Raw genomic sequence first — 72,089 nt, forward strand, 5'->3', positions numbered from 1 at the left:
CAAGTAAAAAATAATGAGAACATTCCCGCATGTGTGTGTGTGTGTGTGTGTGTGAACAAAGGAGAATGAGGAAAAGGCACATGGATCCATAAAATTTGTTTTGAGTATCTAAATATATAACTCTGTGGGATTGTGCTTTTACTCACTGTGAGTATATTTAGTTTAGAGGTTGACATTAACTTGTTAATAATTATATATAGCTGATCCCCAGTTCTGAGGCTGTGGACGACTTAGATATCGATGTTAAATACCTCCAACTAAGGCAGGGTTTTATACGATGTGAGCAGTCCTTAATACTAAATAGCTTCTAGGATGATGTGGATGTGTGCTCAAAGTTTCTCTTCTCAACCCTAACCTCCACCATAGCTTCTGATAGCTGCAAAGACCAATCTTAAGAAGTATTTCAAGGCCATCCTCCGGTATGAGAAGAGTCAACCTATTGCAACAGGGACTCTTTTGAGAGTATTTATTAGTCACAGAACTGACCAGACTGATGGTATGATGACCCTGTCATTATTCCTCAAAGATACCTGTTACCCTGGTAGTAACTGGCAGAGCTAGAATTCAAACTCAAGATTGAGTTCAAAGACCATGGTCTCTCCATAGTATTATACCAATTGTTCCACTAATTAGCCATATGGTACTGAACATACTAAACAGCTCTATATATTGCAGTCAATGTTCTATTGGTTGAATGTTACAGACACCCATGCAAACCAGCTTAAGAATTTAGTAAGTATGCAGGGATATCTTGTGCCATACAAGGGCAGGTCACGTGGTCCATGACAAATTGAAACCGGAATGTCATCAGGAAGCAATGCAACTACTCTCCTTTTTCTAGACCCAATGCTTTCTTTGTGCCCATTTCCTTCTCTCCGCACACTGGCGTTTTAAACATTTGCATATACCTGGTACATAACAGTCATCCCCTTATTCCCTCTTTAGTCTTGCTCCTAAATTATCTCCCAGCATCACATTGGTCCAGCTTCTGTCAGATGTCCATTCTTGTCATGTGTCAAGGAAACCATCCTTGTTGTTGGGGGCCAGTTTTCAGAGGGGGACATGAAGAGCAGACACCCAAGTAGTTGTATACTACAGCATACCTACATTTCCCCTCTTGGAAAACGGGGAGACTGTATTAGATAATAATAGCGATGACGAATACATTAGGTAATTATAATAACTAATATCAACTAAATATTCTGTTTCAAGCACTGAGCTAAGTAATTTGCAGAGCCATTATCGAAGCATTGTCTCATTAAACCTTGTAACAACCCTATGAGGCAGGAACTTGATTGCCCCATTTTATAGGTGAGATAAATGAAGCACTGAGAGGTTAAGGAACTTGTTCAAGATGATCTGAGTGCCTGTGGTTCTAAAACGTTACGGTTTTTAACTAAACAACACAATTTAAATAAACCTAACAAAGTAGATTAAAATAATGAAAATACGAAAGCGTACTTTATTTCTTAACTTCAGGCCAGTTCTTTCTAAAAGAAGCTATAGCTGAACAAAAATAGCTAAATATATCACATTGATCAGATGAATTAGATTTAATCATTTAAAAATGGACAGAGTATGGTAACAATGACTGATGAAATAAAGTTAATGTCAAAGTAGTAAATCAGGTACCCAGAAAAAAAAAATATATATATATATATGTATCTTTAAGTAGGAAATGTGGTTAAGTTTGTGGTTAAAAAGAAATAGCCTCCTCCCGCCCCCCCAAAAAAACAATCTGAGTTTCTGAAGTTTAGAAGACATAAGGGAACACTAGTTTTTTTTTTATCCCTCATATGGATGTATTTCAATATTGTTCCACAGTATCAGTCATATTATGTTGATAGTGGGTTATGAGGTTCCATTCAAGATACCATTTGAAAATGTTCAAATGCAGCACAACTTAAACAGTTTTTAAAAATGCAGTCTTTCCCAATGATAAGTAGAAAAGAATGGGAAACTCTTTAATTAAGCAATTTTTTTCTTTTATTTTCATACGGTATAATAAAAGTTTTCTATTACTGGAGGGAAATGATACAAAATCAGCAAAGCTTATACATGAGCAGTGAAGTGTCCTTCACAGTTTCAACGCCACATGCCCTTTCAGTGGATTTGATTAAAGAAACAAATTTCATTTTGCGTCTAATAATCATAGTAAAAGGAAGTGTTTCTTATCATCTAAAGATGAAAATTATTACCATTATGGGAAGGCAACAGTCATTAAATAAATTAAAAGCATCTTTAAAGTTTTTCCATATACATATATAATATATATATATTTAAATTGCCACGGACTGTACAAGCACTAAATTCTCAATTCAAACATTTACAGAAACTAGTAGAAAGCTGAAGGGAAGGCTTTCTTTTTTTTTTTTTTTAAAGGAATCATTTAATTACTTAGAAGCTACATTAAAGTACAATTCTCAGGGGAATATCTATACAGAGAAGTCAGACCTATCCAAGGTGTCTTATTTAATCTTAGACAGCAGGTGTTCATAGCTACACCCTAACCCAATCGTGATTCAACAAGAAGTCAAAGTCCAGAGATTAGTTACTTGTTAGAATGGAGAAAAGTGAAAGCAGAAAGACTGCGTTGAATAATGTAATTATATAGAAACATTTTTATAGGTCCGACTGATAATAGCATTACACATATATGATCGCCTCCGAAAACAGTAAATGGCCAACATGAGTTTTATTCAAAAATATTAAGATAAAATATCTTAATGAATAAATGACCATCAGTTAGTATAAAGCTAGATGAGTATAAAAATTTCTCTGGATTATTGTAGTCCTCAGATCTGGGGAATCTAATCTTCCAGTTTAAATTTTATGACCCCAAATCCTGTAAATTATATATTTACACAGGTTACAGCAAAATACTTTTCAAAATACTGTATTGACATTGGCAGGCCCTGAATTTGAATTTAGAAACAAATTAAAAAAAAATTCCCTTTTTAAAATAATGACTGTGCTTAGATTTGACTGTATTGGGGTCCCTCATCTGAGGATGCGCAAGTGGGGGGGGGTTGGGGAGAGGGAGAGAGACATATACATGACTCAGGAAATGGCATTTATAAATGTTTCTTCTCTTCTCATCAGTGTCAGTTTAATATCCCGAAATTTCTAGAAAGTCTATCCAGGAATTACACAGAGGCAAGTACCTAAGAAATTGTGAAATACACATTTACTCAATTTTCCAACTATTTAAAATAAACTTTTCTTGGATTAGAGTATTAGTTTGTTTACTTCAACTCATTTTTTCTTTGGGAAAAAAAATTTCCCATTTATACCATAATATATTCTCAATGTAGTAAGGAAACGACTGTTTCAAGGTCACCCAGAAATCATCACTGGCCAGAAACCATTTCAATTGTTGAGAGTATCCAAACTCTTCCACTGTGCTATAATTTTGTCATATCAATTGCTACTTAAAATAAAACCTTAATTAGGAGGTACTGGGACATTTTTATTACAGGGTTTTTGGGCTATTGGAAGATTTAATCTATAATAAGTGAGCATTGATTCAAATTAAGAAAGATAACAGACACCTGTGTTTAAAAAGGCTGAGAATCACTACTGGATATTACTAGAGCTTTTGGCTGATACATCTTCAGAAAAAAATTGAATTTAGAATTTCATCAAACCTACCAAGGAAAAAGAAGTTTGCTTTAGTGAAAGACAGTATGACCAGGACACAGTAGCCATGCTCTGGTCCACTTCTATTACATAATTTTGCTTTGGAATTTTTGATAAGATTTATTTAAAAAAAATATTTCACGACTCACATTATTGGAATCTTTAACTCTGTGCTACCAGAAAAAAAAATGAACTATAAGAGTCCACAGAAACTGAGGCATCAGAACATAATTCATTGTCTTGTTTCAGTCACAGGGCTAATACACATCCACACCAACCTTTGTGTACTCCAAAGTTATCAAAAAACTTTTCTTCTTCCGTGGTGAATCTTCTTTTGAGGGAATTTCAATAATAGAGGGAATACCATTCAAACCACAGTGAATGACATATTCTTGTACCAAACACTGAAATGTAGGATGTGCAGCCTTTTCAGATCTATTACTACCACATCTTCAAGGAAGATATGTATGAAATACTGGTGTTATTCAGTGCCTGAAGGAGCCTTAAGACTCAATTTGCCAATCTCATTTTTCCAGTGAAGACACTAAGGGTCCACGGTTAACATAGTGTCTCTCACAAAATGGATGCTCAATAAATATTTCTTAAATGACTGAACTACCCTGTCTCCACAGATAGCTGCAGGTGGAGACAGGACAAAACCCCATGTCTTCTGATACTTCGCAGCCTCTGACATGGTTTAGTTGTCTCTAATCATTAAAAAAAAAAAATTATTTATTTATTTATTTTCAATCATTAGCTGGGACTAAATTAAGGTTAGGCTTATGGCAACCACAAATAGAACATCAAGAACAATTCATGGTCTGGAAACATTTCTTTCAAGAAGTACAGTGAGTGAAAGGTTTTTCAAACAATTTTCCAGGGCAAAAATAATAACAGGAGATACACAAATAGAAATGGAAAACAAAAGTGCGTCTCTATATTTGGCTCCATTTTCTGGTAGATAATTTTTAGTGAGCTCTGCTAAAGTCTAGATACTACCATTAAGCCAAAAGCCCCAATCCATGTGACAAAGTACTTGGACCTGGCTGTGGCTGAAGAATGTGAATGAGATTAAATTGGTCATTTAAAGAAATCCCCAATATTCCAGCAGTTTTTAACCCTTGACATCTATTGATAATTTCACAGGATGTAAGGTCATACTAAAAGAACTGAAAAATTAATGGCCTCGGGAAGGATTTTTGGATTCAATTTAGAAGAACAAATTGAAGTATTTGTTTTTTTTAAAAAAAAAGAAATATAGGAGAGGAATTACATCTGGTTTTTGAAAACTGGGTTGCTGATTCCTTCTTCTAGGAGGAAAAGAAATGAAAACAACTTATTTCCAATTAAATTGCTAGGTCAAGTGGTAACTCTCTGTATAGGCTCTTGAATCACTCTGTCACTTTTGATAAAGTTCTCATAATCAAATGGTGTTTACTAGTATATGAAACTAAAAATGAATCCTGTGCAGATTGAATTAAAAAAACCACGTTAAGCAAACCTTCCTACAGAGGGCATAGGCACCTGGCTCATGCACACACACACACACACACACACACACACTCTCACACACACGTAAACTTAACACAAAACACATACTCTCCACTCAACTATCACACATTGACATGTGGAGGAAAATATGGGTAAACAGGACTCTCAAAAACTTTTAAGAGACATATCAACTTCGAATGGGTTATTTAGGACTTGCTGAGTTGCTCAGAAAGCTAAGGCAATAAAGCCTACTTCCAAATATGAAATTACTTTCAATTCGTGTTTAGTTGCTAGATGAGTAGAGATAAATGATAAGCTATTGCTGTTTTCCTGATCTATTTTCAAAGCCCATTACAAAAATAAACCATTGTGTTCTCTAACAGTTCTAAAAACAGTCTGAATGATAATTTTTCTTGTGTGATGAAAAAAAAAGAAAGAAAGAAATAGATATCCATATTTAGTAAAATCTTGCTTTCAGTTACATTCGGAAAAAAAAGTACAGTCCAGTTCTCCTTGGTGGAAATCTTCAGTCTATTGCTCATTCTCTTTAGATTTAAAAAAGTCTATAAAAATAATGATTGAATTAAGCATTCAGGTGACTTCTCTGTGAGGTTATCTGCAAGCACAAGACTCTACTGTCATGTTAGGATATACTTTAAGCACCACGTTCTTATTCTCATCAAAGAATAAGATACTGAGTGAGGACATCTTTTCCGGCACACAGCAAGGCTCAGGAATCCCAGGGACGACTCCCACAGCTCTCACTATACTCTGGATGGTAGCATGATTTGATGGCTTCAAAGACTGGAAAAACAAATGTGAAACGGACATATATATTAGATGGAACTGCTTTTCTACTCCTTATCCCCTCATTACATGAAATGCTTCCATCATGAATTGATTTCAAATATTTAATAGTTGTCTTACAACCGTTACACGTTCAGCCCAATCTCAGATCCCACCACCACCAAAATGGTTCTCATTTATTACGTGCCTGCTACACGCCAGGCATGGTACACGTTGTATCTCAAATCCTTATGACAAAATTGCCATTTCTTACATTTTATAGGTAAGGAAACAGACTCAAAAGGCTTAAATGACATGTCTAACACCAAATAGCTAGTAAGTGACAGAGTAAAGGATTTGAACCCAGGTCTCTCATTAAAAATAATTTAATTACAAAAAAATTTTTACTGTACTTAGAACTAATCTGGGAGACTAATACATTCCAGGATGTTTTCATTAACAGGATATTGTTGAAAATGATCTGTTCTTGGCCCTGTGTTAGTCATAACCAAAGCCAAACCTTTTGCCATCGAGTACATTCTGACTCATAGCGGCCCAACAGGACAGAGCAGAACTGCCCCATAGGGTTTCCAAGGAGTGGCTGGTGGATTCAGCCATGCTCTTAACCACTGAACCACCATGTCTCCATGTTAATCATAAAGCACCGTGCTAATAGAGATAGTTGAATACTATTGTTATAATGATATTTATATTTTGTTGTTAAAAAATCAAATAGGTCAGAGGGACAATGATTTGTTTAACAGTTGCCAAGAGATGAACTGGGTGGTGATTGTTCCACTATGTAATTACTCAACTCAGAAGTCCAAACTGGGATTAAGAAGCCCACACCATTGACCACTGGGGGTCACTATTGCTCCACGGGTTCAGACCTAAACTCAGTAGAGTTTTGTGTTCTAAGAGTGGGCCACATCTCCTGGGAAGAGCCTAGAAGGGCCCAAGGTTATCCAATGGATGTCGGAAGTATGACCATAGAAGCCTGGGTAAAATCTCTTCCCTGAGAAAATGCCAACTGGGACCATTAACATCTATGTGAAACACATGGTTTTACTTAAAGAGCTCTATACAGCTCTACTCTATCTATAAGCATTGTAAGCCCAGAATGTTCAGGTATTACCAAAGTGATAAGAACAATTTATTCATGAGAGATGCCACATGTTTCAATGTCAGTTTTCTCATCAAGATCTCCTTCAGGCAGGTGAAATCAGTTTTGTTTAAAGCACGCTGGGAAACAGAAGCTTGGTAACTTGCCTGAGATCACACATGAATTTAGTAGTAGGATGTCGGCCAAAACTCTGGCTTTTCAGTTTCAGGATTTTCAGCCATAATTGTCATAGCTCAGAGGCACTGCTGCCCCAGTGAATTGGCATTTTTACTTTATACTCCTAAACCCCCAGCATGGGAAACTGGAAAAAGTTAAAAGGTTAAGTGGCCATACAAGCCAAGGGAGAAGAAAAGAATATAGAAGCTGGCACATTGTAAAAGGAGCCCCAGTGGTGCAGTGGTTAAGAGATCAGCTGCTAACCAAAAGACCAGCAGTTCGAATCCTCCCAGGTGCTCCTTGGAAACCCTATGAGGCAGTTCCATTCTGTCCTCTAGGGTCACTAAGAGTTGGAATCGACTCTATGGCAACAGGTTTTTCTTTTTTTTTTTTAAATACTGTAAGAAATGTGGAATTCTTCTTGGCAAAAAAAAAAGGGGAGGGGGAATCTGATTTCTCTCATCATATCTTTCAGTTTTAGTGAAAACAATTTATACGTAAGTCCTCAACTTTATTCTTAATAGGCAGAAATCATTAAAAATTAATCTTAGTGACTGACAGCTATTTTTACTTTTTTCTAGAGACTTCATATGCTAAAAATAGCTAACTTTCAATTAACTTTGTAAAGCACAGCATTTTTCCCTTACGCAAGGAAGTCTGTTCTATTTCTTTTACATATCATGTGTCCTATATCGCCAATAAAATATGTGTAATTGACACAAACCACAATCAGAATGGGACCCTTGGTGGCACAGTGGTTAAAAGCTCAGGCTGCTAACCAAAAGGCTGGCAGTTCGAATCCATCAGCCACTCCTTAGAAACTCTATGGGGCAGTTCTTCTCTGTCCCATCGGGTAGTTATGAATTGGAATTGACTTCATAGTGATGGGTTTGGCTTTTTTTTTTGGCAGTCAGTATTGTACAACAGAGCCCAATAACCGGCTCGTAATTTTATCAGAATCCCTGGGTGGTGCAAATGGTTACGTACTGGGCCACTAACCAAAAGTTTGGAGGTTTGAACCCAGAAGCGCCTTGGAAGAAACGCCTGGAGATGGCTTCCAAAAGGTCGCAACCAAAAAAACCCTATGGAGTGAAGTTCTACTCTGAAACGTATTAGGGTCACCGTGAGTTGGAATTGACTTGATGGCAACTGCTTTGTTTTTTGTTTTATCGGTATAGTTAATTTCTAAAGAAAATTTTTGCAGCCATTCACTTTTCTCTATTGATTTAATTCTTAAGACTCACTAATCCAAACAGCTTAGCTTAAAGCCAGAAAGAATTTTGGAAATCATAGGTTTTATAGCATTATTTTTTATAACATTAAATTCTATACAAAGTGGATCTGCGTAACTAGATGAAACCACAAGTGATGTGTACTGCCATGCATTGCCAGTAAATCGGCTGCAAAAGACCTCTTTAAAGTGTTGAAAAGCAAAGATGTCACCCTGAGGACTAAGGTGCGCCTGACCCAAGCCATGGGGTTTTCAGTCACCTCATATGCATGTGAAAGCTGGTCAATGAATAAGGAAGACCGAAGAAGAACTGATGCCTTTGAATTGTGGTGCTGGAGAAGAATGTTGAATACACCATAGACTGCCAAAAGAAGGAACAAATCTGTCTTGGAAGTAGTACATCCAGAATCCTCTTAGAAGCAAGGGTGATGAGGCTACGTCTCACATACTTTGGACATGTTATCAGGAGGCACCAGTCCCTGGGGAAGGACATCATGCTTGGTAAAGTAGAGGGTCAGAGAAAAAAGGAAGACCCTCAATGAGATGGATTGACACAGTGGCTGCAACAATGGGCTCAAGTATAACAATGATTGTGAAGATGGCTCAGGACTGGGCAGTGTTTCCTTCTGTTGTACTTGGGGTAGCTATGAGTAGGAACCCACTCAACAGCACCTAACAAAAACAACATGGCCAGTTTCCCAGTGCCTAGAACTGTGTATACTCTAAAAAAAATACTCTAGGTACTGAAAAAACACTTGCAGAATAATGAAACACTTTAAGAAATAGCGTAGCCTCCATTTTACCTATTTCTGTGAAAATAATTCTCCATCAACAAAAATAAAAGGCTCTGTTCAAAATGACCCAGTGTAGATACGGAAAATATTCATGGTGTTTCCTAGGAAAATTCCTGTCCTCTTTCTTTTTTTTTTTTTTTTAAGCTCCAACTCACAAATGGTAGAATCAGAAACTATGAGTAGTCTCTGGTGGCCTTCATAGAATACAGGCACAAGCCCTTGATTCTGGGGTGGTATGTCTTATCGCGGACCTCTCAGTTTTCCAGGGAGTTCCCCCCGTACCCTTTTTTTTTCCTCACTGTGGAATTCTCTGATCAAGCTGACGTTACCAGAAATAATGTCATGCACAAAAAAATCTGTGGATTATTTGCTGGTTTGAAGCATACTGCCAGTCCATAATTGACCTTTTTTTTTTTTTTCTGTACCAACCCTGTCACTTAGTACTCTCTTTTTTTTTACATAGGTTAACGAATACATCAATCACAAATGCAAACCTGTGTTAGTTCCCTCACCAGTCTCTCTTTTTAAAGAGGGCGAAACATGACTTCAACATCAGCTTAGGTAATTTTCTGCTGAGGTAATTCAGTATATTAAGGTCCCTGGGTGGTGCAAACAGTGTGTGCTTGTCTACTAACCAGAAGTGGGCGGTCTGAACTCACCCAGTGGTGCTACAGAAGAAAGGCCTGGCAATCTTCCTCCATACAGATTATAGTCAAGAAAACCCTATGGAGCAGTTCTACTCTGTAACACATGGGGATATCGTGAGTCAGAATCAGCTTGAGGGCGACAGGTTTTTTTTTTGTTGTTTCAATTCAATATATCATGACGCAGTTTTTTTTAAGAGTGCCTCTTCATGACCAGAGATTGGAATTGGAAATTAATTGGAAGTGTATCATGTTGAATTTATAAAGATGAATTTCTGCTTTAAATAGGATATTTGGTTCAAAGTATTTAGATTCTTTGCTGCAAAATTCTGTGCCTTTGCTATTCCTAGCTTTTGCACCATCCCTTGCAAAAATAACTTCATTCCTTTAAATCCTTGTTGGTTCTCTTGGATCTCCGTCAGCAACAATGGCTGCATCATTTTCATCCGAAATCTCTGTTTTTCATCTCTGCCCAGGTGGCGAGGGGAGGCAAAGGCATAGAGCTTGGCTGTGGTTAGACAGGTATTTTTCATCTCACGGCAGAATTCCAGGGATCTCTCCTGGGAGAAGAGATTGGCCGTAAGTGCTAGAAATCAGAAAAATCCAAACTGCCGTGTCTGTGAATGAAATCTACAGCGGTCAGGCCCACACCTGCCAAGCTGTGTCTGATGTCCTCAAGTTAAATTTGATTACAAATGCATTAGCAGGGGAGAGTATGTCATCATCTAAGAACTTTCATTCCTGACCTGGTCCACGGGGCTTTGCTCCACACTATTCCAGTTCAGTCCACATGGGTGTGATAGCCCAGAAACTATCTAATTGAAATCAGTGAAAGGGCAAAGCCTGGAATTTGGGAAAGGCAGAACACAGCTGTTCTGAATTACAGAACAGGTTGTCGACTTTTGCAGACCAAGAGCCCGACCATATAGAGCAGGCTTTCGCTCAGGAGGCCAAAGGAAAGCAGGGCCAACAGAGAAGTCTAGCCTGGGACAACTTTTCTCTAGGGCAAAATGTGTATCTAAAGGTTGAAAGTTCTTTGGCGCCTCAATTATTCCACATGTGTTTGTGCTGATCTGGTCAAAGACCTTTATTTTCCTCTCTTGCTTGGACTATATTTTTATTTAAATAGTTATTCTGTTTACTATATTGGACACCGTACCAATAACAAAGATGTTTATTAATTACTTCTAATATAGTAGCTTCATATGGCTTCATATTTCTCAGCTTTTTAGTTACTGTACCACTTGAAAGACACAAAACTGGAAGGCTTAAGGAGAACCACTAGAAAGCTTTAAAGGTTAAGGAGATCCACACAAGGTGATGAGAGACTAAGAGAACTCCATGTAACAGCCAAGCTTCCACTCTCAACTTGGCAAAAGGCAATCTGAAGCTCAGAGAGAAAACTCCACGCTTAACCCTGTTATGTCTCCCTGGAGTTCTGATGCCATTCCAACTTTTGACAAATATTATGATGAGTTCAGTTGCTGCAACTGATGCACTCCTGATTCTGTTACTTCCCAAAGAAAGATTACTGGAAGAGCTCACGGGCTGTCGATCCCTCAGGGAGAATCCTATTTTAGGTTCTCTGATGTTTGAAAAAGGACCAGGAACAGTTAGAAAACTATTATTGCCTTACGACTTTTATTCTCTTGATCCCTTTCCTTATACAGTCTTTCTTCAACCTCCTACATTTAATTTCTATTCTGTTCAACCTCAACCACAGCCATTAATAAAAATGTCAATAGCAAATATCTGAGTGCTGCCTATGGGCCAGGTGCTCTGCTATCTCAATTTCTTTTTATACTGTTTCTATTATGTATATATTATTATTTTTATTATATATCATTGTACCCTATTTTTAAAGATGAGAAAATGGACATCCAGAGAGTTTGAGTAATTTCCCTGAGGATCTATAGCTGGTAAGTAGTGGAACCAAGATTCATGCCAAAAGGATCTGACTTTCCGTCTTCACTATCCAAAGAGTGGTTTGTGGACCAGCAGGATCAGCATCGCCTAAGAGCTTGCTAGATATGCAGAATCTCAGGCTCTATCCCTCTGACCCACTGGATCAGAACCTACATATTAACAAAATCCCAGGCACTCTGCGAGCACGTTAACGTTTAGGAAGCCCTGCTGTGACTGATAAGTACACCTAATCATTCTGTTGCACTAACATACACTTCTCCTTAAAACTCTGCCATCCTTGACTTATTCTTCATCAATATTTACATTGCTCCTCTTCAGATGACTGAGAATCATGGTGAAGCTCTACCAAAGCAACGGCAAGATTTTGTAATAGTAAAAGCAGATGGAACCAACAGGAGTTAGGAAGGCCAAGTTGAGAAGATGGGGCTAAGTATGGAGGGGTGAAGACCAGGCCTGTTCTCCAGAGTTAGGGGCTGAAAAGCAAACTGACTATCTCCACATTATCATGGCTCCCTGAGCTGGGAAACGAGTCAGGAGGGAAGAGAAAAACTCCTTCCCCAGGCTACTGTGAAGAAATTACCATTTATGAGAATAAGAAATATTATTTGGAAAATTCAAGAGATTCACTTAAAATCAGTCATCCTGGGTTAGAGACAGATTTTGAATCCATTCCTGCCTTTCAATGCCATAAAGGCAAGCTGCACTGTAAAATACAGCTACATCACTGCTTGTTACATCGAGCATCTTTGTTGTGTGTGCATTTTTACATTTTAGCCCAGCCTGAAGAAGTTTTGTTTGATAAATGAAATGACCTTTATGAATATTTAGGCAAGACAAGGGTCTTTATATAATAATTGTCCTGTTGCCGGTTGCCATGGAGTCAACTCCAAAGCATGGCGACCCATGTGTGTGGGAGTAGAACTGTGCTCCACAGAGTTTTCAATGGCTGTTTTTTTCAGAAGTAGATCTTCAGGCCTTTCTTCTGAGGTGATTTTGCTTAGACTCAAACTACCAACCTTCTGGTTAGCAGCCAAGCATGTTAACCAATTGCACACTCAGGGACTCCTATGAAATTGTAAATGTATACAGTATTTGCTTTGTGTCTGGGTTTACAAAACATGAATCTGCAAAAATCCTTAAAAAAGCAGTATCTTAGAAAATGTAGAAAGCTCATCCCTCTGAAAAAATTTAACAAGAAAATGAGATATCATTCAATTTCCTGGCCCCATGGCTGACCCAGCCTTGTGAAGTTGGCCCTGTGCTGTCTGTGTGTGTAATGTTTAACATCTCAATGGTCATAGTGCTGGGACATGAAAATGCTACTTTAGAGACCTATAAGCCGAAGTTTTTCACTCACTGAGGCAAAGGGTTTTTTTTTTTTTCCTTCTAATATCATACAGCAGGAAAAACTGACTTACTTTAATTTTTGCAAAAAAACTCTATTCTTCCTCTGAATTCCACTTCTCGAGCCACTTTTCATTGTATAACAGAGATTCAAGCTGTTACAAGCTGAGAATGGAAGTACAGCTATAAGCTTAACTGAAGGTGGGAGGGCACCACTCTGTTTTGCTAACTCTAAATTCAAAAAGAACAGCCACTTGGACTAACTGTGCAAGATAAAGGTGGGGGCCAGAGAGGCTGCTGAAAACATGTATGTCGGGATACTAGGACTGATGCGATAAGGTATAGTCCCTATTGATTTTGGGAGAGACACAGGCAAGCTCTGACAGGTTGAAATAGATTTTGGAAGAAGTTTGCCAAATGCTATTTTGCCTTCCTTTTAGATGCTTATCAGGAAAGCAAACTAAACCAGCAACTGGCAGGGCTCATGTGGCCAGTTTACCTGCCCCACCCCCAATCCTGACCTCCCTGGGGACAACTCATCTCACAGGAGACTTCATGAAAACATATTCTGCATCAGGGCATTAATTCGATTAGCTCTTCCTGTGGCTCCTCTGATGTGCCCTTGTTCCCTGAACATCTCCTCAAAGGTCAGCCTTCCACTACCCAGGCCTTGCTCCATGTGGCAGGCAGGGATTTACACATGACCACACAGCTGAATATGCACTATGTTTGGAAGTAATGCAAAAAACATATTTTCCACATACATTTTCCCTCATATCCTTCTTCATATCAATACTGACTTCATTTTACTTTAACAACCATTAATGAAAAACAAATCAAACATAACCGTATCACCTATTACTACACTTTAGAATGCAGTAAAAAAAAAGGGAACAGATAGATTTTGTAGATTGAAAACACAAACTTACACATACGTGGACACATACATCTGAGACAGCGTTTTTCTACCCTATGGAAATAGGAAGTGATTAAAGGACGAAGAACGACTGATACCTTTGGCATGGGGAACTGGCATGCTCCAGAGCAATAATAGGCATCAAATGACTTGGGAGAGATAATCCATTCACTCCAGCCAATATCCGCAAAGTCGACTTTGAGGTATCGCCTAGCACAATTTCGAGGTTCAATCCATTGCTTTCTTCTTGCCTTCTTCAGGGTCTGCTCATCAAACTGGAGCGTTTGGCTTTTCTGGTGAGGTCCCTTCCTCTGTTTCTTTTTGGTCTTACTCTTCTCATGGGGCTGAATCTGAAGGGTCTTATAAGGCTTTCTTTCCTGCCAGACACCATCTTCCTTATACTGATATTCTGCCCCAGGAAGCTCATTATTCTGCAGAGGCAGCAGGATCCCGGTGGAACGTTTCTTCCTCCGTTCTATGGAAAGGGCAGCCCTGATGTGGGAATCCAGTCCGGGCAAAGCCCTGGTGGGGAAATTCCGGTGTCCCTGTAAGCTTGATACCACACTCTCCGGCTCAGAAATGGCAGCATCATTGGCATACACCAAGATATAAGGCTCGGGAAAGGGTGACATCTTCTTTGGCAGCTGGTGTCCTCCAGAGGTAATGTTAATTCCTATGAGGAACTCCTCATTTTTCCTGGCCTTCCTCAGGAGCCGAGTGATGTCTTTAGACAGCCAAGTCATGGTGTCTCCATGAGGCTTGGCTACATTTACAGAAAGACGACCCAGGAGTCGACTTTGGTTTCTGTTGGATTGGAGGATCCATGTGGAGAGATCAATCTGAACGTGTTTCCTCTGAGCGTGATGTGAGCATCCTTGGGTTGTTGGACAACTCAGGCTGATGTTCATTAGCTCTCCAGTGTAGAAATACAATGCGGCAGACAAAATGTTTTCAGACTTGGTTAGAGAAGTCAGGTTGAAAACATGCAGTCCCTTGGTTTCAAGAGTTCCTAGGAGGGGGAAAAAAAGGCAGGTAAACAGGAGTAATTTTAAAAGCCAGAAAAAGATCAAAGCAAAGATCAGTCATTTTTACTAATTTGCTCTTTCCTTTATGAAACACCATGAATCTGTTGAAGTTGTAACACAGTAGTAAGCTTAGGAGTGTGAGAGATGAGAGCTCTGGCTTTTAATTCTTCGTCTATCAAGACCTGAATCAATCTTGCGAAGTACTATCATAGGTTCTCTCCTGACACAATGTATAGCCTACTTTTATAAGCACAGGGTTTGAAATTAGACTCACCTTGATTCAAGGCCTAGGTCAATCACTTATTACCTACATACCTTTAAGCAAGGTAGTGTCCTCATTTATGAAATGCGGATAATATATATTTCCGTGGTGGCAAAGTGGTTAAGAGCTTGGCTGCTAACCAAAAGATTGGCAGTTCAAATCCACAAGCTGCTCCTTGGAAATCCTATGGGGCAGTTCTACTTTGTCTTACAGGGTCGCCATGAATTGGAATTGACTCGATGCAACTTTTTTTTTTTTTGGTTAATGTCATTAGAATTAAATGAAGTATGTGTAAAGCAGTTTACAAAGAGTCCATAAATGTTTCCTAAGCACAAATTATTATTATTAGTGCTAGTATCCATTTTATTATAGGAACTATACTTTCTATCTGCCTTACAAGGTTTAGGGTGCAGGATGAGGGTGGGTAAGCAAGATAATATGTCTCAGTATTTTGTGCTCCCCTGAAAAAACGAGCCACATGTTCAAAGTTTCATTTAAAAAAAAAATGCTGCTGTGGAACTTGTCTGAAGATTATGACATTCCATGATTTTGAGGTGAGCTTTTTCAATATAACAAGGATTACAAACAAGTTGTTAATCTTCAATAAACAAAGATTATTGAAGCTGACCAATTATATTTTCCATTGTATAGATCCAGAAATGAGAGCGAGTAAGAGAAGATTTATTAGACAGAGGCAGTAAGGTAGAGGTTGGTTCCAGCTCCTAAGATCCCCTCATGAGTTAGTAATAAGGCTGAAGCGAGAACTCAAGCAGCCTCAGTCCTGGGATCAGTCACCCGAGCCCAAGCCCTCCTCCGTGCACTTGTTCCATATACATATTTGCTTCAGAAACACACACGCAATCATGAAATTATGTTCTTGATCAAAAACATATTTCAGAAAAAACAAAAAATTTTTATAAAGATGCAGAAACTTAAAATGAGTTCACTGAGTCCTTAAGCACAAGGGAAGTGCAACGGGAAACATATTTTACTCATCTTTAACATTGTATGAAGGAAAAGGAGGAAACTGCCATTTGTGCACATTCGTGTAATCCATGACACGAGGATAATATTTTACAGACTTTTATAACAGAGCTATGGCATCAGGGTTGTTCTGAGACTTGAGCCCTAATTCATACCAGTCACCCTAGCATATACTTTTACCCAAATGTTGTATAGCAGGTGGAAGGTTAAAATGGGAGAAAAAGAAGTCACTCTGTTCTAAGCATGTGGCAATCGAATTGTTGCCAAACAAACATATTGGCAGAGAATAAAGGAACTTTGAGGGATAGGGGTGGCAGTGTCTTAATGGATAAACCAGTCCTGCCCCTTTCCCCCACATTTTACTTCAAAATATTTCTTTCTTTCAAACATGTTCCTAGACACCTTGTGACCTACTGTTAACTAGCCCCCATCCCTGTGTCTAATTCCCAACATCTTCTCATAAAAGCTTCAAAGTCTGCCATACTGCCTCTCTGAATGGCTTTCATTTTAATTCAGTGCGTTATTTTGAAGTCAGATCTCTATGCCCAATCCTAGCTCCGCCAATCCCAACAGTAGACCTCAAGCAAATAGCTTAACCTCTTTAAGTCTGAGTTCGTTCATCTGTAAAATGAATCCAACAATGCCAGCTGCAGAGTTGCTGTGGGGATTAACTGAAAAAATGCAGGTGAAGCACATAGCACATAGTAAATATTCAAGAAATGTTAGCTAAGTACAACTGCACCACCTAAAGTGATAGCGACTAGCTCCTGCTATCCAACTGAGATATGCTACAAATGTAAAATATACCGTACACTGGGTTTTGAGGATTTGTACAAAAATGAACATAAAATTTCTCACTAACACATTTTTTTATTGACTACATGGTGAAATAATATTTTGGATATACTGGGTTAAATAGAATATGTTATTACAATTAATTTTACTTGTTTCATTTCATATTTTTAAATGTGGTTACTAAACTTCTAAATTACATTTGTGGCTCACATTATATTTCTATTGGACAATGGTGATGGTCTAGAATAACCATTAGTTTTGTAGCCATATGGTCCAAAAAGGAAAAAAAAAAAATTCAAATGCAGCAAAGATTTTTGCTAAACATGAATTTGCAAACATAACTGTCAATCGGGCAAAAAGATTCCCTTCTTGGTACGCAACATTTTTTCCTTTTTTTGGTGATAGCTTTTTAATTTTCCCTCCAGTTGTAGCTAACTGTTTCAATCTGCCACCAAATGTCTAAAATTAACAAACTGCTCTAAAATGGAGCTAAGTGGGTGGTTTAGCAATAGTGCTTTATGGCAGAGAGACTATACATACAGTGTCAATTATGTTACTTCTACATACATTTATATGTTTGTATTATACACACAAAAATAAACTACAACCAATAAAGATCAGGAAACAAAGCAAAATAAATATTTTAGTTTAACAAATACGAACTGAACACCTACTGGGTGCCAGACCCTGGCCTGGGTCATGGGGTTGAATAGACTCTGCAATTCACACTCTGAGGGTAACTATTCAATGATGACGACACTTCCTCTCCAAGGGGTAGTCTGTGCTCTTAGAGCACGGAGGAAAAACTCATTGCTGTCGAGTCGATTCTGACTCACAGCGACCTTACAGGACAGAGTAGAACTGCCCCATAGGGTTTCCAAGGAGCACCTGGTGGATTCAAACTGCCGACCTTTTGGTTAGCAGCCACAGCTGAGCACAGAGGAGGGAGCAATTACACTTGTCCACTTACAGGAAAGAGGGATACATAGGAAATACAACCACAGTGCTGCTCAGAAGTGAGGATGAGATTTCAGCTCATATACTTTGGACACATCATCAGGTAAGACCAATTACTAGAAAAGAGCACCATTTTTGGTAAATTAAAAGGTCAGTGAAAATGAGGGAACTCCTCAACGAGATGGACTGACACAATAGCCCCAACAATGGACTCAGACATACCAGTGATCATGAAGATGGCAGAGGGCCAAGCAATGTTTCATTCTATTAACCAAGGGTTGTAGCTGACTCAACAGAAACTAACAACAGGAATAAGGCGACTTTTAAGGCAGACCTTTAAGGATGAAGGGGAAAAGGGATATTGGGGAAGAAGATGGGAGGAGCATATTCTAGTAGTATGCAACCGTGTGTATCTAGAAGCTCTTTGTTGTTGTTGTTATGTGCCTGAGTCATTTTTGACTCAGGGTGACAACGTGTGACCGAGAAGAATTGCCCCATAGAGTTTGCTTGGCTGTGATCTTTACAACTTGTAATCCTCGTAACTGGATAAATAAGCAACATTATGGTAAATGGAGAAAACACTGAATTTGTCAAGGATTTCATTTTATTTGGATTCACAATCAATGACCATGGAAGCAGCTGTCAAAAAATCAAATGATGTATTGCATTGGGCAAATCTGTTGCAAAACACCTTTTTAGTGTTGAAAAGCAAAGATGTCATTTTGAGGACTAAGGTGCATCTGACCGAAGCCATGGCATTTTCAATGGCCTTATATGCATGTGAAAACTGGAAAATGAATAAGACTGAAAAATAATTGATGTCTTTGAATTATGGTATTGGCAAAAAAATATTGACTATACCATGGACTGCCAGAAAAATAAACAAATCTGTCTTAGAAGAGTGTAGCCAGAATACTCCATAGAAGCAAGGATGGTGAGACTTCATCTCACATACTTTGGACATGTTATTAGGAGGGTCCAATCCTTGGAGAAGGACATCATGTTTGGTAAGGTAGAGGGTCAGCAAAAAAGAAGAAGAACCTCAACGAGATGGACTGACACAATGGCTGCAACAATGGGCTCAAACATAGCAACAATTGTGAAGATGGCACTGGACTGGGTGGTATTTCGTTCTGTTGTACGCAGGGTCACTATGAGTTGGAACCTGCTCAAAGGCACCTAACGACAACAACCTTTACTGAAGCAGATCGCCAGTTCTTTCTCCTGCAGAATGAGTTGGTAGGTTCGAACCTTTAATCTTTCGATTAGCAGCCCAGTGCTTAACCCTGTGAGCCACCTGGGCTCTTCTCGAAGCTCTTACATAAAAATTATTTCCAATGTTTCAAATAGAAACTTGAAAGTATTCCAAATTAACCTAGTTATTCGAAGTCCCAACAGATGTCTAAGCTACCTAAATTTCAAAAAGAAACAGCCAATTCATATTTAGCTCCTAAACAAAGGTGTTATTTTGTTACATTACACCCAGGACCTGATGTGTTTGCTCTTTACATTCAGGCCCGGCCCAGGAAGGCACACTGTCCCTGCCTCTTCTAGATTGCTTCTTTTTTAACAACAACCTTTAAGTCTCAACCATTCCACAAAGCATATTTTGATGTCTCTAACCCATACTTTAATTTTCCCTACTTGACCTTAAAGCTCAATTTTTTAAAAAACTTTTTATTGTGATTTAGGTGAAAGTTTACAGAGCAAATCAGTTTCTCATTCAACAATTTACACAGCTTGTTTCGTGATATTGGTTGCGATTCCCTCAATGTGTCAGCACTCCCCCCACTTCCTCCCTGAGTTCCCTCTTTCCATTTGCCCAGCTTTCCTGCCCCATCCTGCCTTATGAACTTTGCTTTTGGGCAAATGCTGCCCTTTTTGTCTTGTATGATTGATTGTTCCGAGGTACACATTCCTCACAGCTGTTATTGTTCACTTTATAGGCCTATCTATTTTTCGGCTGTAAGAGGATCTCCGGGAGTGGGTTCAGTTCCAAGTTTGAAGGGTATCTGAGGACTATAGTCTCAGGGGTTCCACCAGTCTCTATCAGATCAGTAAGTCTGGTCTTTTTTATGAATTTTAATTTTGGTCTACATTTTCTCCCACTCTGTCCAGAACCTTCTACTGTGATTCCAGTCAGAGTGGTTGACAGGGGTAGCTGAGCAAAATCTCTAGTTCTTCTGGTCTCTGGCTTGTGGCGGCCTTTGGACTGCTTCCCTGAGTCTTTGATTTTCTTTACTCTTCTTCGCTCAGGACGGGAAGACACCAATAGTTGTCCCTTAGACGGCTGCTTGCAAACTTTTAAGACCCTAGTCACTACTCACCAAAATAGGAATGTAGAACATGTTTTTATGCACTACGTTATGCCAATTGACCTATATGTCCCCTGAAACTATGGTCCTAAGCCCTCAAGTCCAGCGAGTCAGTCCCTTGAGGTGTTTTGTTATGGTTAAGTTTTCATGACTGTGCCTCTTGTGTGCTCTATTATGTATACATGGATATATTCATAGTATGTACAAATACATACGTAGAAATATTCACTGTCAAACTTATATGTGCTTGTGGGTGTACTCCCATATATTTTTCTGCACCTGTTAAGCTTATACATCTACCTATGTATCCACTCATAAATTGTTATTACTGTTGTTGCAAAATTGTATATGTAATAGTATTTACCCTTGTTGCCTTTTACTCTTGAGTACCTCTCAGTGTCTTCATTTGCCTTCGTCATGTTGTGCTGAGGTCCCCCACGTGTATTGTCTTTCCCTTCACCAAAGTTAGTATGTTTCTCCTATCTAGTTAGTGATTTTCCCTCCCACTCCCTCACATCCATGATAACCAACAAAAAATGTTTCTTTCTGTGTGTAAACCTTTTCTTGACTTTTTATAATAGTAGTCTCATACAATATTTATCCTTTCGTCATTGACTTATTTCAATCAGCATAATGTCCTCCAGGTTGATCCATGTTACTCTTTAACATTGCATAGTGTTCCATTGTGTGTATGTACCATAGTCTGTATACCCATTCATCAGCTGATGGGCACTTAGATTGTTTACATCTTTTTTGTTATTGTGAATAATGCTGGAATGAACATGGGTGTGCAAATGTCTACTCGTGTCACAGCTCTTATTTCTCTAGGATGTATATCTAGGAGTGGAATTTATGGATCATACAGTATTTCTATTTCTAGCTTTTTAAGGAAGCACCATATCATTTTTCACAGTGGTTGTACCATTTTACATCCCCACTCCCAGTGTATGAGAGTTCCAATCTCCCCACAACCTTGCCAGCATTTTTTTTTTTTTAATCAATGCCTTTATTGCCAGGGTGAGAGGGTATCTCATTAGAGTTTTGATTTGTGTCTCTCTAATGGCTAATGATCGTGAGCATCTCTTCACATATTTGTTGGCTGCCTGAATGTCTTCTTTGATGAAGTGTCTGTCCATGTCCTTTGTCCATTTTTTAATTGGATTGTTTGTCTTTTTATTGTTGAGGTGTTGAAGTTTTTTTATAAATTTTAGATATTAGTCCTTTGTCAGATATGTCATTACCAAAATTTTTTTTCCCAGTCTGTAGGTTCTCTTTTTACTCTTTTGAAGAACTCTTTTGATATGCGTAAGTATTTAAATTTTAGGAGGTCCCAGTTGTCTAGTTTATCTTCTCCTGTTTCTGCATTTTTACTTATGTTTGATAGTCTATGTATGCCATAAATTAGGGCCCCTAGGTTTATCCCCAGTTTTTCTTCTATGATCTTTACAGTTTTAGGTTTTACATTTAGGTCTTTGATTCTAAGTTAGATCAAATTTAGTTTTTTTTTTTTTTTTTGGTATGGTGCAAGGTATGGATGCTGTTTCATTTTTCTGCAAATGGATATCCAGTTTTAGCAGCACCATTTGTTAAACAGACTATCTCTTCCCCATTTAATGAATTTCAACTCTTAGTAGAAATTAACTGTTCATAGGTGGATGGATTTACCTCTGGGTTCTCAATTCTGTTCCGTGGTCTATGTCTCCATCATTGTACCAGCACCAGGCTGTTTTGTATACCGTGGCTGTGTAGTAGGTTTTGAAGTTGTGAAGTGTGAGGCCTCCTACTTTGTTTTTCTTCTTCAGTAATGCTTTGCTTATCTGGGGCCTCTTTCCTATCCATATAAAGTTGGCCATTAGTTTCTGCCATCTTGTTAAGATATGTTGTTGGAATTTGGATCAGGACTGCACTGTATGTATAGGTCCCTTCGGGTAGGACTGACATTTTTACAACATTAAGTCTTCTTATCCATGAGCATGGTATGTTTTTCCATTTATTTAGGTCTCTTTTGGTTTCCTGCAGTAGTGTTTTATAGTTTTATTTGTATAAGTCTTTTATATCCCTGGCTAGATTTATTCCTAAGTATTTTGTCTTTTGGGGAGCTATTGTAAAAGGTATTGTTTTCTTGATTTCCTTTTTGGAGTTCTCTTTGTTGGTATACAGGAATCCAACTGATTTTTGTATGTTAATCTTGTACCCTGTCACTTTGCTGAATCCTTCTATTAGCTCCGGTAGCTTTCTTGTAGAATCTCTGGGATTTTCTATATATAGAATCATACTATCTGCAAATAGGGATAGTTTTACTTCTTCCTTACCGATATAAATGCCTTTTATTTCCCTTTCTTCCTTGATTGCTCTATGTCTTCCAGTACAATACTGAATAAGAGTGGTGATAAAGGGCATCCTCGTCTGGCTCCCATTCTCAAAGGGCATGCTTTCAGTCTCTCTCTGTTGAGAATAATTTTGGCTGTTGGTTTTGTACATACGCCCTTAATTATACTGAACAATTTTCCTTCTATTCCAATTTTGTTGAGTGTTTTTATCAGGAATGGGTGTTGAATTTTATCAAATGTCTTTTCTGCATTGATTGATATGATCATGTGGTTCTTTTCCTTGTTTTATTTATGTGATTGATTTTCTAATGTTGAGCTATCCTTTCATACCTGCTATGAATCTCATTTGATCTTGATGTATTATTACTTTTTTGATTCGCTGTTGGATTCTATTTGCTAGGATTTTGTTGAGAATTTTTGTGTCTATATTCATGAGAGATATTGGTCTATAATTTTTTTAGTGGTGTCTTTGCCTGGCTTTGCTAACAGGGTTATGCTGGATTCAGAGAATTAATTCGGGACTATTCTGTCCTTTTCTAAGTTCTCAAATTATTTGAGTAGAATCGGTGTCAGCTCTTCTCTGAATGTTTGGTAGAATTCTCCGGTGAAGCTGTCTCGGCCAGGGCTTTGTTGTTGTTGTTGTTGTTGACAGTCTACGACCTCTTCAATTTCTTCTTTTGTTATGGGTCTGTTCAAATTTTCTGCCTTGGTTTGTGTTAGTTTAGGTAGGTAGTGTGTTTCTAGAATTTTGTCCACTTCTAGGTTTTCAAATTTGTTGAAGTACAGTTCTTCATAGTATTCAGTTATGATCCTTTTTATTTCAATCAGTTCTGTTGTAACATCACCTATCTCCTATCTTATTTGGATTATTTGTGTCTTCTCCTTTTCCCTTGTCAATTTGGCCACTGGCTTGTCGATTTTATTGATCCTTTTAAAGAACCAACTTCTAGTCTTGATTCTTTCTATTGTTTTTCTGTTTCATTTACTTCTGCTCTAATCGTTATTATTTCCCGTCTTCTGGTGACTGTGGGCTTCTTTTGCTGCTCTCTTTCTGTTTATTTGAGTTGTAGTGATAATTCTTTGATTTGGGCCCTTTCTTCTTTTTTGGATGTGTGCATTATTGATATAAATTGATCCCTGAGCACTGCTTTCACTGTGTCCCAAAGGTTCCGACATGAAGTGTTTTCATTCTCATCGGATTCTATGAATTTCTTTATTCCATCCTTAATGTCTTCTATAACCCAGTCTTTTTTGAACAGGGTATTGTTCAGTTTCCAAGTGCTTGATTTCTTTTCCCTGCTTTTTGTGTTACTGATTTCTGCTTTTATGGTCTTATGGTCCAAGAAGAAGCTTTGTAATATTTTGATGTTTTGGATTCTGCTAAGGCTTGCTTTATGACCTAATATGTGGTCTATTCTAGAGAATGTTGTGTGTGTGCTAGAAAAGAAAGTATATTTGGCTGCTGTTGGATGGATTGTTCTGTATACGTCTATAAGGTCAAGTTGGTTGATTGTGGCATTTAGATCTTCCGTGTCTTTACTAAGCTTCTTTCTGGATGTCCTGTCCTTCACCAAAAATGTTGTGTTGAAGTCTCCTACTATTATTGAGGAGCTGTCTGTCTCACTTTTCAATGCTGATAGTTTGTTTTATGTATCTTGCAGCCCTGTCATTGAGTGCATAAATACGTACTATGATTATATCTTGTTGGTTTATTATCCGTTTAATCATTATGTAGTGTCCTTCCTTATCCTTTGTGGTGGATTTAACTTTAAAGTCTATTTTGTCAGAAACTAATATGGACACTCCTGCCCTTTTTTGATTGTTGTTTGCTTGATATATTTTTTTCCATCCTTTGAGTTTTAGTTCGTTTGTGTCTCTGAGCCTAAGGTGTGTCTCTTGTAGGCAACATATAGATGGGTCATGTTTTTTTATTCATTCTGCCACTCTCTGTCTCTTTATTGGTGCATTTAGTCCATTTACATTCAGGATAATTATGGGTAGATACGAGTTTAGTGTTGTCATTTTGATGTCTTTTTTTGTGTGTTGTTGACAGTTTCTTTTTCCCAATTAATTTTTTGTGCTAAGTAGTTTATCGTAATATATTGTCTTTTCCTCTTATTCATTGATTTTGTTTCTTCTGAGTCTCTATTTTTTTCTTGTATTTTATTTTGATGAGTAGGATTGTTAGTCTCCGTTGTGGTTACCTTAATATTAACCCCTATTTTTCTAAGTTTAAACCTAACTTTCATTTCTTTATATTGCCTTGTCTTCCTCTCCATATGAAAGATCTATGATTACATTTCTTAGTCTCTCTTTATTGTTTTAATGTTGTCTTCTTTTACATAATGACACCGCTGTTTCCCTGTTTTGAGCCTTTTTTTTAGTCTTGACTTATTTTTGTTATTTCCCTATCTGGGTTGACATCTGGTTGCTCTGTCCTGTGTTCTAGTCTTGGGTTGATATCTGATATTATGGATTTTCTAACCAAAGAACTCCCTTTAGTAGTTCTTGTAGTTTTGGTCTGGTTTTTATGAATTCCCTAAACTTCTGTTTACCTGGAAATGTCCTAATTTTACTTTCATATTTGAGAGATAGTTTTGCTGGATATATGATTATTGGCAGGCAATTTTTTTTCCTTCAATGCTTTACATAAGTCATCCCATTGCCTTCTTGCATGCATGGTCTCTGCTGAGTAGTCCGAGCTTAATCTTACTGTCTCTCCTTTGTAGGTGACTTTTCATTTATCTCTAGGTGTTTTTAAAATTCTTTATCTTTGGTTTTGGCAAGTTTGATTATAATATGTCTTGGTGACTTTCTTTTAAGACCTAGCTTATGTGGAGTTTGATGAGCATCTTGGACAGATATATTATCATCTTTCACAATATCAGGAAGTTTTCTGCCAATAAATCTTCAACAATTCTCTCTGTAATTTCTGCTATCCCTCCCTGTTCTGGTACTCCAATCACTCATAGGTTATTTCTCTTGATAGAGTCCCACATGATTCTTAGAGTTTCTTCATTTTTTTTAATTCTTTTATCTTACTTTTCTTCAAATATATTGGTGTCAAGTGTTTTATCTTCAATCTCACCAATTCTGCCTTCCACTTTCACAATTCTGCTCCTCTGACTTTCTATTGAGTTGTCTAATTGTGCAGTTTTATTGTTAAATCTTCTGAATTTCTGACTGCTGTCTATGGATTGTTGCAGCTTATTAAATTTTCATTATGTTCTCGAATAACCTTTTTAATTTCTTCAACTGCTTTATCTGTGTGTTCCTTGGCTTGTTCTGCCTATTGCCTGATCTCCTTCCTGATGTCTTGAAGAGTTCTGTGTATTAATCTTTTATATTCTGCATCTGATAATTCCAGGAAGGCACCTTCATCTAGAGGATCCCTTGATTCTTTGTTTCAAGAGCCTGTTGAAGTGATCACGGTTTGCTTCTTTATGTGATTTGATATTGACTGTTTTCTCCGAGCCATCTATAAGTTATTGTATTTGTTTATGTTTGCTTACTGTATCCTGGCCTCTTGCTTTGTTTTGTTTTGATATGCCCAAATAGGCTGCTCAAGTGAGCTAGCTTATTTTCAGCTTTGAAGCACTAACATCCTGTCACCAGATGGCTAGAGCTGTTATCAGGTATAAGAGCTTATGAGTCCATTCACTTTTCTTGTATGGATTCAGCTCAGGTGTTCAGGTAGTGGTCATCAAGTGTGTGGTACAGGCTCTGTCCTACAGTCTTAGAGGGGCAGTGGTGATTGGTGTAGCTACAGGTATCTGGTTGCCACAGGGGGTCACACTCTGAACAAGGCAGGGGACTGATGACCATCCCCCAAGTGTCTCTAAGGAAAGCACATCCCTGTTCACTAGAGTGCACAGGTGAATGGGTTCTGCAGAAGGACCACAGTTACCCAATGCTTTTGGTTTTAAGGACTGGGAGGTACCAGTTATCCTTGGACCCCTGTTGTGGGTGGCTGAGTGACGTGAGTGGAGCCACCAGTCCTTAGACCCCTGATGTGGGTAGGTGAGGATCCTGTTTAATAGGCAAAGTGGCATCAAACATTAAACACCTACCTCTCCACCACACAGCTGAAACAGTTGCAGCCTGCCAACAAGGGCCTATTCTCCTGAAATAGGCCCACGCAGGTCCATGAAGGGGAGAAAGGTATTCAAAGTCCACAGACCGTTTATGCCTGGACAGGAGCCCCTTCTGACCTGATCTCCCAAGCTTAGTAGAGCTGGCAGATTATCTTTTCCCCCAATTGTGAATTTATTCCTTCTCCAAGGCTGGAAGATTGGCTCAGAGAGCTCATCAGGCCCTATCTCAGGCCCAGGGAAATCAACAGCCACTGAAGCTGGCTTGGAGGCTGGAGGTGCAGTAAAATATATGCAAGTACTTAGCTTTTGCAGAAAGCACTGTTTTTCTCTGGTTCCAGAGGTGTGAGTAGGCTGTGCAGCTGGCTGTTTCTCCCTGAGGAAACTACAGCCAAAAGCTACCGCCAGCCCACTGAAGTCACTCCTGGGAATGGTGTCTGAGGGTTCCTGGAGATTTAGGTTCGGTAGCTCCCCTCTGCATCTGAACCATCTCTCCCTTGCCCTGCTGCTCAGTCCATTTTCTAACTTTGCTTTTGATGTTCAGGGCTCCTAGATTGTCATAAATATAATCATTTCATTTGTTTTTTTAGGTCTTTGTTGTAAGAGGAATCTCTGGAAGTGTCTGACTACTCTGCCATCTTGGCCCCACCTCTGCTCACAAGCTTTTAAAACCCCCAGGCACTACTCAGCAAAGTGAGATGTAGAACATTTTCTTAACAAACTTTGTTATGCCAATTGACCTAGATGTGCCCCAGAACTATGGTTCTGAGGCCCATCCCCTGCTACCCTGTCTCTCAAAGTGTTTGGTTGTGTTCAGGAAGCTTCTTAGTTTTTGCTTTGGTCCAGTTGTGCTTGTTTCCCCTGTACTGAAATTTACTTTTATCTTCCAAAGTTTAAAACAACAGTCTGTTATATCTTGATAGTGCCTTGACTTCCTCTCCATATGGAAGTTCTGTCACTACACCATTTATTCCCCCTTTTTATTTTGAAGCTGTCATTGTATACAAATTGTCATCTCTGGTTCCCAGTTTTTGGTCTTGTAGCTTTATTTTATTTCTGAAAATTCCTTATCTGAGTTGGTATCTGGGTGATGTTGTCATTTGTCTTAATCTCAGGTTGTTGTCTGATGTTGTTGGTTGTCTGAAGGACCCCTTTTGGTATTTCTTGTAAGGTTGGTCTAGTTTTTACAAATTCTCTTAATTTCTGTTTACCAGGAAATGTCCTAGTTTTGTCATTGTATTCGAGAGACAATTTTGCTGGATATATAATTCTTGGTTGGCAATGTTTTTCTTTCATGGTTTTATATGCATCCATCCTATTGCCTTCTTGCCTGCATGGTTTTGGCCAAGAAATCACAGCTTGGTCTTATTGGTTCCCCTCTGTAAGTAACATTTTGTTTTTCTGAATCTGCTCTCAGGATTTTTGTCTTTGGTTTTGGATAGCTGGTGATTTTTTGTGGGGGGTCTGTCCTACATGGGGTTTGTTGAACTTCTTGAATGGATATCTTCTGGTCTTTCATGATATTAGGGAAGTTTCCTGCAAGCAAATCTTCAAAAATTTTCTCTGTGTTTTTATCTCTTCCTGTTCTGGAATTCTGATCATGTGTAAATTATTCCTCTTGATAGTGTCCCACGTAACTCTTAGGCCTTCCTCATTTTTCTTCATTCATTTCTGATTGTTCTTCTGACAAGTTAGTATTAAGGGATTTGTCCAGTATTTCCCTGACTCTGTCTTCCATTGATTCAGTTCTACTCCTTTGCTCTTCCATTGAGTTATCTATTTCTGAAATTCTAGTGTTAATCTTCTGGATTTCTAGTTGCTGTTTTTGTACATTTTCTAGTTGTCTATTTTTACATTTTGTTCTTGTATCATTTTCCTGAATTTTTCTAGAGTTTTGTCTGTGTTCTCCTTAGTTTTGTCCATGTTCTCCTTGATCTCTTTGAGGATGCTATATAAAGTCTTCTGAATTCCTTACCAGGTAGTTCAATTACCATTTCTTGGAGGTTTTCTGGTCCTTTATTTTGGTCATTTGCTTGAGCCATCTTGTCCTATTTCTTTGTATGATTTAATATTGTCTGTAGTTTTTGAAGCAGTAAGGTTTTACGATATTTATTGATTGACTGTATGTTTGTTTGCTTTGTTCTGATTCTTTGCTTGGTTTTGAGATATCCAGGCTGATGGGGCTTGTGTGCTACCCTGGTCTCTGGTCTGGCACACTGGGGTGCTCAATACCTGTCTCCTGGTAAATGGGGCAATGGCTCGTAATATGAGTGAGCCTCTGTTTGTTAGTCTTGCAGGGCAGCTGAGGGAAGGCTGAACAGGCATTGGCCACCATCTGTCATCTGGTCAGTGGTGGGGGAGCAGGCAGGACACTTGCCAAGTGGGTAGGGTAGTGGATATGGTGCATGTGGCAGGCAAGAGGGGGCATGGTTGTCGTTGCTCAAAGGGTTGGGGGGGTTGAAGGGCAGGGTAGTCCTGGGGAGGGTGGGCAACTGCGTGGATTGCAGTAGCTGCCACTCACCAGGTGGGGGGGTGATGAGTGGGCTAGTGTGTGGGTACGTGATTGCCACCACTCGTTGGGTTGAAGAGGAGAGGGCGGTGGGTGGTGGACATGCTTGCACATGGGCATGAGGTTGTTGCTACTTGCGAAATCAGGGAAGGGAAGTAGGTGGGTGACAGGTGGACAAGTGTTCCTGCTCGCTGTTGCCACCACTAACCTGGTTGGGGTGGGGCTTGAGTGCAAGGCAGGCTAGCATGTGAGTGCGTGGGCATGCAACTGTCACCACTTGCCAGGTCAGGGTGAGGGGGACGCGTGATGGGCAGTTGAGTACCTGGGTGCATAACCTTAAAGCTTTTATATTTTCAGCAAGCCAGTGCTTTGCCTCCCAGAGCAACCCAACAAATACTGGGTATTTACAGTGGACAAAAACAGTAATAAGAGAATCGTATTGACTTGGGAGAATGACTATAGAGAGATAAGGAAGAATGAGATATATATCTCCCTGAATGTAGAAATATGTGATAGCAATATCCATTCAGTTAGTCTCATTTAAAAAAAAATTCATATTAATTTAGCTTTTCAAATGAGTATATTTCCATACTTCAAAATGGGAGTTTTGCATTAGACTTCTTTCTCCTCTTCATGAGTGGTAATGCAGATTTATCTACGTATACAAATAGTTATATTCAAATATCAATTGAATGAAAAATGGTTTACTGCTTACTTTTTCTGTTCTTCTGAAATATTCAGATATTTGTTGTGTTGTTAGGTGCTGTCGAGTTGGTTTCAATTCAGAGCGACCCTATGCACAACAGAATGAAACACTGCATGGTCCTGTGCCATCCTTACAATTGTTATGCTTGAGCTCATTGTTGCAGCCACTGTGTCAATCCACCTTGTTGAGGGTCTTCCTCTTTTCCGCTGATCCTGTACTCTGCCAAGCATGATGTCCTTCTCCAGAGACTGATCCCTCCTGACAACATGTCCAAAGTATGTAAGATGCCGTCTCGCCGTCCTTGCTTCTAAGGAGCATTCTGGTTGTACTTCTTCTAAGATAGATTTGTTTGTTCTTTTGGCAGTCCATGGTATATTCAATATTCTTCACCAACACCACAATTCAAAGGTGTCAACTCTTCTTCAGTCTTCCTTATTCATTGCCCAGCTTTCACATGCATATGATGCTATTGAAAATACCATGGCTTGGGTCAGGCGCACCTTAGTCTTCAGGGTGACATCTTTGCTCTTCAACACTTTGAAGAGGTCCTTTGCAGCAGATTTGCCCAATGCATCGCGTCTTTTGATTTCCTGACTGCTGCTTCCATGGCTGTTGATTGTGGATCCAAGTAAAATGGAATCCTTGACAACTTCAATCTTTCCTCCATTTATCATGATGTTGCTCATTGGTCCAGTTGTGAGGATTTTTGTTTTCTTCATGTTGAGGTGCAATCCATACTGAAGGCTGTGGTCTTTGATCTTTATTAATTAGTAAGTGCTTCAAGTCCTCTTCACTTTCAGGAAGCAAGGTTGTGTCATCTGCATAATGCAGGTTGTTAATGAGTCTTCCTCCAATCCTGATGTCCCGTTCTTCTTCATATAGTCCAGCTCCTCATATTATTTGTTCAGCATACAGATTAAACAGGTATGGTGAAAGAATACAACACTGACGCACACCTTTCCTGACTTTAAACCAATCAGTATCCCCTTGTTCTGTCCAAACAATCACTTCTTGATCTATGTAAAGGTTCCTCATGAGCACAATTAAGTGTTCTGGAATTCCCATTCTTCTCAGTGTTATCCATAGTTTGTTATGATCCACACAGTCGAATGCCTTTGCACAGTCAATAAAACACAGGTAAACATCCTTCTGGTATTCTCTGCTTTCAGCCAGGATCCATCTGACACCAGCAATGATATCCCTGGTTCCATGTCCTCTTCTGAAACTGGCCAGAATTTCTGGCAGTTCCCTGTTGATATACTGCTGCAGCCGTTTTTGAATGATCTTCAGCAAAATTTTGCTTGTGTGTGATATTAATGATATTGTTCAATAATTTCCACATTTGGTTGGATCACCTTTCTTGGGAATAGGCATAAATATGTATCTCTTCCAGTTGGTTGGCCAGGAAGCTGTCTTCCATATTTCTTGGCATAGATAAGTGAGCACCTCCAGCGCTGCATCTGTTTGTTGAAACATCTCAATTGATATTCTATCAATTCCTGGAGCCTTGTTTTTCGCCAATGCCTTCAGAGCAGCTTGGACTTCTTCCTTCAGTACCATCAGTTCCTGATCATATACCACCTCTTCAAATTGCTGAATATCAACTAATTCTTTTTGGTATAATGACTCTGTGTATTCCTTCCATCTTGTTTTGATGATTCCTGCGTCATTTAATATTTTCCCCATGGAATCCTTCACTATTGCAACTCGAGGCTTGAATTTTTTCTTCAGTTCTTTCAGCTTGAGAAACGCTGAGCGTGTTCTTCCCTTTTGGTTTTCCATCTCCAGCTCTTTGCACATGTCATTATAATACTTTATTTTGTCTTCTCAAGAGGCCCTTTGAAATCTTCTGTTCAGTTCTTTTACTTCATTAATTCTTTCTTTTGCTTTAGCTGCTCGACACTCAAGAGCAAGTTTCAGAGTCTCCTCTGACATCCACCTTGGTCTTTTCTTTCTTTCCTGTCTTTTCAGTGACCTCTTGCTTTCTTCATGGATGATGTCCTTGATGTCATTCCACAACTCGTCTGGTCTTCGGTCACTAGTGTTCAATGCGTCAAATCTATTTTTGAGAAGGTCTCTAAATTCAGGTGGGATATACTCAAGGTCATATTTTGGCTCTCGTGGACTTGTTCTGATTTTCTTCAGTTTCGGCTTGAACTTGCATATGAGCAATTGATGGTCTGTTCCACAGTTGGCCCCTGGCCTTGTTCTGACTGATGATATTGAGCTTTTCCATCGTCTCTTTCCACAGATGTTGTCATTCAGGTATTTAGGTATTTGGAATAGATTCCTGAGAAAGCTCAGGTTTTTTTTTTTTTTTTTTTTTTTACAACAGGCATACTTTCTGATTCATAAGAACAAATTGATATAATATTAAAAAATGGTGAGTTTTAGCAGGTTACCAAAAAAAACCGTATGCATTTTTAGGCTGGAGATAGCATTCAGGTACTAGGAGATACGAACTGTATGCTACACCAATCCAATTACATCTAGGGTGGCATGCTTAATTTTGGATGTTCTAGTTTTAAGAAGTTTACAAAATAGAGCAACTAGGAGAATAAGTACGACATTGAAAAGTCTAGAAATTATGTCTTACAAGTTTGACCTGCATAAATAGAAAATACATGAACTGGAGGAAGGATATAGAAGGTTTAGCAATGACCTGAGAATTGTTTTCAAACACTCTTGAGCTGCTGCACAGAGAGAAGGGTGTTCTTTTTAGTATTAAAGATGAGAATGAGGTCCAAAGGTGATGGCTGAATGGCCGCATGTTCCAAGGCAATATAAGTCATGACTGTCTACTTACGTTTTTTTCTGACCTAACTTAGTGTGTTCCATATGAGGGACTGTGCAGATAGAAGACAGTTGGTCATAATTCAAGGTTATTACAGGAAGATTCCTTTATGGTAAAGCAGAAGATGAAATGTGAACCAGATAACCTCTCAGATCCCTTGCAAGTAACTACTACAAGCATCATTTTCCAACTCATCCCAAGGAAATGTTTTAGATGCCAAAATGTAACTACCAATAGGTGGTGCTCTTTTCTTACTGTTTGCTGGCACTAGCACAAACCCGGATTTTCCTTCTCAGGATAAAACAAATAAATATAAACGTATATATTATATGTAATATATTATATATTATATATATAATATATATTGAAGTTTAGTTAGTGTTTGCCATTGGTATTAAAATCTTATTTTGAATTTTCTAGGATCATAATATCTGAGACTAGAAAAGGGGGTTAGAACTCGTGAGTTTCTGAGCTAGACATACTTTCTTTTACACACCTGTTAGGACTTTGCACCTGCTGCTGCTTCTCCCTGCATGCCCTTACCCACCCTTTTTCTTCTTGATAACTCAGATTATTTTAACAAAAAGCAGAGGCACCAACCCTTGAGACAATCTTGTCTTGCTAACCTACTCCTTTGGTTAGGACCCTCCCCCTATTACAATTTTCATTTCACACTGTGGCTCCTTTCTAAGGCTATAAACACCTTAAGACAAGGCCCTGTATTACATCAGAATCTTCAGCTCTTAGCATAGGGCTTGACTTTTAAATGGTACTCAATAAATGATTCTTTTATGAATAACCAATTTTAGTCGAACTTACGCGTTACAGAAACTCATAAATAAAAGGCCGCAGCAATTAGTCATCTAGTTAGTAATGATTTTAGAACAGAACCTGGATATTCTATCACCTATAGAGATTGTTTAGGAACTTGATTGTTACATAAAGGCAGAAGATTTATTTCTACTCTCATCTGAAAAGCAAGCACCTGTACTTGAGCAAACCAAGGACTTGCCTCTGGTTAGAACCAGCCGGTGCTATTGTAAAGTTCAACTCCTCTCAAGAAGTAGCCGAGGCAGGTGCCCTGGGAGTGGTAAGTGGAAGTTCACCTTCGTGCTGGCCCACACAGAATGTTTTCAAAGTGAATTAGAACATACAATGGAAGGCTTTCTATGTAAAGTCTGATTTTAAAACAAATAGACTAAATGAAATCTTGATGATTAGTTAAATCCCCAGGAAGCAGGAAAAACATTTTAGTCATGTAGAAAATATGTAACCAAGAACAACTTTTTTCCACCTCTTTCTCCAACAAAGTACAGCTGCTAGAAATGTCAGCGGAGCCTAGGACTGAGCCACATAACCCACAGTAGTCACTGGCTGAATAGCTGATGCTGATTGTTGACTGCAGTTTCTCTATGTGGCCTTCGCTTTCGGGCAAAGGCAAGATGAAGAAGAGTTTCTAAATAGAACAAAAAACCATAGAATATTGTTTTCCTTGCAGAGTTCCAGTCGAATGACAGAGTTTTATAGGATCTCAAAACAATCATTGTCTGTGCCCAAAGTCTAACACAAGCCAAATATGATATAATCTATGTTTTTCTAGAAGAGCAAAATGTCCATTAGTCAGTTTATCTCCTCTTAGCCTCCACCCACAGGCATTCCTAGACTGTGAGCTCTCGGAGGGCAGACCTACGTCCAATAAATCTTCATATTCCCAGTACCTCACACAATCTGGAGCACTTATATCCTGGAAAATATCTATTAAATTTGATGAGGGAACAACTGTGTAAACTTACCGGGTTCAAAAGTGTTTCCTACTTAACACCAAAGTGAAAAAAGTTTAAGGAGGTTCAAGTTTCCAAAGTCAGCAAAAGCCCTTCTTGGGTATAAGCACTGTTGGAGTTTTCTTCCAGTTCATAAGAAGAAAAAAAGCATTATTAGAAGAGGTGTATACAAAAGAGAATCGTATCACCATTCAATACATAAATGGTAAAATGCCTAGGGGTAAATTCTTTCATGGGGAGTTTTTTTTTTTTTTTTTAGAGACTCCTTTGCCTGGCTAAGAGCCTTTCTACTATCTCTTCTTATGCTAGTCCCCTGAACATTTAATTCAATTAAACTAAAACATTTACTGAGTGTCTACTATGTGACAATTCTATCCCAGGCCCTCAGAAAACAAGGATGAATGAGATATGCTCCCTGCCCCCCACCCCCCAAAACTTACTTTGTAGGCCATCCTCCTTCTAACAAATCTATTAAGCCCCAGAATCTGCAGCTATGAGAGATGGGTAACAAGTCTTGATTAATTTACTTTGAAGCTTTCTCCAGAGGAAAATGTGTCATAAAGACAGTAATATACCTTCCAAAGTAAAGAAGCTTACCATTATATAAGTTAATACACCATTTGTCCATGGAAAGACCCACTAAAAGGATCAAACGAGACCAGAAACAGCACTGTCAATCAATTCTACATTTCAGACACTAGTATGACAGAAAATACTCAAAATTCTAGTCACATGAACTTAGAGCAGTGTTTCTCAAAGCTGAGTATGCTTCCGAATCGCCTGAAGGGTTTGCTAAAGCACAGATTTGTGGGTCCCATACCCACATTTTGACTCAGAAGAACTAGGGTGGGCTGGAGGATTTTGAGTTCTAAGAAATTCCCAGGAGATACTGATGCTGCTAACCCAGGGACCATACACTGAGAACGAATGACTTTGAGAAATCACAAATATATCTTTTGTACTACAAACCAATGCATATTTTCAACATTTTAGATTAGTTTAGGGCTTTGTGAGAAGCCATAGGGAAACAATCTCTCAAAATATTAAGAACATTAAGAATATCTCATTTTTTCACAGAGCTTCTAAATTTTTAATGGATTTTCTCCTTTGACATTCTGAGACAGGCAGAGTAGATATGATTAAATCTGCCTGATAGATGAAGGAAATGAGAATAGCAATATTAGTTGACTTTATTAATTAGCATTCCAGTCAAGATCAGAATTTAGATCTCGTAGCAGGGCCCTGGAGACTTGGTGGAACAGTAGTTAAGGGCCCAGCTACTAACCAAAAGATTGGCAGTTTGAATCCACTAGCTGCTCCTTGGAAACCCTATGGGGCAGTTCTACTGTTTTATAGGGTCACTATGAGTCAGAATCGACTTGATGGCAATGGGTTTGGATTTGGTTTGATTAACAGGATCCTAGGTGGTGCAAACTGTTTGCACTTTACTGCCAACCTAGAGGTTGGTGGTTCAAACCCACCTTGCAGTACTGCAGAATAAAAGGCCTGGCAATCTGTTTCTATTAAGATTAGAGCCAAGAAAACCCCCTATGGAGCAGTTCTACTCGGTAACACACGGGGTCACCATGAGTCAGAACCCACTAGACGACAACTAACAACTCTTAACTTAGGAAATAGAAAAATAAAACCTCTCGCAATCTTTTCTCTACTAGAAAGCCATCCACCTTAACCCACACCTAAATACAGTAATTACACTCAATTTAAACAATCATTAGGTTAATTCTTTGTAATTAAATTAAAAGATTATTTGAAGGAAAGGCAAATAAAAGCATTTTGAGCTTCAGGTGCTTCAACTCTAAAATGAGAGCACAAGACAAAGAACCTTGCTTTACTAAAATTATTGGATATAATTATTTTATAAAAGGAATATTTAACAGAGCCTCATTAGTAAAGTAAGAAGAATTAACTAAAGCTGGTAATACACTAGGATTGGTTTGCCCAAACGCTTTTACTGAAAGCATGCCCAAATGCAACGAAGTCGTTGCATTTACTGTCGCTCTACTGACCTGAGAAGATGAATCTTCAAGGAAGGTAGATCACTGAAGGAGTCAAGAAAGACGTGATGGTCATTTGAGTGTATAGCCTACACTACAATGTTTTAGATAAATAAAATGACGTTTATGCCTCTAAAAATATCATCCCTGAAATTGTGTGTTACCAGGAGTACTACTTTATGTACTAATATGCTAGGACACAACCATTATTAACCTACAGATAAAACCATTGCCGTTGAGTCGATTCCAACTCACGGTGACCTTATAGGACAGAGGAGAACTGCCCCCACAGGGTTTCCAAGGCTGTAAATCTTTACAGAAGCAGACCACCACATATTTCTCCCACAGAGTGGCTGGTGGGTTCAAACTCCAGACCTTTTGATTAGCAGCTGGGCACTTAACCACTGTGACACCAGGGTTCCTCAACATGTAAACAGACTGGCATTTTATGGACTGTTAAATATACCCATGGGTGTAAAGTAAAGATGCAATAATGAGGGTTCTTTGGTTAAATTGTCATCATTTACGACAGGTCAAAGTAGATATAAGGAACCTTGGTGGTACAATGGTTAAGCACTCAGCTGCCAACTGAAAGGCTCGTGGTTCGCACCTACCAGTGGCTCTTCGGGAGAAAAGACCTGATGATCTACTCCCATAGAGATTTATGGCCTAAGAGACCCTATGGAGCAGTTCTGCTCTGTCACATAGGGTCGGTACGAATCAAAATCAACTCCATGGCACACAACAACAACAGCAACAAATACTTGTGTCATTTGATTAATACTACGCCAATATTTGCACTGTAAAATTCTATTTTCATGGGTTTATAACACAATAATAAAAATTCACTCTGCATTGAAACTGGCACAGGGAAGTTCAAGCTGAGACATCTGTGATGCCAAACTTCTTTCCACTACTACCACTAAAAGTTAATAAGATACTATCTGATGCTGCAGCATAAAAATCCTGAATAACCAACAGAAAATGAGCAAAACAGGTCCTATTTTTATTATACCTAGCAAATACAACAAATAATGGAGATTATATAAGAGATTTGATAGATGTCTTCAGTAAATGTGTCTTTCATCAAGGTATTAATGTGACCAAACATTAACAAAACAATGTGTATGATCTCTACTAAACTTCTCCCAAATAAAACAGCTTTTTTTTTTCATCAAAAGCGTAACTGTCATGAAATAATAAAGATTAATCCTATAGGAAGGAGCCTTGGTGACACCATGGGTAAGCACTTGGCTACTAACCAAAAGATCAGTGGGTGGAGCCCACCAGCCACTCCGTGGAAGACCTGATGATCTACTCCTGTAAGGATTACAGTCTGAGAAGTCCTATGGGGTAGTGCTAGTCTGTCATTTAGGGTCTCAGTGAGTCAGAATTCATTTGATGACACTCAACAACACAGTAATTCTGCAGAAGGCGACAATGAAGGAGAATTCATAATGACACACACACCAAAATGAAATTTAGTAACAGAGAGACTTCTAAAATTATATTCAGGGAAGTTTAAAACATGAAAGCAGGAAGGTGGTACAATGCCACTAGGAGTCAATCCCCACAAGTAACAATATAAATAAACATCCTTAGATAAGTATAAATGGGAAATAAGAAATGAGACAGTATTCAACCATGTATTTAATATTAAGATTCACCATCACATTATTCCCATAACTTTTTCAAATCAGCTAATCAGTAATTAGATTTCATAGTCTTTTATACAATCTTCCTCTATAGTCTTCTCGAAGTGGTAAAACATGGCTCCCTTCCAATGTTCTAAGACACAAAAGTCTCAAGTTTTGAAAAAAACGCAGATATTCACTCTGAATTAGCACATCTTTCTTGCTAAATTAGCAAGGCTCTAAACCAGTGTTTCTCTAAGCAGACATCTCAGAAACGCAATACTCTAAAATACTCTTTAAGGGAGAAAAGTCTCCCCTCTTAAGAGGGCTCACTAGCATTTAAAGACCCTAAAAGGTCCCCATAACAAAGAAAACTAATCATTTGTTACAGCCCAGTATTTCCAAACTTATCTGACCACAGAACACAATTTAGGTAACACCTGTTAATATTTTATAAAACCTCTTTTTGTGAAGTTTTCTCATAGAAAGTTAGGTCGATCTGTTAGATTTAATATGTTTTGACATGAGCTCAGTATGTTTGAAAAATTGTCTGAAAAATAAATTATGATGTCAATTTCTTCTTCCATAAGAGACAGGAGGTTGGCTTGCTTTCTTCAAGGCCTCGTAAACAAAAAAACTACAATTCTAAAATACTTAAGAGCAGATTTAATACTCATGTCCCTATTTAATTTCCAGGAAAATCTGAACTTAGTCAATCAAGTGCTTATTAAACTCCAGTGCCTAGATAAAATACATGCAAGCCTCTTAATTGTTCGTAATTATATTATATGTATACATATTCCCTGAGCGAGTTATCTGCGTTAGGGGATTTTCTTCATTGACCCCCATGGTTTCTTGGTCTCTTTGAGTGTGTCTAACTATACTATGAAGCTAAATTTAAATTATTTTTTATATAATTTATTCTCTTTTTCCTTTCCATTAGCATGATAATAAGAAATCCATGGTATTATGGATTTTTAAAAGTTAAGATTATAAAGCTGTCTTGCCTATTACAGTAAAAACTTCATTAAGGGCCATCGCGTATTCAAAGTAGTCTATAATTCAAAGCAGCTGCTCATACCGCACCCTCTCTCCAGATGTACTATTGTCCTTTAAACAAAAACATCAGATCATCCGAGTACTCTTTCATTTCAAACCTAGTTTCTAGGTCCCAGGCATTCAAGGTAACTATGTTTTCATAAAGTTATCATATCCCTTACCGTCGAAGCCCACGGGCCCATGGTTCCTAATGGCTTGACCATTCAGCCCTTAATTACATATTATCTTTTCCAAAGCGTTATATTTTAGCCACGCACTTCATAAACATGTCAAAATCATAATTATCATTTTTTTTTTTAGTCATGATAGGAAAGAACCTCCCTTTCTGTGTTAAAACCATGTATTCACTTATGGGTTTGGATTACTTCAATTTTCTTTTACCTGTGAACTCTATGTGACATTTTTTAAAAGGCAATGCATATCCACTAAAACGTAGTCTTTTTGTAGTTGTATGTCATAAATTAAAACACTGAAAGTTTCCTTATAAGAACACATAGGTTTTAATTCCTCTTCCTAAAGAGTTTCGTTTTATGATTAAGAAAATTAAGATTAAGTGACCGATGATGGAAATGTAATGAACATAAATCACCTACTTTAAACAGGTTCAAGAGAGGAAACAACATAGGCAAACTATTCTTCTATTAAATAGTAGCCAAGGACAACTTCTTAAACCAAGAGGAAAGTAAATGCTGATTTCATAGCCCTCTCATTTTCCTCCAAGATGGTGTATTTTTATAAAGCTGAAATACTCTGTCATCAATATTTTTGTAAATTATCTTTTACAAAGAGAAAGATAAAACCTATCTTCACGTGAGCCCATGCACATCACAAAAAAACTTAGAAGCGCTCCAAACTTACGGTTTTGGCATACCAACTGAGTAGCGCTGAGGGAGGAGAAGAGGGGTTAGCAAAAGTGTATTTAGGATGAATGCCACCCACCATCAAGTAATGGTTTAAGTAGAAAGTAATCAGGGGGAGACCACAGCAGCTAAATTTCAACCAAAGATATTCTAGGTTTAGAACAATAAATAATTTTAATCAGGTACGTTCCAAGGAGCAAACAGGGCTGTAAGGCTATAGCTCAGCCCGGATAAGCACTTGGAAAGTCGGCCAGACCAGCAGCCACTCCGCACCTAAAGCACAGCGTTTGACCTGCCATTAAAAGCTGTAACATCTTTAGTACAAAGAAACCCATACGTTGTGAAACCTAAACACTTTGAGCTAGAAAACATATCTAATTTATTAATGAAGACAGCATCTTTCACCTTCATCAGAACGTACGTCGTAAGGTGAAGGGAGTTACGGAAATGTTTATATGGATGAAGCTAGAGAGACACACACGAAAGCATCAGGACTTTCCTGGAGCCCTGCCTTATTAGAGCCAGAACTGCCTCATAATAAGGTCTTTTTAGTATGTTAGTAACGAAACACTCTTGGAAGGGGTCCAACATGAACCACCTCTCCAGGAGTCTCCCATGTGGTAACGTGACACTTAAGCTTCCACAAAAACCAGTGTCTACATTTGATGAATAAGTTAGCAAAAAAAAAAAAGTTATTAAGGCTTTGAAAAATGCAGAGAATAAAACAAAAGGACTTTGAGACATGTCTTACTATTTGTCTCCCTGTTTGCCAATTAGGATAGTTTTTTCTAGGATGCTAAAAAGGATTACTTTTCTTATCAGGTCACACAGCCCTGTATGTGCTTCAAGCTGAAATTCATCACTTCAAGGGGGCTTCTCGCCTCCATATCAGAGTTTATCATTTGATGGCATAAAACTACAGTGAGGCTGAAAATAGACACTGAAATTATAAAGCAGTGAATGAGTCGAAGCCAATAGGATATGGAGCCTAAATTATTTGAATCCTTAGCAATCTCCCACACATTGTTCACTCAGCCCAAAACAACAAAAACCTGTATAATGTTGAATGAAACAAACTCAAATTCCATCTCCAAATCATATAATTCATACTAAAAATAAAACATGTTGATACAAAAAAAAATACATATATATAGTTGGTTTCTTAGGTGCTCTAGTTACTCCCTAGGAATATTCCCAAGAAAGTGATTATCAAGATAGGAGTGATCTGAGTATCTTCACTCTTGCCACCTGCCTTGCCCACCCAACTTCCTTCCAATCCCTGCTTCCATATTGCTCCTTCTTTGAGCCTAGCCCTCAAAATTGCATGAAAGTAAATAGAGCATTCGCTGGTGTGGTCAGCTGTCAGTACAGTCTCATCAAGTGGCTGTCATGCTGTGGATAACCCAAAGCAGGTTTCTGTTTCCTTAGCAGAGGCCAGGTCCTCACAGAGCATGATCATGGTTTTAAGAAGAAAACGAAATCTGGTTCAGCTCAGACTCTAGCTTCAGGCTTCTGCGTTAGAAACCATAATTCACATTTATTGTAAATGTCATCATGCCTATGAGCTCTAGAGTGTATTTACAGTGTCAGCGGAGGGTTTTCCTTGATGGATGCTTTAGTTTTCCCTTTTCTTTTTTTCATAAGTCCTATATATCAAAGCTTTGGGAAATTTCTTTTTACTGATTCTGACAGAATTGATAGAGCAGCAAGGGCTGGCCTCCTTACTTGACAGGTCTTGGCTATTTTCACTGAAGACAGGCTTCGCAGTTACATTTCCCTTTATCATGAATGAAGTGAACTAAAAAGCTGCGGTCCATCCTCAAAGCATATAAACAGGGTTAGTGTTCAGGAAACTTTCCCTCAAGCTGTTAGCACAACGGAGGGAGGCTGTTTGCATAAGTTATAAGCTTCAGCACAGGGGCTAGCAGAAACCTTGTTAAACCATGAATTTCAGTCTGCAGTAATCTGTGTTGAATAATAGGATGAGCAGATTTTCATCAGCTGATTTCAAGAGATGTTTACATGTACCAGCATCACCCCCTATTCCAACTCCTCCCAGGGTGGATGGGACAACCCCTCTTTGCCTAGATGGATTTTAAATAATAACACCCAAGCACCTGGTTTTGTTTGTGTGTTTGTCACCAAGGAGCTATCAAGTAGCACTTGTTAAACACAGAAGACAAGGGTTAAGAGGGGCGACAAAACCAGAAAAAGAGATCATCTAAAAGCGAGGGCAAGTGTGACTTATCTCTCTGGGGGCCGAGGGATTGGCATAAAATGGCATCTACCACTTGATAAACATGGCTAAAGCCCAGGCCACGGGAATATCCCCTGACCCACGTAGGAATCACCGGCGTAAGTTATTCTAGGACTGCTAGAGACGCCCAGGGCAGGAGAGCTCCTCTGGGCATGGGGTGTCGCCCCTTCCCTTTCTCCAAGCAGATACTCCAGCCAGCTCCCTCCACTGTTCCGCGCCCTTCTTCTCTCCACTTCTCACTTCGGACTCTAAAACCGGGCTTACTATGGACGCAGCTGGCGAAATGCGGGGCGTGACTGCACCGAGGGGCCCGGGAGGATCGCCGCGGAGGTTGGGGAAAGGTGCCTGGGGGCACCAACGGGCAGAGGGCAGACATGGATGCTGTGGGGGGTCCGGTAGAAAGCTGGGACCAGATTGCTGGAAAGGGGCGCCTCAGGGCACTCACCTGCTGCTCCACCTCGATAGCTGCGAACTGTGTTGCCTTCATGCAGGGGCCGGGGGCGCGGGGATCGGGAGCCCCGCTCGCGGAAGCCTGGCGTCCGCGCCGCCTCGGTCCTGCCGCCGCCGCTGTACCTGTCATAGAGCCGCAGCATGTGCTCCGACACCTTGTCGCGCGGCTGCAGCTCAGGGCCGGGGCCACCACCTGCCGTGCGGTCGCCTGGCACAGCCTTGCGGAGCTCGGGGAAATGCTGCTTTAGTTTCTCTCCCTGGGCTAGGCTCACACAGAAGCAGCCCAGCCACAGACAGAACAGGCTGCGCGCACCAGCCATGGCGAGGTCCCGGCGCGGCGCGTCCGCTCCCTGCGTCGCGGGGGGGATACTCTGGAAGAGCGAGGGGCCCGCGGGAGACCCAAGGGTTAAACCCTAAACTAGGGCGAGAGCGTCCGGAGCCCTGGGTGACAGCCTGAGCAGAACAGCGACAAGCCCCACTTTTTGAGCTGGCCAAGGGCAGAGCGGCAGGTGGGTTCTTCTCTCGCAGAGGGAGCGGACCTCACTGGCGCGGGACGCTGCAAGCGCCGTCTCCACTTGGACGCTGAGAGAGAGCAGCGAGTCGCGGCGCGTGTGTCCCGGGTGTTTTCAGGATCTGTCTCTACCCTCCCTCCCCGTTTTATTTTCGGGAATACCCAGCCGGAGCGGCCGCGCTGGGGAGGAGAACTAGCACTGCGTCGGGCGGAGTGCCGGAGCGGGGGTGCGCGCAGCGGTCCGGAACGCTCGCTCGCCTTTTCCAGGGATTGGAGGAGCCGCGGAACGGCCAGTCCGAGTTTTGAGTGTATGCGTGTGTGCGCGCGCGTGCGTGCGAGGAGAGAGAGAGGGAGAGAGAGAGAGACTAAGACTTCGTTCTAGTTCTCTGGCTGCTCTGTGCAGTCCGCAGGCAGTCTCCCCTCGCCCTGGCTTTCACAGGCAGCTCGGACCCGGCTATAGCTGCAGAAAAGCTAGGGGGGAAGTGACCAACGAACCAGCAGGGGGAGAGAGAGAAGAGGAAGTAGAGGAGGGGGTGGTTGGGGAACGGAGAGGGAAAGAAGATCAAGGAAGAAAGAAAGGATTGGAGGAATTTTTTTTTTTTTAATCCTTTCAAAAACTGGCTATGTTGAACAAGTGAACAGAGGAAAATAAGAGCTTCTTTCTCCTCTCCTTGCCTACCCACTCCCCAATTCCAAACAAAATCACAATGTGAACACCCTCCTTACGGCCTTCCTTGGGGTTTCTGACCAAAGCCGCCAACCCCTGCACCTGTGCCCGGTTCCAGTCCCTTCTGGCCTCTCAGAGTTTCCCACACCTGATCTCCCCTCTCTCCTGAATCATCAGTTTACCCCATTCGTCTTCCCCGAGGAGAAACATAACTGGAATCTCTTCCATCTTAAAAACAAAAAGAGGAGAAACATACCTGGAATCTCTTACATCTTAAAAACAAATAAAAAAGCGAACACACAGTAAACACCTCTCTTCCTCCCTCTTTCTGTCTCTCTCATTGTCTCTCAAGAGGTTTCCTTCCCGAAGGTGCAGTGGTGATGAAACATAAGGGCTTCTAAGTCAGAGACCCTGGCGTTGCACAGCAGGCTCTGACAGTTGCTAGCTGAGACTCTAACTCTCCTTTTTTCTTGGCTGCAAAACTAGCTAGCATTTTATTCCACACTTATTCCTAGGCACTAATTCTTTATTTTTCACGTGTATTACCTTTAAAAAATATTTACAACAAACACCATTTTGCAGACAAGGAAACTGAGGCAAAAGGACACTGAGCTGAGCTCCAGACCCAGGCCCTTAATTGCCACATTACTAATAATGAAACTCGCATTTGAACTGACATTTTAATTTGTGTAAATGTGCTTAACCAGGTGCAGGAAAACCCTTAATGTCTTTTTTGTCCCCTCTGTGGGCCTTACTGAAAAAACAAAAACAAACCAAAAAAAAACTCAGATGTCACACTGGGTCTCAAATCTTCATTTCTTCTTTGAAGGTGAATAACAACATGTTCCTTTTAGAGTTTTGCTTGGATGAAATGAGAAAACAGTGCTAAGTGACTGACATGCAGATTAGCCCTTAGTAGGGGCTCAATCCCTTGTCAAACTTTTCTCAAATGCAGACTACATTCTGCCTACTAAATCATGTCTCAACCCACTGCAGTTTGTATTTGGCCCTTAGTGATCCCCGGAACTGTCCTGCAGATAACAACGCTGTACTTCAAGGGTGGTTGTGAGGATTAGATGAGATTGTGCTTATGATCTTTGCCTGGCTAAAAAACATAATAGCTTTTGTGGTTAGTAATGAAAACCCAATGGCAAAATTCAATAGGCCCTGGAAACTCTCCCCTTCTTTGATTTTTTCCTGTGAATCTTTTGTTCTTTTTGCTCTCTTTTTTGTTCTTTTTCAGTTCTGTGAGTTGCCTTCTCCTTCTAGGCCTGCTTCTAATGTTCCTCCTAACTTGCTGCTCTGCTTTGGGACAATGTCAAATTGAGAAGAAAAAGTTTCTTCACTCTTGTTACTTTGTGGTCACCTCTGACCTTTAAGTAGTAGTTCTGGGTCCCCCTGAGCCCCAGCCCTCATTGTAAAAAGTTTACCCTTTTCGCCTTTGAAACCACCCCTGAGACTTCCCCCCAGTTAGCCCTGGTGTACATCTCTATTGCAGCAGTTGCCATTCTGTACTGGATGTAATTCAACACTTGTGGGAGGCCGTGCTGCAGGTGCTGGAGTGGACCACGTAAGTTCAATGCAGGCTTTCACCTCTTTCTACCTATGTGTACCTTCCTTCTTCACGCCCTGTTTTCTTATTCGTAAGTATCAAATAAAAGTTCCCGCTCCACCGGGTTGCTATAAGGAACAACTGGATAGTCCATGTCAAGGGATTACCACGGTGTCTTTGTGTTGTTGTTGTTGCTGGTGGTCATGGAGTTGGCCTCTGACTCATGGTGACCCCATGAACAATAGAACAAAACACTGACCAGTCCTGTGCCATTCCCCAGATCAGTTGTGTATCAGACCATTGTGATCCATGGGGTTTTCATCCACTGATTTTCAGAAGTAGATCGCCAGGCCTTTCTTCCTAGTCGGTCTTAGAATAGAAACTTCACTGAAATCTGTTCAGTATCATAGCAACAAACAAGCCTCCCCTGACAATGGGGCGGCGGGGGGGGGCGGGAGGGAACTGGCTGCATATAAGATGCATTGGTCAAGAATCGAACCTGGGAGCACCTAGCAAATGTTTAAGAAAAGTCAGCTCTTAGAATTGCTTATGTGTTTTTGTCCAAGGCAGAGGTCAAGCAATACTCATCTTCATATTTTAGTGACCAGCCAGTATATTCAGAACAAACAAAGTAACAACTGAATGTTAAACTGGTAGGATAATACCTATCAGAGTCTCTTAGCTGTCATTGCAAGACTAGAATAAAACCAAAACTCATTGCCATCAAGTTGATTCTGACTCAGCAACCCTATAGGACAGAGTAGAACTGCCCCATACGGTTTCCAAGGAGCACCTAGTGAATTCGAACTGCCGATTTTTGGTTAGGAGCCAAGCCCTTAACCACTGTGTAAGCAGGGCACCTACACTGGAATAGAGAGTCTGAATGTTGTTACTAGGTGCCGTTGAGTTGGTTTCAACACGTAGTGACCCTGTGTGCAACAGAACAACATTGCCTGGTCCTGTGCCAGCAAATAGAAGCCAGTAAATTGGAGAATACTTGTAATAATGGCAGGGTGGATTTGTCTGACCTCCTCTAACTTCACAAGCAGGCCGGAGAATCAAGATTAACAGCTCAAGGCTGATTCCTATTAGGTGGAGGTGAAATATACCTCAACTCTCCAAACTTTTTACTTCTGTTACCAACTATCCCTCCCATAGCATTTTCTATTTCTCTGCTGAGTTTGATAATTCATTGTAATGGCCACACAGAATTCACAAACCATACTCACACCTATGAGGTTTATTAGGGAAGTAACAGGTTACAGTTCAGGATATAGTTCTTTGATCAGGACAGCCTCTTCACAGCCGTGCCCACAGGCAAGCCTCTCTCTGCGCCCCAGCCTCAGCCCTGCTCAGACAAGTGTTACTAAGTTCTTTAGCTCCACCAACAAGTGACTGGAGGCACCCCACTCTGCCAACCCTCAGCCGGAAGGCACTTAGCTTTCTTCCTCCATGGGTAGGCAAGCCAAGCTCTGATGACAAGTGGCTGGAGGCACCCCACTCCACCAGCAAGCCTCTGCCCAAAGGTGCTCAGCTGTCTTGCTCCATAGGCCGGGAAGCTCGCTGTGCTGTCTCCTGCTGGTCTCCTGTTTCTACTGCCTCTGCTGCCTGCTGTTTATCTGCCGCTGCTTCTCGTCATCTTGCTGTCTCTGGTGTTACAGCTTGCTCTGTCTCTTGGGTCTAGGAGCGTCTCAGCATAGGAATCCAAGGTCCAAAGGTTGTACTTCTCTCCCATCTCTTCTTATTGATGGTAGTCAGGTCCCCCCTGTGCTTGAGATTGTTCATCTTAAGCTTAGCTGGATGGCAAAACTGACCAATCCCCTTGTTAGGGTTCCATACACCGTATTGCATGGTCCCACCCCCACAAGGGTACCATGAGCCTTATTTGTATTACTAGCAAGCTGTCCAATCCCCTTGGCAGGCCGCAAGCACCTTTTTTGCATATTCCTACCCAGTCATTTGGTAAGAGAAGACCATGGTAAGAAAGGCCATATAAAAGCTATCCATTGCACTACAATCCTTGTAGGGGCCAAATTCTAGACCTAAAATGGTTCATTTCCTACTGACCTATGTCTCTATTTATATCTAGGAAAATAGAGCAAAGGATGACACCAGAAGCGGAAGAGTTCCAGCAGTGACAAATAAATGGCACTCATGGCTAGATCCTCTGAATGACCTCTTGGGGAACTGATTTGGAAACAAATTGAACTGGGAGTAATCTATTTTCTCATCATAACACCTGGAGATGCCATATTGTGATGCTTCAGGAGAATAACAGTGCTTTCTTTTATCGAAGGCCACAGAATCCCAGATCTGGATGGGATTTATTGATTCAGAACGTGCTTTCATCTTTAGATGTTGTTGTTAGGTGCCATTGAGTCAGGTTCCAACTCCTAGTGACCCTATGTACAACCAAATGACACTGCCTGGTCTCACATCATCCTCACAATCATTGCTATGTTTGAGCCCATACTTTCAGCCACTGTGTCAGTCCATCTCGTTGAAGGTCTTCCTCTTTTTCGCTGACCCTCTACTGTACCCAGCATGTCCTTCTCCAGGGACTGGTCCCACCTTATAACATGTGATGTTTCAGGAGAGTAACATAGTGTTCGAAGTACAGCGCTCTGGCTGTACTTTTTCCAAGAGAGATTTGTTCATTCTTCTGGAAGTCCATGGTATATTCAGTATTCTTTCCCAACACCGTAATTCAAAGCCATCAATTGTTCCTCTCCTTATTCCTTGTCCAACTTTTGCATGCATATCAGACAATTGAAAATACCATAGCTTGAGACAGGTGCACCTTAGTCCTCAAAGTGACATCTTTGCTTTTCAACACTTTAAAGAGGTCTTTTGCAGCAGATTTGCCCAATGCAATACGTCGTTTACTTTCTTGACTGCTGCTTCCATGAGTGTTGATTGTGGATTTAAGTAAAATGACATACTTGACAGCTTCAGTCTTTTCTCTGTTTATCATGATGTGCTTATTGGTATAGTTGTGAGGATTTTTGTTTTCTTTATGTTGAGGTGTAATCCATACTGAAGGCTGTGGTCTTTGATCTTTATCAGTCAGTGCTTCAAGTCCTCTTAACTTCCAGCAAGCAAGGTTGTGTCATCTGAGTGTTGCAGGTTGTTAATGAGTTTTCCTACAATTCTGATACCCTCTTCTTCATTGAGTCCAGCTTCTTGAATTATTTGCTCAGCATACAGATCAAATAAGTATGATGAAAGGATACAACCCTGATGTACACTTTTCCTGATTTTAAACCACGCAGTTTCCCCTCGTTCTGTTTGAACGACTGCCTCTTGGTCTATGTATAGGTTCTGCATGAGCACAATGACTTGTTCTGGAATTCTCATTCTTCAAAATATTATCCATAATTTGTTATGATTCACACAGTTAAATGCCTTTGCATAGTCAGTGAAACACAGGTAAACATCTTCCTAGTATTCTCTGCTTTCAGCCATGATCCATCTGACATTCAGCAAGGATATACCTCATTATACATCCTCTTCTGAATCCAGCTTGAATTTCTGGCAGTTCCTTATGGAGGTACTGCTGGAACCATTTCTGAATGATCTTCAGCAAAATTTTGCATGTGTGTGATATTAATGAGAGTGCTCAATAATTTCTGCATTCTGTTGGATCACTTTTCTTTGGAATGGGCACAAGTATGGATCTCTTCTAGTTGATTGGCCAGGTAGTTGTCTTCCAAATTCCTTGTCATAGACAAGTGCGTGCTTTCGGAGTTGCATCCATCTTCAGATGCCTTCCCAGTAAAGACATAAATCGCAGGGCTCATAATTCTGGCTGAACAGTTTGCTTCCTTGATGTATGGAGGATTTGCAGCTGCTCAGAGAAACTTCAGAGCTGAATATGCTTCTATAAGCACCTTGTGTCTGATTGCTCAGTTGAGTCAAATTAATTTAAATTGTTTTTTCTTAATAATAGGACTTTCCAATTTTATATTAGAAAGTAAGTTTTACTGTTATAGCCAACTACTGAACAACAAAAAAAAGAAGACACTTATTCCCTTTTCCTAATTGTAAGATGAGCTGAAGAAAGACATTTTTAGAATTGAAAACAACAGTAAATACAGATTTGGAATTTTAGTGGAGTTTATTGAGTTGAGTTCTACTTTTGGCTACAAAGACGTGTGTGTATGTGTGTATAATGCATGCTCTTATTTGCACTATTGAACACTTGTACATTATATTGGTTTCTTAGGGCTGCCAAAAAAATTACCATAAACTGGATGACTTTAAAAAATAGAAATTTATTGTCTCACAGTTCTGGAGGCCAGAAGTTCATATCAAGGTGTCAGCAGGGCCACACTTTTTCTGGAGGCTCTAGGGGAAGTTCCTTCCTTGCCTTTTCCTAACTTCTGGTGGCTTCTAGCAACCCTTAGCATTCCATGGCTTGTAGATGCATCACTCCAGTGTTTGTTTCAGGCTTCACATGGCTGGCTTCCCTCTGTGTCTGCGTCTCTTCTCCTCTTTTATGAGGGCAAAACTTCCTTTGTATTAGGACCCACCCTACTCCAGTATGACCTCATGTGAACTTAACTCATAACTTCTTCTAAGACTCTATTTCCAAACAAGGTCACAATAATAGGTAGTGGTGGGTGGAGTGTAGGACTTCAGCATATCTTTTTGGGGGGACACAATTAAATCTATAACATGTTTATTTTCTAAAAGTTTCCCTTAAACAATTACTATTGAATACTTATATAAAGCCATACTAGAATCTCTAGGGGGAATATATGGACAGAATGTGTCTCTGGAGTTCACCTTCTAGTAGGTTAACTGAAGAAACACACATGGAACAATTAATAAACAAGGGGAGAAATGTTGATATAGTGTTCAACTATGAGACATGAGTAAGGCTTTAGATAAAAGATAAAGGACTTGCAATTCAGGAAAGAATAATTGTAAGAGATACATCATAGAGGTGAAAATGAACTTTCCATGTTAATAAGGGGGTATTGGGGGGAGGGGGAGAAAAAGTGGATTGATTTGGACAGAGTGTGCATGCTGGAGAGCAGAGGGAATAGAGAATGAAATGTAAGGTAGAGTGAGTTTATGAAGTCCCTTGATTCTAGATTTAGAAGAAAGTCGGGAATCAAGTTTTTGAGAGGAGAGGGCTTTTTAATGGTTAAAAAAAAAAAAAAAAAAACCCATTGCCACTGAGTCGATTCCAACTCATAGTGACCCTATAGGACAGAGTAGAACTGTCCCATAGAGTTTCCAAAAAGCACCTGGTGAATTTCAACTGCCAGCCTTTTCGTTAGCAGCCAGCTATAGCACTTAACCACTATGCCACCACCAGGGTTTCCCTTCCAAAATAGCCAGGTCAGTTTCAATAATTAGTGAATTCTTACCTCTGAAAATGTATTTTAAAAGGATGGATGACAACATGAGGAAATTGTAAAGCTGATTCAAATATCAGAAAGTCGATTGAAGATATTTATTCTTACTTAAGAATTTATTTCGCTGAAAATAAAGTATACCTGACTCATGGTGGCTTAAAAATATAGATTTTGTTTTTCTGCTTATTGTAAGAAGTCTGCAGATAAGGAGCTGTTGGCATTTTTTTTCTGTGGCTTGACAATGGCAGCCCCAGTGTTTCTGTGACTTACTTGACATTTTCCCATCCTTGCTGCCCTAGGTTCATCACATGGGTGCTACAACTCGAGCCATCAAGTCCTTGCTCAAGGCAGAAAGAAGGGGAAGAGAGAAGGCACCAGTCTTATTTTTCCCTTTTATCAGGAAAAGAAAAAGCCATCTCAGAGCCCTGATGAATATTGACATCTCATTGGTCAAAATTTCATCACATGGATATCTCTACCTGCAAGGGAGGCTGGAGAATCTTGCAGGGGTTGGGCACATTGCCACCACAAATAGAATCTGGGTTCAGTTATCAAGGACAGAAGCTAACGAGGTCTGCTCCAAGGATCTTTAGAACTTTGATATTCTATGAATCTTTAATCCACTTCTATTGGCTATTTTATTTCTGTTTATACACTCGTTTAGTTTTTCTTCATCTTAAAAGCAAATAACAAAAACCTCTTTTTATATTCTACTATTTCACAAACCATCATTTTGTCACTTTCTTTCCTTTGACTTCCAAACTTCTAAGAAAAGTAGTCTATACCTGACATTTCACATTCTTACTAACTATAAACAGTTCTTCATTTCTTAACCATCCCTAGTATGATCTGTATTCTATGGAAACTCTCCTTGTATTAGGCATTAAATTTCAAACTTAAAAATTCTCTGAATTTTTTTTCACCCTCCTCCTCCAGGCTTCATCCTTAACTATCTTTAAGTGTTTGACACTGTTGACTACCTTCTCATGGAAACTCTCTTTCATTTTTATCTGATGTGTATGATGCTATTCTGGCTCACCTCTTATCTTTTTAATTATTCCTTCATTGCTTCATTCAGTCAATAAATATTTTGAACCCATTATGTTCCTGACATTTAATTTTGGAGTTGGGAATACAAAGATACAATAAAATGGTCCCTGTCCTCTGAAAAACTTAGTCTATTGAGGAGATAGGAACATTACCTTTTTAGCAACCTTAAGTCAGTACCTTGAGTAAGGTAGAGAGGGCTGCATGGAGGAGAAAACCCCAAAACCCATTCCAACTCATAGTGACCCTATAGGACAGAGTAGAACTGCCTCATAGAGTTTCCAAGGAGCTTCTGGCAGATTTGAACTGCTGACCTCTTGGTTAGCAGCCATAGCACTTAACCACTATGCCACCAGGGTTTCCGCATGGAGGAGAGGATACTTAAATTGAGATTTGAAAGTTAAATAGGTGGTTTTCCAGGAGTATTTCAGACAGGATCTTCCAGGCAGAGAAAGGATGTCATCTAGAAAGAGAAGGGAGAAGCCTTTCTTTTGAGATCCTATTCTAACTTCATACCAATCTTTCTGGGTATTTCCTCCGGGATTTCACTTTACGCACTTTTATTTAGTAACAGGAACTTGAAAAGTGATTTTCCTAACCTTAACTTCTGTATAGAATTTCAGTCCCCCGCCCACCTGTTTCTGGTAAACTTGGGAATATCCTCCAGGCATCATACCTTCTGTGCATCTAAAAATGAAGCTGATTGTCTCCCCAATCGTATTCTTGGTTTTCATGTTTCTGTGAACAGCGTCACCACCCTTTCAGTCATTCAGGTTCCAAGTCTCAGACTTACGTTTGCCTTTTCACTATCCCTGACAGACATATCCAACCCATTACTAAAGCATGTAGAGGCTACCTCTTCAACATCTCTCCCATTTGGCCTCTTTATTTTTACTGCAATTTCTTTAATTCAGTTATTGATTTCTCCTAACCTAGTTTTTTTTTTTTAGACTAGTCTCTAAACGGCTTCCAGTTCCTTCCCACCTTCCAACTGATTTTGATTTCTACTACTGTATAATAAATTACCAAAAACTTAGAGGCTTAAAACAGCACCCATTTACTATCTCACAGTTCTGTAGTCAGAAGTCTGGATGGACACAACCAGCTTCTCTGCTCAGGATCTCACCCTCCAGGTGTTGGCTAGGCAGTGTTCATATCTGAAGGTTCTGGGTAGGAATCTACTTCCACACTCATTCAGTTGTTGGCAGAATTCAGTTTCTTACAGTTGTGGGACTAAGGTCCCATTATTTGGGGTTGTTATCAGCCCATAGAGGTCATCTGCCATTTCTACCATGTGGCTTCTTCCATCTTCGCACTAACCTTGGCAAACGTCTTACATATTCTAGGGTTTCTAATCTATTTCTCCTTTAAAGGGCATGCCTAATTGGGTCAGGTTTACCAAGGCTAACCTCCCTTTTGTAAAGTCAACCATGCCATATAATATAAGCTAATTACAGGATGATGTCCCATTATATTCATCACTTCCTTCCACACTCAATATTGGGAGGGGGTTATGCAATATCATGGGCCATTGGAGTCATTTTAGAATGCTGCCTACAATGTTGTTGTTAGTTGTCATCCAACCTATTTCTACTGATGGTGACCCCACTTGTGCAGAATAGAACTGCTCCATCAGGTTTTCAAGGCTGTGACCTTCAGGAAGCAGATTGCCAGGTCTATCTTCTGAAGTGCCTATTTGGGGTTCTAACCACCAACCTTTTGGCTGGTAGTTGAGCACTTAACCAAATGTACCACTCAGGACTCCTGTCTACCATAAAAAACCGAAAACTGGCTGCCGTCGAGCTAATTCTGACTCCTAGTGAGTAAAACTGCCCTATAGAGTTGCCAAGGAGCGCCTGGCAGATTCGAGCTGCTGACCCTTTGGTTACCAGCCGTAGCACTTAACCACTATGCCACCAGGGTTTCCAATACTAACCATTTAAATACAACCACTATATTTACCATTCTCAAACTTAGTCCAGTAACGTTATAAAGCATCTCAAAAAAGAAATGGCTACTCATGACCGAATAAATTTAAAACAAAAACCAAAACCCTCAGTTTGGCACTCTAACTTCCTCAATTTGCCCTCAACCTAATTTTCTGTCCTTTCCCAAAATACGCTTTACTCCAGCCATGCTAGATAGCTCTTTTCCACTTTCTTTCATTTGCTGTTTTCCTTTGCTTGGTTTGTCTTCCTCAAGACCCATCTCGAAATGCTACCTTCTCCATGCAGTGATTCCCAATCAGTCCAGTGGAATGTGAACTCTTAATCCTTTCAGTCTTCATAGCATTTAGTACCTCTTTTATAGCACTTAAGAGATTCTGGCATGTGCTGCTTTTGCTTACTTTTATAAAGAAGCGATTGTTTCTCTAATAAAATAAAACCCAGCTCCTTCAGGCTTGGCAGTGATGGGAGAACATCCACCTGGGGAGGGAGTGGCTGGATCTCTATTCTGATACTCTTCTCCAGAGATTTCCATCTGCCTGGCCTCTCTGGATTATTCCTACTTCTACTGCTGAGGGATTCTGCTATTCCTTTCTTGCTCATTTGACCTAGGCTTGAGCACACACAGTTTATCCTTAATTTCTACTGTGTAATTGAGACAAGGCTAGAATTGCAAATAATAATTTATTAAGATCACGTGGAAATAAACACACAGAGATCAATACACAACTGCATATTCTGATTTACAAAAGATTTTTGCTCTCAGTTTTCTGCTTTCAGGTCTTTTAGAATCATTACATTTATCTTACTTTTATTAGGTTCAAGGGCCTTGAAGGCAGAGATGACTCATCTTTTATCCTCTATTGACTTCTTCAAATTTCCTTGTATCATTACATATGTAACAAGTATTTGCTGAACTGAAGCAAAATGAATAGTGAGTGATAAGATAAAAAACTGTTACATCAAATAAATCCTGTCAAACATATTTGTTTTTCTATACAAATATATGTTGTTATTGTTATTAGTTCTCACAGAGTCGATTCCAACTCATGGCAACCCTATGTGTGAAGAGTAGAACTGTTCCATAGCATTTTCAAGGCTGTGACCTTTTGGAAGCAGATTGCCAGGCCTGACTTCTGGGTGGGTTCGAACTCCCAACCTAACCTCTTGCATCACCCAGGACCTCCATATAAATGTACAGAACAACAACAACAACAAAATGCATGTTAACATTCCAATAGGACAAAATAAGATAATTTGATTTTGGAAAAAAGAACCTGTTGCTATTGAGTGGATTCTGACTCATAGTGACCCTATAGTACAGAGTAGAACTGCCCTGTAGGGTTTCCAAGGAGCAGCTGGTGGATTCGAACTGCTGACCTTTTGGTTAGCAGCTGAGCTCTTAACCACTGCACCACATCTGATTTTAACCTCTGCTTATCTCCTCCTTTTTTTCCTGAATTCATTTCAACTGCTTTTCAACTAAGACATTCCTTAAAATTCTAATGATATGAAAATTAAAGATGACTAAACAAACATAATAAGAAACAAGAATTAGTTCTTTGAGGGCAGAAACTGTGTTATACATAATTTTATATTACTCGTAGTCACAAGACCCAAACAAAGCAAAATTAGTATCTTGGGATGTACCCTCCCAGTCTTTTGTTTTCTTTGCCTAGGGCTACAAATACGTGTATATATATTTATGTTGATTATACCCTTATAATCGTATGGCATTCTACTTTTCTTCCTATTTCGTTAAAAAATTGAAAAGTCTTATGAGGGGACTTGATCTCTTTTTATACAGTGTTAATTTTGCTTCATAACTAACATATCAGGACAACATGAACACTAAGTCTTTAATTGACATACCTACTCATGTTTCCCTTGGGCTATCTGATTCCTCTTTTACTAAAAATTTCTTCTGATATTGGTACTAGGAGAATGTACCACCACATCCCACAGCGCCACACCTGTAAAAAGAACAGGATTTTTCTTATAAAAATTGACGTTTTTCTTTTTGGTAGAATGTTTTTTGTCATGTTTGAATCACAGTCTGAGAAGTTTTCCAAGACCACTTAGAAGGTTTTCCTTCCACCGGCTGTTGATTTATGACTTTCTCAGGTGCCTGTTTGTATTGTTTTCCACGTGCAGTCTGTAGGATCTGCCTTGGGAAACCTACCTGCTGTCTAATCAGTTTCTTCCTGCAGGCAGTTCAGGTGGTGTCCTTGTTCTGTAATTTGTGTTAAATTCTTACGGCCTTCTAAAGACCTTCTTTTTGCCAGTGGATTTTTCTCTCATAGTCTTATCAACCATTTCTGTAAGCAGCAGTTTCTTGAGTGTGATCCCTGGCTTTTGGGAAAATTTGTTACTTTTAAAAATCTTTTCTTCTTTGATTTCATCTCTTTTTTTCCACCTTGCCTCTTTGGCAATTATTTCCAGAAATGAGTTTCTAAAAGCAAAACACTGAAGAAATTATTCTGTGCCCTAGCATTTTGCCCTGTAATTCAAGGAATATTTCCATTCATATTTCCATAGTAGTTTTCTCCCAGGTGATCAGGGCTCCAATAGCCAGCCCTTGGGCAAGGATGAGCTGGCAATGCAGTAGTACATGCAGGCCCCTTTGCCTCTTTCTCCCTTCTCCCACTCTTGGGCTCAGACCCTTCCTTTTCCTTCTCCCAACTTCTTCATTCTTCCTCCAATTGCTCTCTTCCTTCCCCTAACTTCTTCATTCTTCCTCCACTTGCTCTCTTCCTTCCCCTCAACCCTACCCCTAAATGCAGTCCAGGAGATTGTAGGCAGAGGGACTGTGGACCAAAGGGGTTATTCCCTCTCCCTCAACCCCCAGTCTCAGGCACTTTAGGGAGGTGATCTCATTTGTCACCTCTGCAACCCAGGGATCCATCCATTAGCATAGTTTGAAATGCCTGCCTTTCCATCGTGCAAATTTCCAGATGTAACTACTCAGATGACCCACTGTTACCAATATAAAACTTTAACAGGATCAATTAAAGTTGCTTAGGCATGGTGAAGAATGCTTTCAAAATATGGACAGATGGGGATGTAGAAATGACAAGTATCACCACTGGGGACTAATTTTATTCTTTACTTTTGCTTCAGGGTTTCCAGGTGTTTTTCTGGTGTTTCTTCCTTCAGGGAAGTAGTTTTCAACTGCCCCTGAATTTCTGCCCAAGTAAAAGCAAACAGCTTTCTCTTACCATAAGTGATCACTAACCCACAACTCCTCCACCCTGTTGTTCAATTTTTGAACTCGGGTAAATTCTTGCCTTATAAAATAAAGATCTAGATAACTCTGGCAAGGGGCCAGGCCCTGCAAACCAGTTCTTTTACTGGGCAATGAAGAATGATTGCATAAATACTATATAAATATTTCAAGTATCTATGTTGTCAATGCTGGTAACTATTTCTAAGGTGTAAACAGAGCAGGAGCGTCTGGACTATGCTGGGTGAGCTGAGTAGGATTTGGCTGGATAGGAATTATAATTAAATGGAAGCTGAGAGATCCTAAATAGCAGACCAAGGGCTGCTGCTTTTCCATTTTTGTAATCCACATTTCCATATGAAGTAGCCAATGCATTTTTATTAGATTATATATTTTGAAGGAAGTGTAGCTCAGTATATATTTTTGAATTCTGAGGAGCTGAGAAGGAATTGACAAGGAATACCCCTAAGGAATTTGTTGCTGTATATGGTGGTGGTACTGGTTGTTAGCTGAGTCGATTCTGACTCATGGCGACACCATGTGTGCAAAGTAGAGCTGTGGTCTATAGGGTTTTCAAGGCTGTGTGTGACCTTTCAGAAGCAGATCATCAAGCCTGTGTTCCAAGGTGCCTCTGGGTGGGTTCAAACCACTCACCTTTGGTTAATAGTCCAGCATTTAATCTTTTGTGCCATCCAGGGGCTCCTCTTAGTAATACTAAAAAAAAAAAAAAAATACTACTTGGGTACAAAAAATGGAGCTACAAAATGTTTTCAAGGACCCTACTGCCTTGTATGGAGTTCTAGCTGTGCAATGGTTAAGCACTCAGCTGCTAATCGAAAGGTCAGTGATTCGAACCTATTAGCTGCTCCATGGGAGATAAAACGTGTCTTCTGCTCCTGTAAAGATTACACCCTAGGAATCCCTGTGGGGCAGTTCTACTCTGTCCTATGGGGTTGGGTCGTTATGAGTTGAAATCTACTTGACTGCACATAGCAACAGCGCCTAATACAGAGATGGCTCAGATAGAACCAGAGACAGAACCTGGAGTCAGGTAGTTCAGAGGAGTCCTTTTGTTTTCATGTCTGTCCTAAAAACAAAGCAAAATCTTAGTGTACTGAGTGAGCTTTCTCATGGAGATGGTCTGGAGGGTGGCAGAGTATAGAAGTGAATGGCCCCCTTGGTAAGACACTCTGTGAGCTAGGAGAAGAGAGCAATCTATCTATCAGTGATTCAAAGAGCTCCTTTCGTTTGTTCTTGAAGTTCAGCCAGCCTTCAAGAGCCCTGTAATAAAATGGAGTTATCCATGGGAAGGCTAACACCTTGAGCATTATCAACTGGTATCAGTTAACACCTTAAGGGAAACCTAGGAGAGTTGTCAAGAGTTGGAGAAAGAAAGGGGAAGTAGGAAAAATATCCAGTATAATGTATTGCCTACCACACTACATTGTGCAGGATCAGTTCTGCTTAAGTACCCAGAAGAAGTGAACATCTGTCTTACTTGAGCAGCCTTGGGCAAGTCATTCAGCTATGCTAGTTTCTAGTTTACTTTACCTGTTAATGGGGGAAAGTGATTATTTTTTATCTCAAGTAGGGTATTTGGAGAATTTATGGTCATAAAACATTCGAGATTTTCAGTGTGAGGCAGTTCATAAGTACAAAGTATTATTATTGGTTTTATTACTGGATTGTAAAGTTGATATCAGTGGCATCATACTAGAGATATTTTGTGGAAGTACTTATCTCTAATTTTGCAGAGAGGTAGACCTATCTGTATCTATTTACCAGAACACAGTAGAAGTCTTGCTAAATATTGCTGAATATGTATTGTGTCCTGATATAAAGGAGATGTTGTTGATGTTTATTACCTAGCACAGGTGTTTTATGGTATCTGTTATCTGAGAGTAATATCCGAATAAGCCCCGCTCAAAGTCAGTCTGGGTAGGGTTTTTTTTCTTTTAAAGCCTGTAGAAAAGTGGGCAGAACATTTCTATGTCCACATTATTGCTGCTATTTTATTCTTCAACACCAGTGCATGTTCACATTCATGGGGTTTAGAGCTGTCACCTGTACCATACATGCAGCAAAAAGACTAGGATAGCCAAGGATGGTTTGTTCACTTCTTGTTTGTTCAGGAACCTCTAGTGATTCTTCGGGGCCTGACATATTTAATGTTTGAACCCTTTGGCCCAGAATTCAAGAGCTTCTAACCATCGACTCCATCAGCTTCGTTTCCATCTAATTTATTTGTTAGTAACGACATACCCTCCTGTGTTAACTACCTGACTTTGAGCCCAGTTGTGGCCTCAGTACTATGAAAAGCATCTGGTACATAGCAACTCTTCATTAAATAGTTGTTGAATGTGGGAATAAATGATTTAAACTCTGACATACTTTTCTTCATCTCTCCTAATCTGTTTTCCTTGGGTCTTCAAAGTCTGGCTCCAAACTCAATTTATTTGGGCAGCTTTTTAATTCACTGTAATCCATCATTGTCATATACCACGTGCTTAACATTGTGATCTCCTTGACTGAACGCTCATCGTTCTATTTAGATGCTACACTTAAGTTTTAATTTATTCTTCTGATAGGCTGCTTTATCAAAGTGGATTCCAAAAAAGCTTTATATGCAAGTGAATACACTTAAGGGTCAGAGTAGAGTCTTGGTTTTGCTCCTGTCTGTGTTCTTGGGTAATTTATCGAACCTTCCTAAGCCTTAATTTCTCTATATATTACACACATATACACAACCAAAAACCAAAACCAAACCCGTTGCTGTCGAGTTGATTCCGACTCATAGCGACCCTATAGAGTTTCCAAGGAGCGCCTGGTGGATTCGAACTGCCAACCTTTTTAGTTAGCAGCCATAGCATTTAACCACTGCTCCACCAGGGTTTCCAAACACAAATGTGTATATATTTATGTATGTACGTATAATATTATTAGGTTATTAGGAGGATTAAATGAGTAATCCATTCTCTTAAATCCATTAATCATTAATCCATTCTCTTAAATCTCTAAACTTCCTTGGTAGTGCAAGAAGGGTTGCTAAGTGTTTTCCAAAAAGATTGGTATGGCAGGGTATACCAGTATACAACTATTAGTGATGTTGTTAGCTACCGCGGAGTAGGGCCTGGCTCATGGCGACCCCACGCACAATAGGATTGGACCATTGTGATCCATAAAGTTTTATTTATGTATTTTTTCTGAGTGAAAATGTTGAGTTGTGCTTGTTTGTTTTAACAGCGCCAATTAGTTTTTCTTTCAAAAATTTATACACAGATTGTTTTGTGACATTGGTTGAAATCCCTGCAATGCATCAGCACTCTTCCCCTTTCTTTTTCCACCCTGGCTTCTCCGTGTCCATTTGTCCAATTTTCCTGCTCCTTTCTGCTCTCTCTCATCCTTGCTTTTGGGCAGGTATTGCCTATTTGGCCTCATATACTTGAACTAAGAAACATGTTTCTTACATGTTTTATTCTTTGTTTTATAGGCCTGTTTAACCTTTGGCTGAAGGATGGACTTCAGGAGTAGCTTCAGTTCTGTGTTAGCAGACTGTCCAGCGGCCATAGTCTCAGGGGTTCCTCTAGTCTCTGTCAGACCAGTATATCTGGTCTTTTTGTGTGAATTTGAATTTTGTTCCACATTTTTCTCCCCCTCTGTCCGGGTCCCTCTGTTGCAATCCCTGTCACAGCAGTCGGTGATGGTAGCTGGGCACCATCTAGTTCTTCTGGGCTTAGGCTGGTGGAGGCTGTGGTTCATGTGGTCCATTAGTCCTTTGGACTAATATTTTCCTTGTGTCTTTGGTTTTCTTTATTTTCCCTTGCTCTGAATGCAATAGGACCAGTAGATCTATCTTAGATGGCCACTCGCAAGCTTTTAAGACCCCAGATGCTACTCACCAAATTAGGAAGTAGAACATTTTATTTATGAACTATGTTATGCCAATTGACCTAGATGTCCATTGAGACCATGGCCCCCAGTCCTCAGCCCCAGTAACTCGGTGCCTCAAGGTATTTGGATGTGTCTAAGAAACTTCTATGACTTCACCTTGGCCAAGTTTTGCAGCTTTTCCCAAAATTTTGTGTACCTTTCCCTTCACCAAAGTTAACTTGTCTACTATCTAGTTAATGATTTCCCCTCTCTACTTCTGTCGCTTGTAACCATCAAAGATTATGATCTCTAAGGTTTTAAATGGCTGATTTTCAGAACTAGATCTCCAGGCCTTTCTTCCTAGTCTGTCTTAGTACGGAAGCTCTGCTGAAACCTGTTATAATGCTGAAACCTGTTCAGCATTATAGCAACACAGTGCATGAGTTGCATTGACCAGGAATCACACCTAGGTCTCCTGCCTGGAAGGTGAGAAGCCTGTAACTGACCTACCACTGCCTCCATTGTACAGGCATTATAGGAGAGCAGTGGAGTTTGGAGAGAACATCTGCAGAATTTATCTTTTGATCCAGAATGAAAACTTTTAAATGTGGTTTCAGAAGGTTTTTTTCTTATTATTTTAATTTTTGTTCTGTGTACTCCTTTATAAAACCTAGTACAGTTGTAAGTTAATATCATTTGACTTGTGATTGGCTAGATAGTTTATGGAAGCGATAATTGGAAGATTCCTGCAAACCTGCATAACATATATTGTTCCTTTTTGTCAGGCAATCTGCTGCAGAGAACAGATGATTTCATGTAGGCTGACCAACTTGTTTCGGTTTGCCTGGGACTCCAAACTTTAGCACTGAAATTTCCATGCCTGGGACAGCCTCTCTGTCCTGAGTAAATTGGGATGATTGGTCACCTTAATTTAATGCCTCTTGAAAACATTACGTCTACAGCACTATAGTCTTGAGAACCAAAAAAAAAAAAAACCAAACCCACTGCCGTCGAGTTGATTCCGACTCAGGACAGAGTCTTGAGAAGGCAGTGGAAATAAGATATTTCTGAAATAAATGTGAGAAAAAAAAACCCAACACTTGAATATTGACGATGTCCTTTTCAGGACACAAAATATGAAGTTGAGCCATATTTACAAATTTGACACAGAACTGTGAGTCATACCTCAGAGTGCTGGACTTGATATACTTGCAATTAGAAGCCCTCTGGTTCACCTGAATTTGTATATCAAAAGCCAAAAGCAGGTGGAAGTAGGGTTGTTTTTTATGCTATGGTGCATGTAATCACTGTTAAATAATTATCCTTCAAATCTAGACCCTGCAATGATGATTTAGTGAGGCAGTAGGGGGTTAAGAACACACTGCTGGAGTGGAAGAGTTGAATTCAAATTTTGGTTTTTCTGTTAACTGTTTGGGGAACTTGGACAAGTTATTAAACGTCTTTGAGACTCAGTTTACTCATTTATAAAATGTGTTTTAACCCTTGTCGTAAGGTTGTTGGAAGGAGTACATGAAACCGTGTTCCTGGTCCAGTATTTGGCAGAATTAACACTCAACACCTGTTGGCTACAGAGAGGGTAACACAGAGCTTAAGTAGTTAACATGCATCATGCACTTTCATATACTAGGACCTGTGCTAGTCATTTTACGTGTATTCTCAGAATCACCGAATTGTTTAGTGATTGTGATTGTCCCCATTTTACCAATTAAATAATCAGGCTTGAGGATGGTAACTGATCTTCCAAAGTTAACATCTAGTAAATGATAGAGCTAGGTTATGAATCCAGTCCCTCAGATTCCAAAACCCATGTTCCTAATCCTTCTATTGCATTGACTACTTGAAAAATGGGTTAAGGCTAAGTCCTTAAATGAGGCTAAGTCTGAACAATTATAGACCCAGTTCCTTCCAAGATAAATGTCCGTGGCCATATTATTTAATCTCCCTAAATCACTATTTCCGTAATAAACAGGAGTAATAACTGTTTCATAAGCATATTACACAGATAAATGAGGTAATGTAATATGTTTGGCAACACAGTAGAAACTTAGTAGATTAGAATTGGATTTTTTTTTCTTTTGAGGCTACTGTATCGCTTCATTCTAATTGAGAGATCATTTAGTGAAACTGTTACTATGTTTTTCTAACACATCATTTCCAATAGGTACCTTTAAAAATACATGCTATCATCTATGTCTCTTAGTTATCCAGTGCTACTGTAACAGAATTACCACAAGTGGATGGCTTTAACGAAGTGAAATCTATTCTCTCACAGTCTAGTAGGTTACAGGTCCAAATTCAGGGTGTTGGCACCTGAAGGCTTTCTCTGTCTATCACCTCTGGAGAAGGGCCCTTGTTCTCAATCTTCCCCTGGTTGAGGAGCCTCTCAGGTGCAGAGACCTCAGGTCCAAAGGCGCGCTCTTCTCCTGGTGCTGTTTTCTTGGTGGTCCTCAAGGCTCTGCTTGCTTCTCTTTCCTTTTATTTCTTAGACATAAGAGTGATGCCGGCCACACCCGAAGGAAACTCACTTTACCTTGGATCAGGGAGGTGACCTGAGTAAGGGTGGTGTTCAATCCCACCCTAATCCTCTTAACATAAAATCACAATCACAAAATGGAGGACAACCACACAATACTGGGAATCATGGCCCAACCAAGTTAATACACACATTTTTGGGTGGACATAATTTGATCCATGACAGTCTCAAAAAAAAAAAAAAAAAAAGAACAATGGAAAACATTTTTGGAATGCTTATAGCAAAATTTCTGCTTATTAGATCTGCTATGAATCCTCACGTATAGATAAATTGAAGTGTAGAACAGAATCCAGTATAGACCATTTCAAAAGACAAGCTCTTATTGCTTCAGTTCTTCAACCATAAGAATTAAATGTTGATAAAATAAATTAGGAAGCTCCTAAATGCTCATACAATTGAGCAGAATTGTTTAGTGTTTTCTATTAAGGCAGCTAAGGCCTTGCCAGTAGGATGAACAAGAATGAGACACATTTATTAAAAAACTCTGTTAAAACTTAAAGAATCTGTAAAAATATTGAGTTAATAAGTCACTATTTTAAATGTTAAAATGCCCTTTGTCGATATTCCTCAGGCATCAAGGTAGAAATGTGAATCTTGTTCAATTCCTTTTGCAGCTTTAAGAAAATTTCTTAATAATTTCTCCCAAAGAGGGTAATTCTTCACCTCTTCTTAAAATTCTTAACCTCTTCTCAAAAGAAAAAAGTGTAGTTTTGAGTTTAAGATTTACAAGGGTGTTTTCAAAATATACCATTTAAATACCAATCCAATGGGCTTCAGTTTACTGATTACTCTTCTGTTCTTTCTGCCAGGAAAGTTCTCAGCAGTTTCATGTAGCAAACTCATACCCAACCCTTGAGACTGAGTTCAGGTTTTACTCCCTTTGTGAAATCTCCATAGCTAAGGCAGGCGTTCCAGTCTTCTCTGGTAGCACTCCCAACATGTCTGTTTTCTTGTGTTTCACTATTGTGAGCCTTATGCTGTCTTCTCTGTCTTCCCTACTGGGCCTTGCACAGTACCAACTACAAATAGCACGTTCAGTAAGTTTGTTGGATGGGTGAAGGAATGTCACCCAAGTTTAGTGTGTGTGTGTGTGTTTAACTACAACATGTTGCCTTTTTATCCAAGATTGCATAGCTAGTAAGTGACAGAGAAAGATTAGAAAAAAATTTATTTTCCTGATCTGATGTTTTTTTTCTTATCCTTATTCTTTCTTTTTAATAATATTTTATTGTGTTTTTGGTGAAAGCTTACACAGCATATAAGGTTCCCATATAACAATTTCTATACACATTGTTCAGGAGTTCTGGTGGCCACAGTGGTTAAGCACTTGGCTGCTAACTGAAAGCTCTGCTGTTCAAACTGCCAGCCACACCTCTGAAGAAAGATGTGGAAGCCGCTTCTGTAAACATTTACAGCCTTGGAAACTCTCTGGGGGAGTTCTACTGTGTCCTATAGGCTGGCTGTGAATCAGAATGGACTCAATGGCAATGGGTTTTGTTTTGTTTTGGTATGCAGTACATATTCAGTAACATTGTTTACATTTTTCACAATGTGTCAACATCATTATCTTCATTCTTTACTCACTAACTTTAAATTTAGGATTCGTGAGACCTAGTGTTCAGACAAGGTGATCTCTTGGTGTGTGAAAAGAGGTGAGTTCCATGTCTTTAAGAATAAATAAGGAGTCATTCTCAAATGTGAAATCTTCCTCCAACACTTACCTTTTTTTAGTATAATGAAGGGTATCTCCATCAATTGTAAAACAAACTGTTAGCATCAGTGTAGCATATGTTAACATTAAGTATCCTACTGATGAATTTAAGATAAGTAACTTAACATTGAAGTCTAAGAACTACTCTTGACCCCAGCTCCAGGAGACCCATGAGCATTCTGACACGTCTTATCAGTGGACACCAGTTTGAGGAAAACCTAATGAACTTACTGATTTCTTGATTTTCTGTGATTTTTAGAGTGAATTAAATCATTTATGTCTAGGTTGAGGAAATTATTCTCTATCATGTGGACTTTCATAACTAAAAACGTCTCATCATTTTGGAATATTTTCTTCTTTTCTCCATTGTCTCCAATTGTTCCCAAGTCTTGCCAGTTCTTCTGGCAAAGATCAATATTCTTCTGATGCATTTTTTTTTTTTTCGCATTATCGTTGCCACCACCCTAACTCCACATGTCTCTATTATCGTGGAGTCTCTGGATGGTGCAAACCACCTAACTGAAAGGTTACTACTTACAAAAAGCCTGCTACCCAAAAGGTGGGAATTTGGAGTCCACCCTGAGGCACCTGGAATAAAAGATCTGGTAACCTACTTTAGAAAAATCAGTCATTAAAAACACTATGGAACATAGTTCTACTCTGGCATACAAAGGGCTGCCATGAGTTGGAGTTGGCTTGATGGTAATTTTTTTTTTTTTTTAATATCCTCCTAACTGTATTATGCATAGGAATCAAATCAACTACTTTTGTGCAAAGCAATGATGGAGAAACTCAGTATCATCAGCCAGAACAAGGCCATGGGCCAACTGTGGAACAGACCATCAATTGCTCATATGTAAGTTCAAGTTGAAGCTGAAAAAAATTAAAACAAGTCCACTAGAGCCAAAGTACAACCTTGAGTATATCTCACCTGAATTTAGAGACCTTTTCAAGAATAGATTTGACACATTAAGCGCTAATGATCTAAGACCAAATGAATTATGAGATGACATCAAGGAAATCACATATGAAGAAAACAAAAGGTTATTAAAAAGATAAGAAAGAAACGAAAGACTAAAATAGATGTCAGAAGAGACTCTGAAACTTGCCCTTGATGTAGAGTAGCTAAAGTGAATGGAAGAAACGATGAAGTAAAAGAGCTGAAAAGAAGACTTCAAAGAGTGGCTCAAGAAGACAAAATGGTATCATAATGAAATGTGCAAAGACTTGGAGTTAGAAAGCCAAAAGGGAAGAGCACTCTCAAAATTTCTCAAGATGAAAGACTGAAGAAAAAACTCAAGTCTCAAGTTGGAAAATTGAAGAATTTTGTGGCCAAAATCTCCCATGTGTCTGTCAGGTTGTCATACTGTGGGGGCTTGTGTGTTGCTGTGATGCTAGAAGCTATGCCACCAGTATTTCAAATATCAGCAGGGTCATCCATGATGGACGGGTTTCAGCAGATCCTCCAGACTAAGACAGACTAGGAAGAAGGACATGGTAGTCTACTTCTGAAAAACTTGGCTAGTGAAAACCTTATGAATAAGGTTAGTGAAAACCTTATGAATAGCAGTGGAACATTGGCTAATATAGCACCAAAGATGAACCCCTCAGTCTGGAAGGTACTCAAACTACAGCTGGGAAAGAGTTGCCTCTTCAAACTAGAGTCAACCTTAACGATGTGGATGAACTCAAGCTTTTGGCACCTTCATTTGATGATGTGGCATGGCTGAAAATGAAAAGAGCTGAAAACATCCATTTATAATAGGAACAAAGAATGTATGAGATATGAATCTAGAAAAATTGGAAATAGTCAAAAAGGAAATGGAATGCATAAAGATCTATATCCTAAGCATTAAAACAAAACAAACAAAAAAATCAAACCCATTGCTATCCAGTCGATTCTGACTCATAGCAAACCTACAGGACAGAGCAGAACTTCCACATTGAGTTTCCAAGGAGCGGCTGGTGGATTCCAACCACTGACCTTTTGATTAGCAGCCATAGCACTTTACAATGCCACCAGGGTTTCTATCCTAGCCATTAATGAGCTGAAATGGACTGGTATTGGCCATTTTGAATCAGAAAGTCATATGGTCTACTATGCCAGGAATGACGAAGAGGAATGGTGTCATGTTCATTGTCAAAAAGAACATTTCAAGATCTATCCTGAAGTTCAATGCTGTCAGTGATAGGGTAATATCCATACACCTACAAGGAAGACCAGTTAATACAACTATTATTCAAATTTATGCACCAACCACTAAGGCCAAAGATGAAGAAATTGAAGATTTTTACCAGCTTCTGCGGTCTGAAATTGATCAAACATGCAATCAAGATGCATTGATAATTACTAGTGATTGGAATGAGAAAGATGGAAACAAAGTAGAAGGATCAATAGTTAGAAACTATGGCTTTGGTGATAGAAATGACAGTGGAGATCACATGATAGAATTTTTCAAGGCCAGTGACTTCTTCATTGCAAATACCTTTTTTCAACAATATAAACAATGACTATACATGTAGGTCTTGCCAGATGGAATATACAGGAATCAAATCAACTACATCTATGGAAAGAGACAATGGAAAAGCTCAATTTCATGAGCCAGAACAAGGCCAGGAGCTGCCTGTGGAACAGACCATCAATTGCTCATATGCAAGTTCAGGTTGGAGCTGAAAAAAATTAAAACAAGTCTACAAGAGTCAAAAGTATGACCTTGCGTATATCCTACCTGAATGTAAAGGCTATTTCAAGAATAGATTTGACGCATTGAACACTAATGACCGAAGACCAGACAAGTTGCGGAATGACATCAAGGATATCATCCACGAAGAAAGCAAGAGGTCATTAAAAAGACAGGACAGAAAGAAAAGACCAAAATAGATGTCAGAAGAGACTCTGAAACTTGTGCTTAAACATAGAGTAGCTAAGTTGAACATGAGAAATAATGAACTAAAAGAACTGACAGAAGATTTCAAAGGGTGGCTCAAGCAGACAAAGTAAAGTGTTTTAATGAAATGTGCAAAGACCTGGAATTTGAAAACCAAAAGGGAAGAACACACTAGGCATTTCTGAAGCTGAAAGAAGTGAAGAAAAAAAATCAGACCTTGAGTTGCAATATTGAAGGATTCAATGACAAAAATATTAAACAACACAAGAAGCATCAAAAGAAGATGGAAGGAATGCAAAGTCACTGAACCAAAAAGAACTGGTTGACATTCAACCATTTCAGGAGGTAGCATATGATCAAGAACCAATGGTATTGAGGAAGATGTCCAAGCCGCACTGAAAACATTGGTGAAAACAAGGCTCCAGGAATCGACAGAATACCAATAGAAATGTTTCATCAAGTGGTTGCAGCACTCGTCTATACCAAGAAATTTAGAAGACAGCTACCTGACCAACCCACTGGAAGAGATCCATATTTGTACCCATTCCAAAGAAAGATAATCCAACAGAATCTGGAAATTATTGAACAATATTATTAATAACAAACAAAAGTAAAATTTTTCTGAAAATCATTCAAGAGCAGTTGCAGCAGTATATTAATAGGGAACTGACAGAAATTTAAGCCAGATTCAGAGGAGGACATGGAATGAGGGATATCATTGCTGATGTCAAATGGATCCTGGCTGAAAGCAGAGAATATCAGAAAGATGTTTACCTACACAAAGGCATTAGATTATGTGGATGATAATAAATTATGGATAATATTGTGAAGAATGGAAATCCTGGAACACTTAAGTGTGTTCTTGCAGAACCTGTACATAGACCAATAATAGGTAGTCGTTCGAACAGAACAAGGGAATACTGCATGGATTAAAATCAGGAAACGTGTGTGCCTGGGTTATATCCTTTCACCATACTTATTCAGTCTGTATGCTGAGCAAATAGTGTGAGAAGCTGAACTATATGAAGAAGAACCAGGCACAGGATTGGAGGAAGACTCATTAACAACCTGCGATATGCATGACACAACTTTGCTTGCTGAAAGTGAAGAGTACTTAAAGCACTTACTGATGAAGACCAAAGACTATAACCTTCAGGATGGATTACATCTCAACATAAAAAAAAAAAAAAAAATTCACAACTGGACGAATAAGCAACATCATGATAAACAGAAAAGATTGAAGTTGTCAAGGATTTCATTTTACTTGATTCCATAATCAAGGCCCGTGGAAGCAGCAGTCAAGAAATCAAACAAGTTATTGCATTGGGTAAATCTGCTGCAAAAGACCTCTTTAAAGTGTTAGAAAGCAAAGATATCACTGTGAGGACTAAGTTTCACCTGACCCAAGCCATGATGTTTTCAATTGCCTCGTATGCATGCAAAAGCTGGACAAAGAATAAGAAGACCGAAGAAGAATTGATGTCTTTGAATTACGGTGTTGGCTAAGAATACTAAATATACCATGGACTGTTGGAAGAATGAACAAATCTGTGTTGGAAGAAGTACAGCCAGAATGTGAGGGTGGTGAGACTTGATCTCAAGTATTTTGGACATGTTACCAGGAGGGACCATTCCCTGGGGAAAGACATCATACTTGGTAAAGTAGAGGGTCAGCAAAAAGAAGATCCTCAATGAGATGGATTGACACAGTGACTGCAACAATGGGCTCAAATATAGCAATGATTGCGATGATGGTGCAGAACGAGGTAGTATTTCATTCCATCCTTATGAGTCGAAACAACTTGACAGTACTTAATAACAACAAACTATATTAATGTAAAACCTCCTTTAACAGTGTCCCAACCTTTTAAATTCTTGATTCTCCCTCTCATCAATCCATTTTGCATACAGCAAATGCATTCATCTTTCTTCAGTTTAAATTGATTATGCCTTTTGGTAAAGACACATTTAATGGTTCCTTCTTGTCCATCTCAATAAGGATAACAAGCCTAGTAATTCAGGGTGTGAACTGTAGGCAGCTCATGAAAATACTCATAGTTCAATGATCTGGCCATAAAATTTATATGCTACGTCTATCTTTCCTCACTACTCTATTCCAAGGACCCAGTATGGTATATGGCACAGAGTAAGTACTCAATATATAAATTTTAGTTGAGCAAATAAATTAAGAACAGTGATACTTTAAATTTGACTTGAATCTTACCTCCAAATGAAATACATAGTGCTGTGATACTTCACATTATTCCGCGTGGAGTCATACGCGACAGCACTTTGAGTCTATGGGAGACATAAAGGTATGAATTCAGTTCTACCTCTGCTTCCCATTCAACCTATACATATTCAAGTCCTCCTAGCATTTTGCCTTTAAATATTAAACTGTCCAAAAGTAGCAATCATTCATGGATTGCTTTTGTATCTATTTCCATGAGTATATCTAGCTATTGTTCTTACTCATGTTCCAGAATGACTTAAGATGGAGAAGTAATGAAACAATGGGGCTGTGAGTATTTGACTTTTCCCCATTTCTCCCAGACTTATTCCTAATAAGTCTTTAGTTTTCTCTCCTATCATCATTCAGTGGGTGAAAAGGTCTGTGAGAAATCCTTCCTATAAATATTACCTGCCTTCAGCCCTTTGTCCCTCTCTCTATTACTTCTCTTGTGATATTGCTTGCTGCCCCATAAATTTGGTCTCTAAGGCTGCTTTATTTCCAAGCCGAATTTTACTGTAAGTGGAGGGAATACCTTGTACTTATCTCACCGGGTACAGTGTTATTTCACATTATGAATGCAGCATAGTTGAGCTTTACTCTTTTCCTTCTATTGGAAAGATTCTTCCAATCCTCACTAGTTGTCCACTCCACCCATTAAATCCTGTGAATCCTTTCTTGGATTGTGACAAAGGCTGGGCTCAGCTGTGGCTTTTTAATCAGCTCTCACGGGATGTCCAGGCTGGCCTTTTCTACTTCTTGCTGGTGCTTTCCCCTGCCCCTCCTCCCCTTTTCCTGTCCTCCCTGCATGCTTGTGTTCTTGCTCAACATCTGCCCTTGGCCCAGGGGGCAATTTCCAGCTCTGGGTATTGTCTACTTTTTTTTTTACAACATCTCCCTCACGGCAATAAACACACATTTGCATTTCAATAGCGACTCTTGGCTATGTTTAAAAAATGCCACCCACATAAAATTAATACTTTAACACAGGAAACTCTTGTTCTCTTTTCTGATCTGTCTTCTCCCAAATGCCCTCTTCTTTGAGAAGGGGGGCTACATTTCTCACACACTGCTATCTGTGAGTTCAAGTGAAGCTTAGCATAGCCATGCTTGACTAACAGTGCTTTTCACTCTTTGAACTTGTGATGACTGTTCTTCAACTTCTGGTTATAACTGCTATCTCTCACCTTTTTTTTTCTCGGGAACTCACCACACCTATATTCCATATAAACCATCCCTTGCAGAGGGAAATAATGTCGACTCTCTTCTCTTCCTTCAGGCCCTCTCCAGACAATTCCTCTAAACCATCAAAGAGAATGGTGAGTAAAAGACTCTCTGATTTCCTTCTGTATACCAATGCTTGCTTCTGCCTTTTCCGTTCTACCCTTAGCCTCTTCCCCATGCCTCTAGCTATGAAAGATAAAGGTAGATTGAGAGGAATAAAAATCCATAGAAACAAAGCAGTGTCTTTTCACTTTTTTTGAGGAAGTGACACAAAAACAATTTGTTTAGCAATAGTAAATATCAGAGTGTTCTCCTTTGAAGGTCACACCAGCCCTTGGGATAGGAAGGATTATTAAATTATAATATTATTATATCCATTTTCTTATAAAAGGAAATCAAGCATCAGAAGGGTTAATTGATTGCCAT

The 72,089-nt window shown here is 39.5% G+C and overlaps 1 protein-coding gene across 1 annotated transcript; it reads right to left on the reverse strand.

Moving 5' to 3' along the window:
* Positions 1–5,417: 5,417 nt before the first annotated feature.
* BMP3 (bone morphogenetic protein 3) lies at positions 5,418–43,194 on the reverse strand. The gene is made up of 3 exons (XM_003414128.3): positions 42,870–43,194; positions 14,149–15,059; positions 5,418–5,934 (listed from the first exon to the last, which is right to left on the reverse strand). Exons 1-3 carry the CDS (start codon positions 43,192–43,194, stop codon positions 5,743–5,745), a joined length of 1,428 nt encoding a protein of 475 aa, XP_003414176.2. The 3' UTR covers positions 5,418–5,742.
* Positions 43,195–72,089: the final 28,895 nt, after the last annotated feature.

This window comes from Loxodonta africana, chromosome 5, assembly GCF_030014295.1.
Source record: "Loxodonta africana isolate mLoxAfr1 chromosome 5, mLoxAfr1.hap2, whole genome shotgun sequence".
In the NCBI taxonomy this organism is placed as follows: Eukaryota; Metazoa; Chordata; class Mammalia; order Proboscidea; family Elephantidae; genus Loxodonta; species Loxodonta africana.

What these genes read in the sequence shown, in the direction of transcription:
- BMP3 (XM_003414128.3), bottom strand. Translation starts at nt 43,194, where the DNA reads ATGGCTGGTGCGCGCAGCCTGTTCTGTCTGTGGCTGGGCTGCTTCTGT. An exon ending in CTATCGAGGTGGAGCAGCAG is followed by an intron (nt 15,060 to 42,869) that starts GTGAGTGCCCTG and finishes TCCCCCTCCTAG; the next exon opens with GAACTCTTGAAACCAAGGGA. An exon ending in GCCAGTTCCCCATGCCAAAG is followed by an intron (nt 5,935 to 14,148) that starts GTATCAGTCGTT and finishes TTGTTTTTCCAG; the next exon opens with TCTTTGAAGCCATCAAATCA.